The 64,966-nt window shown below is 42.3% G+C and overlaps 1 protein-coding gene across 1 annotated transcript; it reads right to left on the bottom strand.

Annotated features, from left to right (window-relative positions):
• Window positions 1–4,513: 4,513 nt before the first annotated feature.
• On the bottom strand, window positions 4,514–30,849 carry LOC121852064 (pantothenate kinase 3-like; the record flags this gene model as incomplete). Its single annotated transcript, XM_042346179.1, is given in 8 exon segments — window positions 4,514–4,639; window positions 9,214–9,337; window positions 15,953–16,129; window positions 16,674–16,927; window positions 18,395–18,429; window positions 18,432–18,746; window positions 27,145–27,367; window positions 30,754–30,849. Coding segments are annotated over 8 exon segments (1,350 nt in total), but the record flags the coding sequence as incomplete, so codon positions are not given.
• Between the last annotated feature and the right edge of the window lie 34,117 nt (window positions 30,850–64,966).

The following is a 64,966-nucleotide window of genomic DNA, read 5'->3' as shown; positions in this document are numbered from 1 at the left end:
GTGCATTATGGGCACAGGTGGTGTCTCTCAGAAAAGCAACCTGCTCCCCACACATTCTTCAGGTCCAAAATCCATCCTTCACATTATTTAACTCTGCAGTGGATCAATGTAACTCACATTTTTTGTTTAAATGACTTGAATTAATGATTGTAAATGGCATGCTTTACAATTGTGGTTTTAGGATGTGCGTGGGTCGTTTTCCAGGAAACTGGTGTGTGTCACGGCTTGTCCAGACAACTGATGATTGATAACCCACACGGTAAACATTGGAGTGGCTCCAAAGTGAAATTAATTGTAGAGGCGAAATACATTAACAATGTGAGCAACGCGGCGGCGACTTCCCCGATAATCACAAGCCTGAGTGTATCTACTCATAAATGACAACCCGGGCTGTCTTTTGTGAACATAATTAATGAGCGTTTGGAAAAAAAATACGACCAAATTCACGGGGACCTATCTCTCCCAGGGGGGAAAAAACTATTTAATGTGCGTGGTGCATTGCCGATTTGGTTGGCCACTCTGCAGGATGATGACTCTTGCTAGTTCTCCTCAATGAAGAAAATACCGTATTCGACAAGATGTTAGAAGAACTACATTTAAATGAAGTTTCAACACGGGAACAAGTGCACTCTTCCTTATAGATACACGCTTAGGCTATGAGCCACAGGCTCTCTGGCAAGAGTCCAACGCTCTATTTTGAGAAAGTAAGCATTGCAGCACAGTCACCCCAGTGACAGTATGCAGCGACGTTCGAGAGGTGATGCTGCAGACATCAGTTCAGTGTGCTCCAGACGAAAGTATTTTCTTCTCATCAGATAAAGGTGCAGTCCTGCAATTGCTTGCTCATGCCACCGCTAGCGGTCAGATCTCCCATTCGAGGGAACTTTACAGAGCCTCTCCAGGTGCTATTTGGCCTACTCAGCCACGCTGGACAGACGGCCTGGGAGAGGTGGGAGTACTCACACTTTACCCCACCACGCGACCTGCCGATCAACTGTGATGTTTACCATTTGTACCGTTTGGGGCAAAGATTTGGGGGAATTACAAAATGTATCAATTTGTTTCCAGTGCCGTGCCTGGAGATCGAAATAATCTGGCGACCTCTGCATTGCAAGTGCACGGTGTACTGCTATCCATTACACCGTGGCAGCAGCCCTCTTACTCCATTCACAAAGCTTCGTACGGATGTCCCGCTCCCAGGAACAAAGCGCCTAGGCGTGCACCTACATCAGTTGTGTCTTTGTGACCCAAATTCATTTAAGTACCTGAAAGATCGATGAAGGAATTGCACAAGGCTTCTTGAGTTTTCAATAAGATTTATAGCTATTTTAGATTTAAAAAGTAAGGTAGCCACTAAAATAATCTTGCAGGTCATCTCATGAAAATGTCTCTGATTCCAGATTTAGCCTTCTCCTTGCATAAATGAATGGATGACAGTTAAACTTTGAGATGTGTGTTCTGTCTTGATTTTAAGCTTTCGTGACTGCAGGAATCCATACTCTTTGGTTCCTTCGGTAAAGTCACATAGGTATAAAATAAAATAAATGCTTTCTCACCTGATGACGGATGCTTGTGTTGCGACCGAAACGTCGTGATTTATTTTATTTTATACCTACGTGACTTTACCGAAAGAACCAAAGAGTATGTGTGTTCTGCTCTGCTTCATATTACGAAGCAAGGACGTCAATGTTTAACGTTTTCCTTCTGAAATGCCTCTTTCCAGCACACCAATGAGTACGTTTCAGAAACAACTCCTCCCCCGGCCCCAGCAGCAGTGTAAATGGGTTCACCACAGTCCATCGGCTGGTCGCGTGTAGTGGGGTAAAGTGCGGTTACTCTCACCTCTCCAAGACGCTTGCGATGCATGGAAGAGTAGGCAAAATACACTGGGGAGTGGCGAGTCCCAAGCGCTGCCTCTGGCGGATGCCCCACACCAGCAGTGGCACGGAGTGCGGTTGCAGGGCTACTCCGCTCCCTTCCATGAGCCCAGTAAGGAGCTCAGAGGCAGCCTACATTTGATTTGGTTCACGATTATTTATTGACACAGGGGTTTATAATAAAATAAGTATATTTGACATACATGTTTAAATCTCATTGTTTTGTAAGCAGGCACAATATTTGTTCAAATATTCTTAGGTTTTTCGGTTAAGTCACGTAAGTAAAACATCAAAATAAAAATAAAATAAAATAAAAATCACGACGTTTCGGAGGCAACACAAGTCTCCGTCATCAGGTGGGACCGTCACAGCCGAATTAGCTGCATCAAGTGAAGCAATGATTCAAGATGTAATCCCTTATAAGCAAGTTGAAGGGAGGTGGAGAGGGGGGGTGGAGAGCTTATCAGACTGTGGTAGCCAATGAATGGAAACGTATCGGGAGGGAGGAGGAGCGGCGATCAAAGACTGCACGCAGTGCTCAACACAATGAATGGAAACGTGTCGGACGGAGGGTGATCACCCGCTCACCCTCCGTCCCGACACGTCTCCATTCATTGTGCTGAGCGCTGCGTGCAGTCTTTGATCGCCGCTCCTCCTCCCTCCCGATACGTTTCCATTCATTGTGTTGAGCACTGCGTGCAGTCTTTGATCACCGCTCCTCCTCCCTCCCGATACGTTTCCATTCATTGGCTACCACAGTCTGATAAGCTCTCCCACCCCCCTCTCCACCTCCCTTCAACTTGCTTATAAGGGATTACATCTTGAATCATTGCTTCACTTGATGCAGCTAATTCGGCTGTGACGGTCCCACCTGATGACGGAGACTTGTGTTGCCTCCGAAACGTCGTGATTTTTTATTTTATTTTTATTTTGATGTTTTACTTACGTGACTTAACCGAAAAACCTAAGAATACAAATTCAAACTACCGTCTAATTGATATTTTTTACAAAAAACGCAATATCGTATGACAATTAGATTCGCTTTGTGATGTTAACTGTATTGGTGCACATTAGTCATGCATTTTAATATAAAAATATCACTGGATGTATGAATCATGCTGCCATAAATTCCCTTTGAATTTACCATGACGAAAAAAACACAATAACCAGAAAAAAATGTATGAATGCTGACCTTTATTTAAAGTAACTTGAGAATATGTTTAACTAAATAAACATGGCACATGTGGGATTGACTGAATACCGACATTACATGCTGTTGTTTTAATGACAAGACTGCCCTTTACAGCAGCTGCAACAACACCGAATAGGTAACCATTTTACGTAATGCTTGATTAATAAACAAAACACAATATTCTGAAAATAATTATAAAATAACACATTTTCCCTGGCTTTAACATAATAACATGATTAAAATGCATTTATATTTAGACATATTAACTCTGAAAAAGAAATGTTGTGTTCAGATTCACAAGGTAGGTCGGTAATTACAATTTACAAAACTATCCACTATGTAGTCTTATAGTACAATGCTCATTTAAGCCGGTTATCTGCAAATACCAAATCTGCTACATTGCCGCCTGTGTGATGGGTGAATGTGAGAATCGTGACAATTTAATATTTCACGTGAAGTTTCCTTGCGTTAATGCCACTGCTGGCAGTATTGCCTCGACTGGATGCTAAATACTTTATCCCGATATCTATTCATCCATGCCAAAGGTATGCATTGATATTAAAATTTAAAATCAGGGAACCCATTTAAAAAATGGCATAAGTGACATAAGCTCTTGGCTAAGAGACACGGTAGGTGGAGTCAAGCATATGACCATGGTGAGCGGTGATCTGGAAGTATGCCAGGGATCCATTTAGGGCTGTTGCTGATACTTCATGCGTAGATCTCCCCTGGTTATTATATTGATCAAAACTGAATGGCGATTAAAATTATTGCAAAGTATTCTCAAAACATTGGCCAAATTTTTCAACAAAATTACAATTCCCAAAGGACAATTTGGATGTGTTTAGAATGATTAACGTGTTAAAATGTTAAGGCACAAAGAATAAAAAATATTGAGTTATATTTATTGGTATATCAAACGTATGTATCCCATTAGGGAAAGATGACAGGAGATTTAATTTCACTGCTTTTTGCTGTCACCCATGTGAAGTTCCCTGCTTGACTTGTCTTGATCCATGTTTTTTTGGGGTTTGGCCACATGGTAGTTTTATGCAAAAATTATTGTCACTAACCCTCCACCACCTTACAAGGTTGCCATGTTGTTCACAAATGCAATATTTAGACATGTCAATGTGTTGATCATATTCTGACCAATAAAGCGAACCGGAGGCTTGAGACTTTTCATGACTGAATTTAACATCAAAATTTCCTGGTTCGCTCTGCTTCGAGCTTTATCAGGTAGTGAGAACTCAACAAGTGAGTGAGGCTGCTTCATCTGACTCTGCGCTTTAACTACCTGCCGTGACATCACCAACTACCAAAGGATGTGGGTGTCATTGGCATTTTTCGTACTTTGGTCCTGTCTACTTTTAACGGGAATGACTTAAAACATCTTTAAAGAAAGCCATTGCCCTGTTTATGAATGTAGGATGAAGGCACTCACCTCATGCTCCAGGAACAGTGCTTTGAGCTGGCCCTTGGACCAGTAGTCCATGGCATAGGCCAGGAGCTTCATGGACAGCGTGTTCACTCGCAGGAAGTTTCCGACAAACACCACCCGATCGATTTTCTGTTCGCATTCCACACGCCCAACGTCAAGGGGAGAAAAATGGCACGCCAAGGAGCTCGGTTTATTGTGACGATAAGCAAAGGAAAGATCAACAAAATTACGTAATTGTTTTATAAGAAAATAAGAAATTCAACTACAATGGCGCAATTATTTACTGTGTACATTCGAATGGGAATACATATTTATTTAGTCTGTAATGTTAACCATCAAAACTGGAAGAAAGTCCCAATGTTCAACTTCCTTACACTAATGTGGCAGTGTTACACAAGTATAATTGGTCAAAACAGTTTGGCGAGCCAATACCACTACCAAAGTTAGCATCCGGTGAAACCAAAGGGGCTCGTGATTCAATGCCTCCATTCTTGGAACGAGGACAAGTACACTTCCTGCACTCAGCAGGACATTTCATTAGGTGGAAGGATATTCCGATTGCAGACACAAATTATGCAGACAATGAACACGAGTAGGACTATAGATGTACTTCTTAGAGTAAGAACTGCACAATAGCATACCTCAGATATGAGCATAGAGTTAAAGAGTTTGAAACATCCATTTGAATGCATACTGTATTTCACACCACCCTCTGAACAGCTAGCTTCCAAGTGTCATCTAACCCACCTTGCACTTTTTCCAAATCAACCACATTGATTCGTTTTGTTTGTCCAATAGCAATTTTATCATAAACAATGATCCCAGCCAGCTTGCTGCTCAGAATACGAACATTTTTGGGACATTAATTATTACAATTTCTACAATAAACATGCCTTTTAAACTTTAGATCTTTAGCTTAAGTTAATGTTTTGGCCAGACTTCTAAAAACATTGCATTGAGGTTTTTGGAGACACTGCTACCTTGGGATGAAATCAATAAGACATATGCTGTGCATGCCATCTTGACATCATTATTATTATTATTCATCCCATTAAACTCTTTGATGAATAGCAGGGGCAACAATGCTGGCATCTCGATTAACATATCAGAGTATGGTCATCAGTATGACCAAATTACATCCAGATGGCTAATCTCAAATTATTTTAAAACTTAGCAAAATAATTGTGGCACATTTATAAAAAAAATGCGCAGCAATCTTACGTTTTCAAAACACATCACATTTTTGTGTCGCTCTGTTGGAAGGCAAAGCTGATTTGCGATTGAAATAGGTTCAGTGTTAAAAATGTTTATTAATACCATGGCCAGATCGAATGATCAAGTTGTTTTGTGAAGTAAAAAACACAATGCAGCCTGATGAATCGTTTTTTTTTCCTTTTTCAAGTGTTACACAAATTGTTGAATGAAGCAAGCTAATTAACTGGGCAGTAACAATGGGAAACCAGCAGCACAGCAACAGCTCTCTCTCCGATGTGCTTTCACGTTGTACTGCAAAATGTCCAACGTTTTGCTCTATGGACTGCTGAACAACACAGCACAACCGTGAAAACCTACGTGGTAGGAATAGGAAATAAGTTGGATTTAAATGCACACCCTGAGTAATGCTTAACAAAAGGGAAAAACTGGAGTATGTATTTTGTTATCAATGTGCATGTGCAGAACTGACCATGTAAACCTCGCTATATTGCACATGGTGGTGTTTTACATGGGGGTCAGTGCAACACATGCAATGAAACATTCTTATACACACAGTATTTGTAGAATAGAATGCTTCTTAAAGCAGGATACTACAAGGTCTACGAAGATGTACATATGGATGTGGAGATGCATTTTACGAGCTGAAGCCTTTAATGATTTGAAGAGCTCCCCTTGCTCTCTCATAGCCCTGTACAATGCTGCTTGATTGAGGTGACAAGATAGCACTGTAAAGAGGCCGAGAGAACAGGGTAAACTGCCCAGCTCACTGTGAGAGACCTGAAAAATACAGTCTGAAATGATTCAAGCCTCTGATAATTCAATGCATAGTATCGATAATGCGTGGCGAATACATTGTTGAACAGTGTTATTTCCATTGTAGTAAATGCGAGTTAATTTTGTATTCTTGTTATGTCTTCTTCTTCTTGGTTCTTTCGGTAAAGTCACGTAGAAGGGAAGTAATAAAATAATAAAAATAAACATAATAAAACAATTCTCACGACGTTTCGGCCACAACGCAAGCAGCCGTCCTCAGGTGAAAACCAGGTCCGTCGAGGCGACAGAGTCTGAATGAAACAGCACACGAGCTTGGAGCATATATATAAGCGGGCGCATTGACAAAGGAATTTGCATATCAAAAGGAATTTAGCATATTTATGGAAATGCTAAATTCCTTTTGATATGCAAATTCCTTTGTCAATGCGCCCAGCTTATATATATGCTCCAAGCTCGTGTGCTGTTTCATTCAGACTCTGTCGCCTCGACGGACCTGGTTTTCACCTGAGGACGGCTGCTTGCGTTGTGGCCGAAACGTCGTGAGAATTGTTTTATTATGTTTTATTTTTATTATTTTATTACTTCCCTTCTACGTGACTTTACCGAAAGAACCAAGAAGATGAATCCCTGCAGTCACGAAAGCTTTAAATCGAAATTGTTATGTCTTGTGCGCGTGGAAGTACTCATCGTAGAACGATGGTCACCCACCCCCAACATCCCCACCTCCCCATCCCTGGAGTGCCCCCCCCTCACCCCCCGTATACCCCCTTTAAACCCAAACCCCCCCTTCCAACACCTCCCCCACACCCTGGAATTATGGCCTTCAGTCAATTAAAAAGTGTATATTAAATGCAGCATATATACCGCATTAAAAAATATACTTTTGGGTAAGCTATTCGATACATGTTATCTTGGGTCGAAAATAGATGGATAATTTCTTTCCAACTGCAAATGAATTATTCCTGTTCGACACTGCTTACCAAAAGTATGATGCAATGGCCTGCTAGATTTACACCGTGAAACTTCAGAGACTGTATTGACAATGATGTAGAAACACAGACTGCATTTGCAGCCTCAGCTGATACTGAGTGTATTAACCTGTAGGACAGCATTACAAAGCACATGGAACGTCACCCCAGTGTGTTGTAATATGACATCATGCTGACATTGAGAATATCCAAAAGAAACGGTGCACACACAAATAGTCTGTACCGGTGTATTATGTTCCACAATGGATCTGGAATATGCTTATGGTCTGATTTTTTATGACCAATGTTAATTATTGGCAGTTATGTCAAGAGGTTATATAAACACATGTTAAAAGAGAACTTCATTGAAGTGGCTAGCCAGAGCAGGCTGCATGAGAAACAAGGTCTTCATGTTACAAATGTAACTTTGCTGCAAACTTGTTATTTGTTTTTATTTGTAGTTGTTTTCGAGTGGCTGAGTAGCTTACCAGTCAGTGCTCTTGCCTCCTATAAACTATGAGTACAACACACTCTGCACACTGTGTTTGGCATCTGTGGCATCTGTTTATGTGAAAACTAACAATACAATGTTAATTATCTACAGCAGCTAATCATTAAGTAAGAAAGTCTATGGTTCAACTTTTTTGAAAAGGGGAGGTTAGGAAGAGTAGGCTACAGGGAAATAAGATTTTAGTGCTGAGAAGGTGGAAATTAAGAAAATGGTCAGTTATAGTTAGAGTTATAAAGTACTAAGTCTGGAATTCAACAGGGGGTGGTCAAGTCAGCATTGTGTATGAACAGAGGGAGTGAGTTCCAGACAATGGGGGTCTTCTTTTTTTCACGTGGCCTATGAAGGGTAACTAATAGATACTCAGTTGTCAATGATTTATCCATTTCATTTCTTTGTTTGGGAGCTGGAGGAGTGCAGATACACCGCCTTAAAATTTACATTCAGGCTGAGCCAAAGCTACACGGCCCATGGGTTGTAGTTCGTATAGCTGCAGTTGCACACAAGAAAGACTTAGATTTTGCACTTGTGCATTAGGTATCCACATCTTCTGTGGATGGAATAGATCCGGCCAAGTGCTGCCCACTGTTTCCGTTGACGACCAAAATTGAGCAGTCTGATGGCGGGGATCACCGAGCAAACAGCAGGAATAGCAGTATAGAAAGAGTCACCTTCCATTGAGAAGAGGTTGACAGAAGAATGAAAAAAGGCCTAATTTATTGCTCAAGGATGGTCATAATTGAAATAGAGATTACTCAAGTTTCATGTAAAAATCTAAACTCTGTGAAGGGTTTTTCAGTCACAAAGTGTCTTAAGCCACCGATGAGGAGCTTTATTGGTCAAAATGATATCATACATTCGCACGTGACAATCTTTTTGGATGGTGGAGGGTTAAATATGACAAGATTTTAGGCATAAAACTACCACGACGCCTAATCTGTGATGGCGAGATGTTAACTACCTCGCCTGGTATACAGGTCATGGGTTCGATCCCGACCCTGACGCCTGTATATTTGCAGTTTAAATGTTCTGCCCGTGATTGCGTAATTTTTTCTCCGGGTCCTCCGGTGTTTCCCTCCACATTTGTGGCCAGGTCACTTCTGAAAATGAGCTATACAGCTCAGTGAGCCTTACCTGGTAAAATATTTCATTTATTTAAATAGTAATACTTCAACCCAAAAGCAAATATAGATCTTTGTACTGACCACGAAAAGCCACGTTTTAAGGTCAGGGTTTACCTCGTTGAGGGCGCACATGCGTGCGATGGAGCCGATGTTGTTGGTGATGGTGACGAGAGTGGCCCTGGCCAGGTCCTCCCGGCTCACCGCCTCCCTCCTCTCCTTGCACATCATGTTCCCGAAGCTGTCCGCAAACATCGTGGTGCATCGGCAATCATGTCAAGCATTCACTCGGAGGTCAGAAATCTAAACAGTGGAGCACTTGAAGTGGATTTCTCGGGGATGGGAGTCAACCATACACACTGTCCTTTAAAAAAACACATTGGCGTGTATAGAATAATGAAAATTGTTATCGAACAAGTTGATCAAAAGGATACTTTCCATGATCATTTTCCCTAACCACTTTCTCTTTTTAGACAGCAATTTATCACGTTGCTTGTGCAATGCATTTCAAAATACAAAGTTTTTAAATGATCCGCATTACCTAATTTGCTATTATTTTTTAAGTTGAAGTATACTGCACAAGAAAACCTTGTTACTTGGTTTAGAACTGTATGTAATTATAAAAAACATGTTTATACTACTTGTATAAGTAGTGTAAGTTTATACTACTATAAGTTAATACTACTTATGAAGTCAAAACAAAACATTTAAAAAGAGAAAGATATTTTTTATGAGCTGACAAATGTGGCTTAGATGTTCTGTTGACAAGTGTACAAAAAAAGCACCGGACATTCATGAGCCTAAATCCGTGGATGTGTTTTGCCTTCAAAGGGGCTCACCAACATGCCACACCATTAGAACTAACATTTTCAGTGAGAATGGCAATTCACATTTATTAAAAGGTGAATAGATTTGAACATATAATTGATGGCACGTTCAGGAAAAAGGTTCTCAAAGTATTGTATATTAAGTTGTTGTTTAGATATTTATGAATATACATGTAATTCGCACCTCCAATTAGCATGGTTAGCTACATACGGTGTGAAAGAAGTTCAACATGGCATAAGGAATTTAAAACGTAAACTAGTTCATTTAACCATCAAGTATTGATACGCCTATATTATACTTACTACAACACTGTGATACACCAAACTCATACCATGATTTACTGAAAAAATAACAATTCCAGTAAAACCGAAGTTTCTTCATAGCTAATTCGATACTTGTTAGACATATGAGTGTAACTCTGCATCCATGGTAACCTTGGAACAAAACGTAACTTACTTAAACTTCACCCACTTTGTGCATGTCGTACCGAATTGCAGAACACTGGAGTACATTCTTACATGTCTGAGTGAAGGATTTATAGAAAAATCCAAATTAAATGGGGATTAATCAAGTAAAAAAAGTACGTGGGCTGCGAGCTTTTGAAAATTACTTTCTGTTGGAATTTCGCTAAGGCGAGAGAAAGAGGCATTCCCAACGCAGTCTACACGTAAACCGATTGTGTCGTACTTTGGCAGTCAAAAGAATGCACTGCAAACATAACTTAGGAATGTAATGGGGTAACAGAATAAAACCATACAACTAATATGATTATTAGTTCTGAGCGATCCCAACAAATTATCATGCGACTCTGAATAGGTTCCTGAGATGGGCGGAATTGCCAGGATTTCGATAAGAAATTGCCAAAGTATGCCATCTAGTGGTGAATCTCATAATCAAGAATTGAATCATTTGAGTGGATACCAAGGAATTGATATTCAAAATAGAAATGCTGTGAAAAATTCCAAGGCAGTCCAAGGGTCTCATTCAAAAGTGATTACTGAATTTCGATCCAAAAGAATGGGATTCTTCGACCGCCTAAGAATGGTGCATAATGTATGTTGGACTTCTCTGCGAAATAAGTTGAACATACATACAAAAAACGATCGGAGTTACCACTGAAATTATTTGGGGTCCTATATATAACTGCTAGGTTGTCAAATAATACCGATTAAATTCAATGGAGATTCCTGAATCTCTATTCAAATGAATGCAATCATTGAGGCGATTCTAAGGATAACCACAAGATAGAGTTATAACTGAGCACAAATGAGTCAAGAGAATGGAGATAGCATGGATTCCCCCATAGCAGAGATGTTGAGTTTCCTGGATGCATTTCCAACCAAAACATTGTAGGATTCTAAGACGATTCCTGCAGGAATTGCTGAGCGTTAATGATTACAGTACAGTACCCGGTTATTTTTTAAAGTGTTAAATTAATGGTACACAAATACACAACTAATCCATACATTTACATGTTAAATAATATTTCCCTTTGTCATAAAACCAATAAATGTACGATTATAACGGGCAATAATTTATATGCATCATTCATACGTTAGCATTTCAAGTATAAATACAAATGGTGTAACTTAGTGGAAAGAAAATACATAAAAAACACTAATAATGCAAACGTGGGGGGCCTGGCAACCACAGAGTCATGACCATGTTTTGTTGTCTTTTCCAATATTTTATCCCACTTGTGCTATTGGTATCCCATGCTAGAGAACAGTCCACAGAAGGAGATATCACAAAACTGCTTTTAAAATCTCAAGTGCAACTCAGGGGCAACACTTCCTCACCTGCCCGGCTATATTTTGTCGCATGACAGAAACACCAATATACATATAAAGTAATAGACCTGGATTTTAGCCTGATTAAGTGCAAAACCATATTTATTTGTACGTATTTTGTACGGTCATTGTGTCCGGGCAGAGACCAACAACTCACGAGGGTAGAGACCCCGGTTTAATTGCTGGCGGCAGAGACCCTGGTTGACTCGTGAGCCGCTGCCCGATCAAACCGTGGATTCTCAGCAGCGCCAGCTTGGCACCCTGACATCGGAGAGCCACCTGGTCACCTCCTTAACAGCAATGGTTTATTGTTTCAAGCATATATTTTCAGTATGTTCATATGAAAGATAATACTCGTAAAGCAAGAAAAACAGCTTTCTCTAAGCAGTGGCCAAACTGGTAAAATAAAAATGCCAAACTGCAGGTTTTATAGGCTTACTCAAATATCTCTTAGCAAATTATGGATGCCGAAGTTAGTCATGTAAGATGTTTTATGTACTCCACCATGCTAGTTAGTGTGGGTTGGTGAAGGGTGGGACCCAAAACTGGTTCAGGCATTACCAATGATATTAGCAGTGGCTGGGAATCGAACTAAGGCAGTTCTTAGTGTAGTGTGCTAACCACTGCATATCTGCTCTACTTCTGAAAGCTCATAACAAATGTCATAACCACATTCATGTACTAAATACCTTTATACTCAACTGGGTAGTTGTTTGACTGCATATGAAGTGCTGTCTAAAAGTGGCAACATTCTCCCCTGGTGGACACATACTTTATTCACAAATTTGGCCACAGCACGGGCATACACTGGAAGTTTGGATTTTTTTTTAAAGATTATTATCATTACATATATCTGTGAAAAGGAACAAAAAGCAGAAGGCTCAATGTTTTCTTCGTGGACAGACAAAAACAGTAATTTGTAATTCACAACACATCATCGAGATAGCAGAGATGAAAAAAGAAATTGCAGATCCTCAATCTCTATTAATGGAGGATGATGCCCATTCGACCACCCAGCTACCTATTTAATGACCTAGGGATAAACCAGAGCCTGTATTTAGCGTGCACCTTGATAATCATTTAATTGACTTGTGAAAGCAAAGTGCCCACCAAGTTATTCAAGTTCTCCATGTGCCAAAAACGTAGCGATCGGACGAATTGCAGCGTTGGCGTGACAGAAAGCCGCATCATGTGACAGCACTGGCATGGTAAATCATAAGCGTTGTGATGCAGTGTCATTTTTCAAGGGTGTCACCATGTTCTGCCTAAGGACCCGGGTCACAGGCACGCAACTTTGCCCACTACCGTAATGGAAGTGACATTCCGTAGTTGTTTACTGTGCACTACTTACACGAACATTTAAAGCTCACTCCACTTTCAATCAATCACAATACAGACTAGATCGAATTCAGTAAAAAAATATTTCAAGAGCCGCAATGCACGTTGTGAATATGACACTGTGGTGGTCCTTAATAAACAACGTCACGAAGCAGCAGCCCTGCTTCGGAGCCGCAGGTAGCCGACCCTTGGACTATATGAAATCAACTAATCGTGTCCAAAGTGGATACCGGTTACAAATCTGGTTGAGTGTAGCTGAGAAGGGTGTTCTTTAAGCATATACACAGAACATGATGATTAAGAGCTTTGCTTAAGCTGAACAGTACAGGCAGTGAATTAAAATACTATTCCGATTCATGATATACAATGTAATATATCAGGGATGTTCAAAATATTTTTGGGAACATGTAATTAGATATATTTAGTGACTTACACATAGAATTATTTTAAACAAACTGCAGTCACCCTTTGCATTACAGAACTCATTATATTATAAGCTTAGTAAAAATACATGGCTTAAATGTAAGCCGATAATTAGCTATACTTAATTGTCTAAAATGTGTAGTGTTTATTGTACATCCAATATTCATATCCCCTAGTTATTTAGGTTCACGCTTGGATTCAATAATTTTTTTTACAATGTGATGAATGAAGTGGCCACTTATGGCTACAGGGATTATGTGTAGTATATAGAAATAACAAGTAATATTTTACATATGTAATTTTAGGCTACATCTTTTTTTTATTTCATCACAATCAAAGCATTGTTATAATCCTAATTATAATATTAAAAAACGCTATATGATATCTAAATTATATTACATGCACAAGACTGATCTTTTCAGTTTCTGTACTGCCACTGATTCTTAGAAAATGTATGAATCTTATAAAGGTAATCCATTTAATAATATGAGCCAAGAATGTCTGTATGTAATGCACGTGACGTCACTACACATCGACCAGCTCCCTCATTATGTTGAGCTTTCTTTATGGAAAGTAAAGCTAATAACTAAATCTACACAGCAACTAATATAAGCCAAAAAAGGCTGTGTGTGCGAGTCCCGCATGTGACGTCACTCCACATGCGCCCCCACCCCCCTCGCTATTATTTATGTGTGCCTGGATTGTTTTACTAAAGCAGAAGGTCGAGCGGCTATGATAATTTTTTACGCAAATTCGCTTTTGATTTTACGTATCTTATAGAAAGTTAAGGAAATAAATATATTCTACGCCGTATCACAGTGCATTTGGTGCCTTAATTTATTTCTTCGGCACGTCTCACAAAAGGTAAGTCTACTTTACTAGTCCAAATATCGTATACCGAGAAATCTTCCACAGTCCTAAATTTCATTTACGGTAATAAGTTAAGAAAATGTTCTTTATGTGATACATTTCCTAATAAAATTATCAATCACACAATAAAACGTTAATTTACATATTAAATATTACAGCTTCCGTCCTAGGATGGAATAACAAGCTAGTATATGGATAAAAACGACAAACATATTGTCCTAACATCTGGTTTTTCTTCACTCTGTTAGAAAGCCACATTTTGTTCTAAATGTTTAAAAGAATTCACAATGTTTCGGCAAAGCATTAATGTGTCACTGAAGACAGGCAATAAATCTTCTATACTCACTTGGTAACTGCTGTTAATATTATCCTGGTCAGGCAAGCATTGCAAAATAGTTCTCACACCTTAATGGCTCTGACAAAGTAAAATAAAACTTTATTAGCTTTTTTAATGATAGGTTTTGTCTTGCTGTGACATTGAAAAATCACGTTATACTCCTTGCACATGCTGCCATCTACAGGCGCTGCTACTATAAATGTACAAAGATCAAATTAATGTGCCATTTTACTGCATTGATGAAAGACAGTAAAATAAAAAAAATGAATTTTGTGAAGATTTGACATTAATGGATATAAACATTGCTAATGCTAAGCAGCATTCAGAATCAGACTATTTTTTTATCCAGGAGAAATCCGATGAGCCATGCAGCTCTTTTTCACAGATTTCCAGTAGGGGCGGGTCAGAAAGTTCCAACTCCTGTACTTGGTCTATTTTTTATGGGCATCACATTTGAAAATCCCTCAACTTGAAACACATTTACCAGTCGACTGGTAATAGGCTATACATTATTATTTACTGTTATATATGCCAAATGTGTGAGCACCATATATCAAATATACAATCTGAAAATGGTCTTGGGACCCCATAAGCATTACAGGCGTAACTGTGATCTATTGTCAGAACCATCACTTAAGATAGCGGCATACCCACAAACTTACCTTGGTTGTATGCAGTCACCACAATGGTTACTTATAGATTATGGGAAATGCAAATTGAACCTAGTCGGTTTGTATCATACAGACCTGCAGATGAGCAAGACTGAATTGTCCAATAGAATAAGACCCCAATGTGCTCACACTCTTATAGGTCTTTCACACTGCTAGTCAATATCCCTGACCTGAACCAAGTCATCAAGTGAAACCTGTACACTGGAGTCCAATTAATATATATCGAGAGTGGTTGTTGGTAATTGAACCATGAGATTGCAGAGAAAATACCCGAGACTATGTAGCTTATAAAAAGTCATGGCTAATATCCCCCAATGTCCTGATTTTTTAAAACCGTATTGATATCCCAGACTCTGCACACGAAACCAGGAGTGTACAATTACACTTATCGAGGGCCACAATTGCCTTCTGGTATTTTGGTCCGACTGAGCTCTGAATTACTTAATCAAAACCCTCAACGCAGGTGGTCAAGCATTTGGAGATTTCAAGTTATCAATAAAACCTGTAGGATGGCACCCCTTCATGGCTCCAGTTGTACACCGCTAGCACAAGACATTGCTACGACAATTAGACTTACCCAGGGCAGCCAATGAACCCACCTGGAAGCTACAGTAGAGCCGGGAAGGCCAAAGCGACCGTAGTCGCCTCCATAGATGTCTCGCACGAGCTTGTCCACGTTGGTGCTGTCCCCTCTCTCGGCAAGGGACAGTGCCTCCTCAAACGTTTTGCACCCCGTCAGCAGGCAGCTGAGCCCCAGGAACGTGCCGCCTCCCAGGCTGCAAGAGCGAATAGGGCAGCAACAACAAAAGCAGTCATGTTTAAAGGATCGCTATAGACGATTGGAGAATAATAAGTACAATGGATTTTGCACTCATTTCTGATGACAATGTAGACCTGCAGCAGCCTATAATACCTGTTCTATGCATGAGGGCCACTCATCCAAGTGATATCCTTCTCGTGAATATCCATATTTCCAACTGCCCTATGTGTATTCACTCAATAACTACCACCTATGAAATACCTGGACCTATGACCAAATCACCCAGAATAGAGACACTAAGTCAGGTCGAGTCATCTGCACACTGCTTGGATGAGTGACCACAATGTCCAAAAGCGGTAAACAGCAGTGCAGCAGAATCACTCGCACTGCACTCCCACTACTCCCATTAAGTCACACTGACCAGCGTGGTGAAGCATGGCTAAATATCCATCACGACTCATGACGCAAGGGGAGGCCCCTCATCCAGCAGCGGATTGGAAAAACCAACCATACCACGTACCAAGACCTTGGATATGATAGCACAGGACAAGGGGATGCACCTCGTGCCGGTGACGCGCTTGTAATTGTTGGGCGAATGCACGGCCAGGATGCTGACGCCCGAGCCGATGTTCACGAGCAGCAGGGGGTACAGGTCCCCCAGCACAAAGGGGGTCTTTTGGCAGCGCTCGCGCTCCGTGGGGTTTGAGAAGTAGTAGCACTCGGCTACGCCATTGAAGCCCACCGAGTCGATGTAGTGCACGCCCTGGATGAGGCAGTCGAGCTCGTCCAGCTTGCGCAGCTGCAGCTCGGCCATCTAGTGGAAGCGAGAGCCCAGTGCTTACTGCTGCTGCTGCCAGTGCTGTTTGGAACCATAAACTATTTTTATTTGACCAGGTAAGACCCACTCAGCTATATAGATATTTTTCACAAGAAATCTGGCCACAAATGACATCTCAACTAAGGCGCTTATGTGGACATTTGTTGCAGCCAAATACTAAATGTATGTTGATTCTAAAGTGAGGGAAAAACCGGATGACCCAAAGAAAAATCCATATGACCAATGGGGAGAGAGACGTGCAAACTCCAAATATACAGGCGTCCGGGTCGGGATCAAACCCACAACTTCTTGCATACCAAACGAGGAATAATAACATCACGCCAGCGTGGCATTGCAAGAGCCCCACTATTCTTGCATCAAATTTTTGTTTTTTACCACATTCTCTGGAGATGAGCCCAAAGGCTCAAAAAAACGCCAGCAGCAACACACATGACATATTAAACTATAATAGATGGCAGTTACGACATTCCTTGCATTTAGTAAGGTTATAAGGATTTGGGAACAAAATTATGGGAGGGAATTCCAAAGTCGAGCAGTGAGAGGAATTAAGTAGTAAGGGAAAGTGCAGTTTGGTGGCGGCACACAACATGAATGGGATGAATTGGTCAGTTTGGCAGGCCGAGTCCTCAACATGGGAGTAGGAACCAATAGGGAAGGTTACGGAAATGCTCGACAGTTTATGGACATTAATTGCACTATTTATTTCTGTATGGTATTTGCACTCCTATTCCTAATCATTCTACTTTAGGGATTACACATATAGGAATATTTTTTTTGAAGTTTTAGCAACATTCTCCATATTTTGTTATATTATGTCCTGCTTTTGTTGCATGATGTTCAACATAAAGTTATGATTTTTTTTAAAGGTGTTTTTCACGCAATTTATTGGTTGCTGCAAAACTTCTTTAGGTTTGACCAATTTTGCAACATCCCCCTGTTGTTGAGTGCTCACTGGTATGCAAGACATTTTAAATATGTACAAAACATCCTAAGTAATATATACACATGCAACTACTGAGCTAAAATATTTTTCTTACATTAAACATTTATGAAAAAAGTGTGTTTTTATTGAACTTCACATCTACTTGTTTACAATTGAGTTTTCCCAAACGGTGTCTGTACAATTAATATTTAAGAGGTCAATCGCTGAATATCCACAATTAAGAGTCGTGATTCACTTTAAGAATCACATTTATTTCAGTATTGTAGTGAATATAGCAGCCTCCAGTGGCTGGAAGGGATCACATACTCTCATTTCATTCAACATACACAATTGATAAATGTTGATTTTACAAAAGTGATGTATGGATCACGAGCTGGAAGAATTCATGTCAATTATAAATCGATGCATCGTGACATCCCTATTTGTCTGGGTAAGACTTGTAAAATGTATCTGTAAAAAACACACTCTCCCACACAGCCAGTCCCCTGCATTGCTCATACCGTGCGGAAGTCAAGCTCAAACTTGTAGGCGCCCCTCCCGTGGCGCAGAGTGCGGTGTGCAGGCTGGAGAAGTGCTTGTCCCGACCCATGGCCAGGAAGGCCGGCATGTCAACCGTTGGGAAACGGATGAAGTGCAGGCTACCCGTCCGGCCGCACATGGTAAGGCCATGCAACTCCAGATGCACGTCGCGTACGCCCGTCTGGCCGTAGGCAACGTGCGATGTCAGGTAGTGCCGGATACTCTTCAGGCTCTCCACCTCCTCCTCTTCCTCCTCGGCCGTGATGTCCTTCGGCTCAAAGTACACCAGCTTGACAAGCGTGCCACCAATGTCCAGGCCAAACCACGGGAACGCTGCCGACAACAGGGTGGTCACTTCACCATGTGCGACTTAACAAGCGAGCGATGCCATAGTTGCCCAAAGACTACGTGAAATTTGGCAATACCACTGATAATATGTTCTATTTTACACAAAGCGAGAGTTTTTATTTGAGTTGCAACAAATGCTCGTGGCAAGTATTAGGTGAAATAGACTGGAAGCAATCCTGTGAAGGGTAAGCTCTCCAGAGTTTTCAGCAGTCCACTGCCTACCAACAATCCAGCGTCCCTGTCAAAATCAGTTGCCACCCAGCTGCTGTGTGCATTAGTAATATAGCCTTTTAATATATATGCTCATGACTCATTTAACCCATTAAAACGTCTTTATTTTATTTACTGCAATGTCATATATGCTACATTACAAATTTAAAACGTGAAAGCACCTGACATAAATCCTTCCAGTGATGTTTTACATTAAAATGCCTTTTGTCCAACAAGCTGATTGACATCTTGACCAGTAAATAATACGTGTTACGCCAAGCGTAACTTCAGGCGATGTATAGATGGCCATCCTCCACCATCGAGATCACTTGAGATACCAATAAAGTGCTACTCTTGTGAGAAAAAGTCGTCGAACCATGACACGAGAACAGACACAAGGTAGTTATTAGCATATCTACTCTGCAAGTGATTAGGATGTTGCCCAACAACTCACTGGAGAAGGAAACCCCCCTCGATTTATACACGTGCTCGACTCAATGTGAAATTATCTCAAAAAAGCATAAAACTAATTATAGAATGGGCATGTTTACCAACAATAATTTGAAAAACAAGTTTGTTAGTTGGGTACAGATTAAATGAACATAAATATGTAAATGCTTACGAATGTAAAACATGGGCTAAATATATTGTTTCAATGTAGCATTACATTGTTTCTATGTCGTTTCATCAACTATTCTTTTTTCGTATGGCATTTTGGGGGATTGCAACAGATAACAAAATGATGACGATATTTGATATCCATTCCACTGCTTCAGGATTCACATGGCAGCCTGTGAGCTGTACAAGGGATCATATGCCTCGCATTACCTGTGCCGAGTGGCTTATTTGGTTATAGGAGTTACAGTGAGGGAAAGAAGTATTTGATCCCCTGCTGATTTTGTACGTTTGCCCACTGACAAAGAAACGATCAGTCTATAATACAGGTAACGAGCTGAGATTAGGAGCACACTCTTAAAGGGAGTGCTCCTAATCTCAGCTTGTTACCTGTATAAAAGACACCTGTTCACAGAAGCAATCAATCAATCAGATTCCAAACTCTCCACCATGGCCAAGACCAAAGAGCTCTCCAAGGATGTCAGGGACAAGATTGTAGACCTACACAAGGCTGGAATGGGCTACAAGACCATCGCCAAGCAGCTTGGTGAGAAGGTGACAACAGTTGGTGCGATTATTCGCAAATGGAAGAAACACAAAAGAACTGTCAATCTCCCTCGGCCTGGGGCTCCATGCAAGATCTCACCTCGTGGAGTTGCAATGATCATGAGAACGGTGAGGAATCAGCCCAGAACTACACGGGAGGATCTTGTCAATGATCTCAAGGCAGCTGGGACCATAGTCACCAAGAAAACAGTTGGTAACACACTACGCCGTGAAGGACTGAAATCCTGCAGCGCCCGCAAGGTCCCCCTGCTCAAGAAAGCACATATACATGCCCGTCTGAAGTTTGCCAATGAACATCTGAATGATTCAGAGGACAACTGGGTGAAAGTGTTGTGGTCAGATGAGACCAAAATGGAGCTCTTTGGCATCAACTCAACTCGCCGTGTTTGGAGGAGGAATGCTGCCTATGACCCCAAGAACACCATCCCCACCGTCAAACATGGAGGTGGAAACATTATGCTTTGGGGGTGTTTTTCTGCTAAGGGGACAGGACAACTTCACCGCATCAAAGGGACGATGGACGGGGCCATGTACCGTCAAATCTTGGGTGAGAACCTCCTTCCCTCAGCCAGGGCATTGAAAATGGGTCGTGGATGGGTATTCCAGCATGACAATGACCCAAAACACACGGCCAAGGCAACAAAGGAGTGGCTCAAGAAGAAGCACATTAAGGTCCTGGAGTGGCCTAGCCAGTCTCCAGACCTTAATCCCATAGAAAATCTGTGGAGGGAGCTGAAGGTTCGAGTTGCCAAACGTCAGCCTCGAAACCTTAATGACTTGGAGAAGATCTGCAAAGAGGAGTGGGACAAAATCCCTCCTGAGATGTGTGCAAACCTGGTGGCCAACTACAAGAAACGTCTGACCTCTGTGATTGCCAACAAGGGTTTTGCCACCAAGTACTAAGTCATGTTTTGCAGAGGGGTCAAATACTTATTTCCCTCATTAAAATGCAAATCAATTTATAACATTTTTGACATGCGTTTTTCTGGATTTTGTTGTTGTTATTCTGTCTCTCACTGTTCAAATAAACCTACCATTAAAATTATAGACTGATCATTTCTTTGTCAGTGGGCAAACGTACAAAATCAGCAGGGGATCAAATACTTTTTCCCTCACTGTACCTGATTTTCAGCCTGGCCACCCTTAGAAACAGTAATGAAGTTTAGGGGTCAAGATGGAAAATCCACGCAGCCTAAGGGAAAATATCCAAACTCCAAATATACAGGCGTCAAGGTCGAGATTGAACATACCACCTCCTGTATACCAGCGGAGGTATTTAACATCTCGCCATTCCAGGAAGAGGCAAAACATGGCTTGGGTCTGGTATCTAGTCGCTGTGGGAATGCAGCGTAACATTGTTAAATCATTGCCATTAAAATTGCGTGTCAGCTAGACTCTATCTTCACCTACATGGCAAGCAATAGTTAAACTGGCATCACCAGTCACTCAGCAAAACGCAGTTTGAACCAATATGCAGGTAAACTTCAACAGTATTTAAAAGTTGTACATATTCTGGGACCGTTAGCATGTATAATTGGGAAGCAGCCATTGCAGAGGCCTCTCTTTCCAAGCATAGGACGCTTTGTACTCTGTGCTGTTGTGCCCATCAAATGGCCATGAGAGTCAGTATTAGGTTTCTGACCAGTTAACCTTGAATTTAAGTACAGGCACTACTTATAGGCAAGCTATGCTGCCATGCAATACATCATCCAACATAACAGTCTTCTGGACCAAAGGTTAACTCGCATTGTTTGAACTGGAAGTTTAGCCTTTGTTGCACACATGCATCTATTTATAAATTGATCTAATTTAGACAAATAACCATTATGATAGCTTGATGCAATGTCTTTATCAACCAATACGATACATAAAGGTGGAGTGCCAGAGCAGTGTATTTATACACTGCACAATTATCCTAAAGACTTGAGTTAAATTTTGATTTAAAGTTTTCGTGACTGCAGGGATTCATATTCTTGGTTCTTTCGGTAAAGTCACGTAGAAGGGAAATCATAAAATAATAAAAATATAAAACAATTCAATTCTCACAACGTTTCGACTGCAACACAAGCAATCATCATCAGGTGTGAAATCCACAGCAAATCGAAACGTCGTGAGAATTTTACTGTTTAATATTTTTATTATTTTATTATTTCCCTTCTACGTGACTTTACCGAAAGAACCAAGAATATGGTTCTGAGTTCCCACCCTTTCACCAACCTGCAATGACCAATGTGGTGAAATATGGTCAAAACCCCCCCATGATGTGAGTTCTTCATCCAGCAGTGAATCGACAAAGGGATGAAAAGAACGATAACATACTTTTTGTAATATATGTACAATTTTGTTTAGAATTAAGTTACAGTATTATATATGATGGGGAAAAGTGCTTGTTTGGTTTGAGTGTGTAAGTTATTAAAGTATTTATCCAACTAAAGGGTGACATGATATGGCAACATTTATCGGTCAAGGTTACGCGAGTTTTCAAGGACACCACCGCTGCTGTGAGTCAAAACTTTAGTTTTTTCATAATCATCAACTCTACACAAAGGCTTCAAGAGTCTCTGTGGATACATTAATTCTATCAGCGTAAAACAAAATTTAACAGGGTATTGTTGTTATGACATTACACTTACATGGAGGTTTATACCTGCACGCTGGAAAAAGGCCCACTTGTAGTAATCATAGTTTAAAGGTCACACTTACAGACATAGCTTGCTTGGGTTTGCAGCAGTAAAATTATGGCATTGAGAATTAATTTCATTCTAGACATTATAGGGCAGTTAAATACAGTCCTGTGTACCACAAACTCCCTATTACAGTCTGTATACAACAAGATATTCTCAGGCAGTGCTCATTTTAGCTTTCGTAAGCAATTTTATACAAGCGTTAACACTCAAAAAACATGCTCAATCACACGTAAATTATTTATGTAAATTATGCAAGCATTAGGTTGATGTGCAATGCACCATTAACTACATCTTTGTGGTAGTGGTTTCTGTTTTTTTTTGGTTGACCTGGGTGCAATACATATGAAACGTTTATAGTATTATATATTTTATAGGCATCACAAGTAAACATAAATAAACCTTTTAAGTGAAAGATCTTGGACTGTAAAAATGGTCAATGTAACTTGTATTGAAATATTTATGCGCAAAAATGTGAAATCTGTAAAGAAAATGTATCTTAATTCAGACATCGGCAATACCAATAAGCTTTGATCACTCACTGCCAAAACGCTAGCATCACTGATGCTCTTTATGCACAAACTCAAGACTACCGTATTCAAATGAGCACAAATGGCTTTGAAATTTTGATTAAACTACTTTGTAAATGGTAGTGGTCTTGACAAATACACATGTACTGCACAACATCATGATTTTGTGTACGAAGTAACATCAAAAGACTTAGAACTGCTCAAGTGACATGTTTAAGTTTTCAGCTGGTATGTAAGTGTAATGACAGGATGCCACCTGTCGGCCAGGAGGGGTAATCACGGGTATGGCCGCGTTATATAATAACAACTAGAAGGGGGCGTGTCTGGGTTAAACGTCAAGGGCGGTGTCAGTCGGGAAGCTCCGGGAACCTGCTCAAAGGCTCTAGAACGGGGCGTGGCCGGAGGCGGGGCCTGGCCACGCCGGGAAGTGTATAGGGGGGACGTAAATGAAGGTTCGGGGCTGTCACGGGGTCCCGGCTCCTGGCTGCGTCGTTGCTCGCCGTCATCTCTCTTCGTCGTCCGGCCGCATGGCCGATCCTCTGCACGGCTCCCATCGTCGTCATCGCTACATTAGTCAACCAGCTATGTAGTTAGACGCCGACGATGGGGCTGTGTAAAAAGGTCGGCTGTGTGGAGCTATGTTTATATATATCGCCCAGTGTTTGTGTCCAAGTGTGAGAAATAAATAGGAAGCCCTCTACACGTTGTGTCTCGGAAGTCGCTCATTACATAAGTATTAAGGTTTTCTGCAAAAAACAATAGATTCATTGTTTAATTTTGAAACCATTTTAATAATCCAATATCCATCACAAGAAGGCTTCTGCGTACATCAATACATTTGGCCAATTTACTTTTCAAAACTTGTTGAAATCGGTAAAAACAATTAATAATTGCATACAAAAGTACTTGAAAGCTATAGCAATGATATTGCTAATAAAATACAATATCATAGAGTCAGGTACTAGAACAGTGTTTGTTGTGGGACTTGTTTGACCAAATTCACCATGCAGGCCACTTGGGCTGGTAGAGAAGGCACTCAGCACCAGTTCAGATATTTTACTCACCCCTTCCTGTCGTTAGTCTTAGCTAACAGGTAGCAGAGTTCATATCGCAGTGTCCTACCGACTGCGCCACCTCTCCACCCCTCATTATATAGCAGAGTTTAGAATAATGTGGGTTTTTACAAATAACAATGTTATCATGTATTTTTTTTGAAAATTATTACTCTGGCCTATATGCTTTCTGAGAGACACTCTCGTGAATATCTGGAATGGAGTACAGCAGACTACATACACACATGTACCTCCAATTAGCATGGGTGTCTAGGTACGGTTCGAAAGAAGTTCAACACACATACATGTACAAAGGGTGATCTGATGGTTATTTAAAGAACAAAACAATGGCAATTCATAAATGCTACCTTAAAAATATTATTAAAAGGAAAGTCAATTTGATATGAGGTCAATGTCTGCCATCACGGCACAACTCGAGAGCAGAAAAACGGGTTGTTATTGTTGATGTCAGCACAAAGGTAATCATCCAGACAGTACACTCAGCATAAACAATGATAGATATAAATTAATCCTTATACACGGGGGGAAATGTATTGCATTGCCAAGTTTGATCAACTGTCAATGAAGCCAAGGATTGTTCAATACACTTTAATGTGCACACCACCACCCCGTGCAAAGTCCTTCAAAATCAGAGAAATGCTGTGCTTTAGTAGTATCACTATTAAAACACACGATGGCGAAAAAGGCAACGAAAGCAATGACAGTTGCATTAAAAACCAAGGTGGAAGGGGTGGTTAAGGTTAACCCATGAAACATACTCCATGAAACATGCTAAATAATCAACTCATGGACATTTTGATTACTTTAAGTGCATAACAGTCTGCACGCTTGAATCGAATCCACGTGCAACTGTCTATAGCTATCGAACTGTGAAACTGGCTCAATTATGAATAATATTAAATGCTTACTTGGGATATCTGTGGTAAATAATAAACATTGGAAAGTAAATCACAAATGATGCTGGAAAATATTGACTAAGAGGGCCAAGAGGCCAATGAACTAAATGTAAATGTATACTTTTGAGGATAAAGAGCCTGGTGTGTGTTTATAATGTATGGCTCAATATTGAGTCACTTCATCAATAGGCTACAAAGTCCGTCCATCGGCAATTTACAACATTGATGAAGAAAGAACACTAAACGACGATGTATTACCAATTGATAATCCATCCATAAACAAGCATTTGGAGCTGCACTGTATTATATGGAAAAGCTTTACAGAGTGCATATGCAGTATACGCAGACAAAATATCTAAACCCTTAACCATTATGGGAATAAGTTTCCCCCTTTTTTATGGCAACAAAACAAGTATTAAGATATTCTTGGTTCTTTCTGTAAAGTCACGTAGAAGGTAAATAATAAAATAACAAAAATAAAACATAATAAAATACATGATTATGTGACTTTACAGAAAGAACCAAGAAGATGAATCCATGCAGTCACGAAAGCTTTAAACAGGTGTTAAGATGTTAAAACACCAAACTGAAACCTTTTACAAGGAATCATGTCTGCATTAACCACAATACTTGTGGTGAGAATGCAAATACAATCTTGACTTAAAGCTTTCGTGACTGCAGGATTTCATATTATGGGGTCTTTCGGTAAAGTCACGTAGATAGGTTCAAAGAAAATAACAAAAAAACTACGACGTTTCGATCGCAACGTCTTCAGGAAGACGACCGCTTGTTAAGGGGTAAGAGTCACTATTTGCAAAATCAATGTCTAAGCCCAGGTTCTTCCTGAAGACGACCGCTTGTGTTGCGATCGAAACGTCTTAGTTTTTTGTTATTTTCTTTGAACCTATCTACGTGACTTTACCGAAAGACCCAATAATATGAATCTGGGCTTATACATTGATTTTGCAAACATTGACTCTTACCCTTAACATACTTACCAATGCATTGTTTATATTGTTTACATTGTTTATATTCGGCAGCGGGGCCCTGCGGTTAGTCCTCAATCGAAAGGTCACGTTTTCAAATATCTGCCAAGGGTCACCTTGGCGCATCACCTTTCATGGGTCGATATTCGTACTTGATGGGACGTCAAGACACACCCCCACACACTCGGAGCGATATGGGAATACTTTCCATAACCTAATGACGATTAGTGCCAACTCCTTTGCTCATTTTGAGCATGGAGACACTGTGATTTATACGTTGTTTTCAGTTATATGTCAGCATTTGTTGAAGATACTAAAGCAAAAACACACCCACTCCCTTCCCCACCAGCCCAACAAATCCTTCCACTATCCCCAAAACGCAATTGACCACCCAACAACGTTGCCTCCACTCAAATCATCCCCTCCAGTGCCACTAAATTGCCAATTAATACTCCATTGCCACCCCAAGTCACCCGATGCCCACCCCCCATCACGACTGCATTTCTCTTCAGCACCCCATTCACCACCTCACCACCACTCTCGCTCCACCATGAGCACCTCACCACCACTCTCGCTCCACCATGAGCACCTCACCACCACTCTCGCTCCACCATGAGCACCTCACCACCACTCTCGCTCCACCATGAGCACCTCACCACCACTCTCGCTCCACCTGAGCACCTCACCACCACTCTCGCTCCACCGTGAGCACCTCACCACCACTCTCGCTCCACCATGAGCACCTCACCACCACTCTCGCTCCACCGTGAGCACCTCACCACCACTCTCGCTCCACCACCTCACTTTCGCTCCACCACTTACGCGGCCTCCCACGGCGCAGCGAGTCGAGGCGCTTGCGCGTGGCGGCGCAGCAGCGCGGGATCTTGCTGGGCGAGCAGGGCGAGGCGAGGGGGGAGCGCGGCGAGGCGAGAGGGGATCCCGGAGCCTCCGCGCCGCGCCCGCATCGTCGGTGCTGCTCCCGGCGGTCGCCGCCGCCGTCGCCGCCGCCGCCGCGTCCTCCAAGCTGACGCTCGGCAGGCGGTGACTGCGGCAGCGGTGCAGCCCATTTGGCAGGTCCGTTCGCCCGCTCTGCTCCCCCATGTCGTGCTCCGACGGCTGCTGCATGTTGAATTCTATTCCGTTTGTGGAGGATTTTGCGTTAATTTGCAGGCGGCCCTCCTGAGGCGGAGCGCGCGTCGCCTCCGATGGGGACGTGCGGACAGTGCGCGCACTGTACGCGGAATGAATGCGCGCGGGTGACGTCATCACCAAACAAGATCTTAAAATATAATTAGTTTTAAACGCATTTTTATTAAGTATTATGTGTGCCCTTACGGTATAGTTTTTGTAAGTGTTTTGATTTATTAGTTCAAAGATTTATATTTTAAGTGAAAATGAAAAAAAGTTATGTTGCGGAAATTAGGCCGTGCTGTGATTGGTTGGTAGTTCGGCCAATCAGCGGCGCGGACTGCGGTCTCCGTGGTGATGGACCGCGTGCACTGAGGAAAGGGATGGGGGCGGTCCTTAATTAAATAGTTTACAATTTTAAAGATTTCAATTTTAATCTCAATTTTAAAGATTCTAATGGTATATCGATTTTTCCATGTACGTAATATATATTGTTTTACCAGGTAATGTCTACTGAGATGTATAAGTCTTATTTTAGAAACGACCTGGCCACAAATGATAGCTCAACGAAGTGGCTTATCACGTGGACATTTAAAGCAGCAGGGGAGGCTCTGCTTCTGCCTCCCCTGCCATACTACAATTAAAAATTGCTATTACGAAAAATAAAAAAGAATAATCTAATGAAATAAATATGAAGATTTCCCACTGATCTGTGTTATAAATGTCATTTCTGTACGATTCAAATCATTTTTATAGTCAAAATCGCCAAATTTGCGGAGCTCCGCTGCAAACAGAAAGAGGCGAGAGGTGAGGCAGCGACGAGCTCTGCCTCCCCTCTGATTGCGCAACCCTCAGTAACTGGATGGAGCGCGGGCAATAAGCGCGTGCCTGTTACTATCTCAGTATGTCACCAATGTGATGTTTGTAGACCCCTTAATTTCATGTCCTCGCCTTCCATACTCCAGGTGACTTATTTCACATATGTGTATTAAGATATTTAAGTTCGCTGGTCTCGGTGAGGCAACGCCCCCCTCAGTGTGTGAATCTGGCTCTAACACTAGCCAGTGCCTCCTACTCAGCCATTGACCTCACCGCACGTCACTGCTACGAAGAGACCCTAGTTAAGCACACACAATTAGTCTGTTACAAATGTTACAAATGTTAGTCGAGTCATTACCTTGGGCGACTCACCGTCCCAACTCTAGTGGTGAATAGTTATGCACTATATGCCTAAACATTTACGAGGCCATACCAACAAATATTCATTCACAGAGTAATATTGAGAATTAATATGCACGGTTATTAAAATGTGAATGTATTCTACTTTAATACAGTTAAACGAAATACAGTTGCCATAATAAATAAAGTATAGAAATAAAAAATGGTATACAGTGACTCGTTTGAGACTTGCTTACACTGCTATAGAATTTTAAAATACTGTACAGTGAGAATCGTGTTAGTCTTCAAGTAAATATTGACCACCTAATATGGCAGTAAAACAGGTAGTATGACTAGTAAACAACAATAATTTGCAAATATATTTGCAATTACGGTAACCTCAATATCAACAAAAGTGTGCACATGACGTTATGCATCCCCTTAACACCCCTCTATAACCTTGCATTGAAAGCTGTGCTTACATATGGCCAAATCTTTTAATTGCATCACTTGTCAATTCTGATGCCTGCCAACTCAACTCGTGTGTACACTACATATTTAACAATTTGCAGCTCTTTGCAAATCCACTTCTGGATGCACAAGTCACGATAAATGCTATTCGTGAAAATGGAAACATGTTCCCAATCACAAAGTGGTGTAATGTCATTATTACTATTGTCATCTCACAAGCTTTGTCAATCAAAAATCTCTCAATACTCATCAGCACATTCACTTTAATTCTTGCTTAAACCACAACCATCTTTAAATATTCGTCTTGCAACCACAAGATGGCAGTGTTCACGCATTGAATGTGTCAAAAAATGTTTAACGTTTACGATCACTGCATTCGGTAGTATATATTTAATCTAAATTGCTTCACTTGACCGGGAAAGGGTGGATAATAAATAGTGGTATATTTATTGTATCCTGCATTATATTTCACTATACTCAATACACAAACAGGCAGCACCTTCCTCTGTCGCTTGTCTGAAACAGCATCACGGTGATCTTTTATTACACTTTCTCAGAACACTTCACGCTGAGACAACTAAAGAGCAGGTCTTCAATACACTGTCATATAGTGTACAACTCTGCTCGGTTAACTAGTTCGCCTCATTGGCAAATATTTATTGTGTATTGTGCTGGCAAAAAATTGGAATGGCCAGATAGAAATAGTTGCCACGCTGATCACTGCAGGTTGGTAAATAAATTAATTGCACCACTGTGCTAACCACTGCACCATTCCCATACCAATAGGTGATACTTGAGCTAAATATATAAAAAAATAGTATCTCTGACTTTTAAGGAAAACAGTGTCTGTGCTCAATATTTGTTTTCTAGGTGGCACCTTCCTGTAAATAGGTGCTGCGCTCTGCTGTCTCAAATGAATATGAGACAAGCAGAACAATCATACTTATACATATTTTATGGAATATTTATTATAAATGACACATGTTATAGTAAATCTAGGCAACATTTGTCTTCTTAATACAGATGAGCTCCGTTGCACGCATGTTTTAAAAGGCTAAGTGATTTCTTAGAAGATTGGTCATTTATGTGTAGTCATATGGCAACCTTCCTAGATCGGATGGATGTCAAGCTGAGAGCTAAAAATACTCCTCATAATAAAATGTTACAGAAAAAGCACCGACCTTATATTTTAAACCATCACTATATGTCAAAACATGACACCTGCGCCGTTTAGCAGAGAAACGTCCTTTTCACCAACCGTTGTAATCCCAATTTATCTCACTGGCATGACATGCTGTGCTTGCCATTTGTGTAGAACCTTTAGTAAAAATCGGCGGTTCTTAAACTCCAGCCTTTAAACCTCATTTGGCCCAGATTTCCACATTCAACAATCAGCAGATATCTGCAAATGTACAATTACAGTATTGTGAATAATTAGCAGTGTATCATAATAAACATGTACTTTCGAAATGATGGGAAATATAAGTTTAAGAATTGAGAACCCTTACTATTATGACATTTGTATAATTATATTTTGAAATGCCTTAGGTAAGTATTGTTCTATACTTATCAATACACTTTTTTACATGCACGGAATGTGTCCACCGCAGAGATTGAGTGATGAGATCATATTATTTGCAGGAGCTAGATTGGCTGTGTGGCATTTTGTGGGACCTTGAAGGAACGCGACAGTTTGGGAAAACCTTCATCTAGCAGTCTTCTCTCATGGGTTGTCGCCTTGTCGTGGTAGAGAAGCTTGTATGCCTCCATGACCCAGAGAGCAAAGCTGGCAGGAGCTTTAGGCTCCCAGCAGGTCCAACCATGCCGGACTGGTCAAAGGGTAGAGGACAGAGGAAATGGACAATCCCTGGTCCTCCAGGTTGGGGGTTTGGTGTGGGGCTAACAACCCCACCCCGGAAAAAACTGAATTGTAATGTAAACTGCAGCAAGAACATATTCAATACAGGACCACTAGGAAGCACCAAGCCACGGAACTGGCAAGATGACCCTCTCCAATCAAAACCCTCAGAGGGATGTTGGAAAGGTGAAAGGGGGCCTCCTAGATCCAAAGCACAACATCAAGGCTGGAGCCTGGAACGTACTTTTCATGTACCAGACGTGCAAGATGGCCCAAGTTGTCCACGAGATGATACACTACCAAATTGACGTCTTCGAAGTGAGCGAGTGTCACTGGACTGGATCAGGTAGGATAATTTCATCAGAGTGGATACATCATCCTTCACTCTGGCAGGAAGGACGACAAACACACAGAGGGAGTGGCCATTATCATATCCAAGAACCATGCAAAATCACTCATAGAATGGGAACCAGTTAGCAAGAGACTCATCAGAGCACGCTTCAACTCTAATTTCTGCAAACTAACAATTATTCAGTGCTATGCACAAACAAATGACGCAGAAGAAAAAAACAGGATGCATACTATAAAGCCTTGAAAACACTGCCCTTCCGGACACCACATCATGACATGCTACTTATTACTGGAGACCAAAGTGGGGAATGACAACTCAAACCACAAACAGAACATGGGCAAACACGGATATGGATAAACGAATGAAAACGGCGAAAGACTTGCCAACTTTTGCTCATTAAACGGTCTGGTAATTGGAGGGACTATTTTTCAACATAAAAACAATCACAAGTTAACATGGACATCTCCAATGGAAGAGATCAAAATAAAATTGATCACATTCTCATAAATGGCAAGTGGAGGAAGTCACTTTTGGATATGAGAGCACATAGGGGGGAAAACGTGTATAGCGACCACCATCTCATCATCGCAAGGATCAGACTTAAGCTGAAGAAAACACAAGACTAAAAACCAGTACGAAAGAGATTGGACAGCAAAAGACTTAAAAACCCAGAACTAAAACAGAAGTTCAAGCTAGAACTCAGGAACTGGTTCAAAGCACTTCAAGATCTCAACATCACAGAGGAAAACCTAGTGTAGGATAAATTTGACATCAAGAAATCCTACAAAGAGTCAAGCAAGGAAACTATAGGATACAAAAAGAAGAACTCAAAGCCATGGTTGACCTACTCCACCTGGAATGCAATTGAAGAAAGATCTAAGGAAAAAGGAAACCTGCTCAACACTCAATCTTCTCGGTTAAAGGAAAAAACGAAAATTGCATACAAAACATTGGACAAAGTAGTCAAAATGAAATCAAGAGCTGATAAAAGAGCTCACATTGAAAACAAAGCTAAACTTGTTGAGGAGGCAGTGGTTGTAGGGGACATGAGCACAGTCTACAAAATGACAAAATAACTTTGCGGAACAAGAAGTCAACTCCACCAGTCAAAGGCAAGACCATCGCCACTGAGAAAGCCCAGGCAGAAAGATGCGTTGAGCATTTTAACACCGTCTTAAATAGACGAATTAATTCAGACCCCCGCAACCAACGAAGAGGTCAACAAGGCCATATCCACAATGAAATCAGGAAAGGCTCCAGGCATTGACACCATCCATGCTGAGATGCTCAAAGCTGATTCACAGACCACGGCATATTCACTTACAGACCTGTTCCAACGCACATTGGAGAGTGACAGCATTCCCAAGGACTTCACAAAGGCCTAATCGTGAGACTTCCCAAAAAGGAGAGCTTGGAAACTGCGACAACTGGCGAGGAATTACACTCCTTTCGCTTCCTAGATAAGGCCTTCTGCAAAATCCTGTTCAACAGGATTAACAGTGCCCTTGACCAGACCATGCGGAACGAGCAAGCTGGTCTTAGAAAAGGGAGAGGCTGCATGGACCACATATTCACTCTACGCATTATCATAGAGCAGTGCCTGCAATGGAAAGCCCCACGATACCTAAATTTAATCGACTTTAAGAAAGTTTTTCATAGCATACACCGAGACAGTCTTTGGAAGATCTTACTGACATATGACATCCCACTAAAACTCATTGAGCTGATCAAGAGCTTCTTTGAAGAATTTGAATGTGCCATCCTGGTCAACAACGCTACCTCAGACTGGTTCCTCGTTACGTCAGGGGCACACCAAATATGCATTCTTTCCCCGATTCTCTTCCTGGTTATCATTGACTGGGTTATGAGACGCACCACAAGAGACTTCCCAAGGGGAAGCCAGTGGATCCCCTTCTCAGTGCTCGAAGATCTTGATTTCACAGATGACATAGCTCTGCTCTCTTCTAACTAGGCCACTAGATACATGTAAAAAAGACCCAAGAAATGAATATCAACACAACAACAACAACAAATACAACAATCAAGAGAACACCACTGGAACAGGTTGATAGTTTTACATACATTGACGCTGTAATAAGCAAAGAAAACTCCACCTCAAGAGTTACAAGTCCAGGCTAAACAAGGCAAGACACCTTACAACTGAAAAATATCTGGAAGTCTGGCCAATAGAGTTTAAAGACAAAGGGACGAATATATAACAACAATGTAAATTCAGTGTTACTATACAATAGTGAAAGTTGGAGAACCACCAAGATGGACGTGAACTCCCTATCAAACTTCCACAACAACTCCCTGAGAAAAATATGTCGTATATTCTGAACAAACAAGATTTAAAACCGGAACCTGTACATCAAGACCAATTCAAGATGCATAACGCGGGGAGGGGGACATAACAGAGAAAAGGCTCCGGTGGCTGGGACATGTGCTGAGAATGGAATCCAAGTCCATAGCGAAAACTGCCCTATGGTGGACACCACAAGGGAAAATACCACGAGGCAGGCCAAAGACCACCTGGCGACACACCATTCAACACCAACTAAAGACCATGGGGGGGGGGGGGGGCGCCTGTCTTGGGTGAAACAGAGAAAGCTGCTAAAGACCGTCCGGCGTGGCGTGGGCTTGTTGTGGCCTTATGCTCCACAGGGAGCGAAGAGGAGTACGCTAAGTTTATCTAGCAGTATATTGTCCACATATGCATGTATTCTCCAATACTTTATCCTCATAACTATTATTTAACAAAATTTACGAATGCATACTACCCTGCAATGACATAGCAGGATAGTATGACATTCACAAAGAAAATGCAACAAAAACTGATAATAGTGCTAAGAGGCATGGCAATGTGCATGCCTGGGATTACACTGAGGCAGAAACCAAACACAAATTAGAGACATTGAAAGCTAAGAAAAGTAATTGGGCTTGGGCAGGACATGTTGCTCTACGGGATAATGGCTAGTGGTCAAGACTAATCATGCAGTGGTAGCCAAAAAAGGGAGCCCGCCCAAGAGGATGTTCACTGTGGAGATTGATGACTTGCATTATGAGTGTTGTATTGTGAAAGCATGAGAGATGGCGACAGCTTAGGAAGCCCTCCGTCCAGCAGTGGATAGGTTGACGCTGTTGATGATGAGGTATATTTTGTTCTGAGAGTACGTGCAATGGGGAGTGGGAGATTAACCTCAGTGATGGCAAATACATTTGAAAATAACAGGTCTGTAAATGCATACATCTAATCAGACATAAAAGCAATAAGCTGTGACCTTTAGAAAGCGTGGGTGTGCATCAGACAATAGCATGCTTATAGTTTATAACAGGTATACAAATACAATGCATGTGTAACACATGTACGTTCAAAGACAAGCTAATGAACACTGCAAACAAGATTGCTTTGCTATTTTAAAATAAATATTCTTACGCGGCATGCGCGCAAGTCAATAAATTACATGTGGGATTAAGGTAGATATTGTCCACAGGCTGACTGTATTGTAAGGATTTGTATTTGATGGGAACACGGTATAAACCATGGCATTTAATAAGAGTTGAAGTTTAAATGTAATGTATCTGCTGGATATAAAGTTACAATATCGTTTTCCATGACAGTATACGAGCTTCCTCATGTATAAGTAAATCAAAATAAGCAACTGTTTTGAAGCTTCATTACAATTCTGCTCAATGCAATATTTATACAATCTGGAGGGAGATTTTATAACTTGAATGTATTAATTATTTTACAGGGAAATGCCTTGACGGATCTTAATTACAATGTTTGTATACTTTTATATTGTTTTATTAAAGGTACAGTAATTTAAAATGTCTCCTCCACTAGAGGGAGCTCTAGAGAATACCTCCAAATCTTATTTTGGCCGCTCTTCCATGCCACTCACATGATGCCTTGCAAGAGATTTGAGTACCCACACCTATCCCCACCACACGCAACCAGATAATAGACTTACTGAACCACTAACCGTTGATGCACATGTTATTTGTTGTCATGCAATTTTGGGTTTTACTACAATAGCATAGATATAACTATCGAAGACTGTGGTTCTGATTTTGGCAAAGGGTCGTTAAACCCATAATAGATATGTTTTGGTTAGATCGCGTAAATATATGAATGTGTCGTTAAAAGCCGCTACCACCCGACAGCCATGTTGTGGCTTGGCTCTCCAACACACAACCGGTTAGTGCTGTACTAGTGACGACTTGGCACGTTCTGTTTATTTGGCACGGTACACAACATAAAAAAACAAGTATTTTGTACTAAAGATTAATTGCCTAAGTTATCAACAGAAGGTGTGCATTGGATTAATTGCTTATGTGGCAGATGTAATATTGGATAGACGGGACGTAACATTAGCGTAAGACTAAGAGGACACCAAATAAATATTAAATACTCTCAAACACAACTGTCGGCAGTTGCAGAACATGCTTGCCAACAAGGACACTCAATTGATTTTGATAACGTTGAAGTGTTGTGTAAAACCAATTATTACAAGCCGAGACTAATTCGATAATCCATTGAAATGTAAAGAAATACAAACAACTTTAACCGCTCTGACGGCTGCAGGCTTCGTGCGGCCTGGAAGCGTATTTTTCAGTAATGCAGCTTACAATTGCATTCCTTATAGAGGAAACACATGCTAATTAACGGATTACTAATCTATTATGTAATTACAATACCCCCCTCCTCCGCCTCTGATCTCTGCACCTGATTGGGTTCCGTGATGACGTTGCCCTGCGGCTCTTTCAGACCGGAACCAGGTGGATTGCTTCATGCTTCTGGCAAATCGCCCGATGTTGCTGGGTGTAAATGATCAAATTGTAAATGTTGTGGATTTACTGTCCAAGACACCGGTGGGTTGAAGTAGCCACTAATTGGCACGTTGTTTACGTGACAAACCTTACCGGCTGTGTCGGGTGGTGGAGTGTTACGACACATTTATACTTACACGATCTAACCCAAAAAACTGCAATAGAATATTCACATATGCAATGGAATATGCAGGACTTTGATTTATTGAAACCATAGGCATAATTATAGAATGTGGGGGGGGGGGATGGTGCAATGGTTCGTGCATATCGCTATAAATGGGGTGACTTTTGTTTGATTGCTGGCGATGTCTAATATCTGTGGCCTTTATCCAGCAATGGATTGACCAAGGGCAGACATTTAAAATGATGTATTAACTAACTATAGAAGGCGGCTCCGTTTAGTATGAGTGAAAATAAAAACAATGCATTTTCTGATTTTATCCAAGCTACCAGTCAAGTACTGCCCTGACCTTGACAATGATGTCACAGGGTATTAAGTGTCCACTTCACAGTAGAGGATACATTTTTGTTATTTTGCTCAATGAATAGGCAGAGGTGAGAGTTAAGGGAAAACCGTTCATCTACGGGCACCACATTGTGCGTGTCCGTCCCTCCCTGTATTAAAAAACAATGCAGAGAAAATTGTCCAAAATAGGACACAGTGTGGCATGCTTTAGTAATTTCTTGACGGGCTTATAATCGCCAGGATATGGAGACAAAAATTGGTAACGCACATTAAAACCGATTATTATATGTCTGAATCTCCAAACACCAACATTGGTCTCAGCAGGTAGCGCTCAGCCTCTTAGACTACTCAGGAATTACAAATGCTACATATGCATGTAGATTACATTTCAAAGTTTCAACCTATCACTGTTGGCAGACTTGAGAATAGTGGGAGATTGTTCTGTCTACCCAGAAGCATCATCGGCTGAATTGACTCCAAACTGGGGTTACGTTAATGTTGGTGGGGCTGTCGCGTCACGTTGGGCAGGCACCACTGTCTCCCACCCAACACTCACACACAGACAGCTAACAATGGAATGCCACAACATGTGTGCAAGAACACTTGGCGACACTCTGTGTAGATGATGAAGTGTGTTTTATTGGATTGCAGATGTATTCTTGACGCTGAAACTCTGCCCACACACTCTCCAGAGGGAGCCGACACGCCACGTTCCAACGATGAGGCTCTTTTTAGCGACCATCAACATTCACAATCATGCAACATGTCCCCAAGTCCTCGCATGCGAGATGATGTTTCAGTCCTCCATGAGCCTCGGGCAGAATTAGCTTAATGATGCCCGCTTGCTGCTATTATAATACGACATTAGATGCAGAGTGTACTGCACATTTCAACAGCCACAATTGAACAGCTGATCAGAATACTCTATTTCCACATTTTAATTAACTTTGTCTCAACTACTTTTCTTGGTGGGCAGGGCGCAGAAGCTTCGAGAAAGTTCTGCAGAATCCCCATTATGAGTTTCATTCTAAAGTGAAGACAAGCGAGCTGCGAGGACAGTTGCAAGGTTGTGAACCTGCCTCAGGCACCCAACACCACAGCAAACATGGAACAAAGACGTAACGAAATGATATTGTACGTGTAACTCATACTAGACATCACAGCTGTTGCACTTACAAACTTCCAATTGATTGTCATTGGTCTTTCCTTTAAGCGTCGTTGGCCAGCCCCAATGGAGGATGGATATTGGGATAGTCTCCCAGGGAAATGAATAGGAATGAAGAAGTTAGACTCTAAGCAGTGGTTACTAAATATTCACGAGGCCAGGGAGGCTAACCTTAGATGATTGATGCACGTGTACAGAAGAGACAACGATGGTGCTATGAGAGAAGTGCTATGGAGATGCCACCAGTGCCGTGCGGTGGGAGTCGAGGGGAGACCTCGGGTGGGATGGGGTGATGCGGTGGAGTGAGACGTGAGGGCAGTGCGTGGGGCGAGAGAAGAGGCATGGAATAGAAGCGCATGGCTTACGATCAAAATAATATTTAAATTCCGAGTCGGACGCCCTGACCAAGCCACCACGGCTGGACTATTGTGTTGGAGAGAGAGGCATATTCAGCTGCTTGCAAGTTATCATTAGTAAAGTGAAATGATAAACTTTACTAGATGCATAGTTCACTGCACAGACACGACTTTATTTACTTGTGAGCTGACCATGAATGCAATGGTTCATAATTTAGCAAATGAGTTTTAAACCGAGTATTCAAGCATTATCAGGTTTGTAAATGCACACATCAGCACTGTTGTGCCATAAGCACGATGTGCAGCAATTATTCTGCAGGAAAGTGTGCCCACTACGTTTTCAGAACACGTATACAATTATATTCAAATAGCACATCATTAAGCAATTTACCGAGCCTCTAAATCTGAGAAAATTTAATTTTAATTAAATACATTTAAATTTTAAAGCAAAATATGTCAGCAGATTATAATTAAAATAATTGTGTGCACATTCTTTCTTTGCATAGTTAAAAAGGTGAAATCTTGACTTAAAGCTTTCGTGACTGTAGGAATTCATATTCTTTGGGCCACAAAAATATCACTACGTTTCGATCGCAACACAAGCAATCGTCATCAGGTGAAAAATGTAGCGGGAGAGCTGCTGAGGCAGGAGAAATACATGATATATTTCCGATCGAAACGTCGTGATATTTTTTTTTCTATGTACGTGGCTTTACCAAAAGGTGATTTTTTCCGGAAAATAATCACAGATGCATGACACAAGGGCTTGTTTTTACTGCTCACTGCTGTTAGTTATACATGTTAAACTACACGATATCATGAAGCATTTTCTTAACACTACAAACATATTCTCCCATTGGCATAAACAGTTTTTTTATGCTCTATTAAGCCCACGAGAACGGCATGGGATATGGAGGGATTCATCCAGCAGTGGCTTGACAAGAGACGATAATTAAGTGATCAAACCCACTTTAAGTATAATCTGACAGTTTATAAATATAGCAACGATGGGCATTATGCAGTACTTATATTTCATCATAAGTAGCATTTCTAATGCTATATAAGTACATAATACATTCCAAACATGTCCGGGTATTTCTAATTGATGTTCATTTCCAGCATGTGTGAACACGTGTGAGTCACACACACCAGCAGGGTGAAGCCATGCTCAGTGATAACTTTAAGATTCGGAGCTAGAAAACTGCAAATTCGAATCGGCAATTATTGTACCACCAAACATAAGTGTTGCACTATGTCCAATAGACAAATGGGCCATACGATTAAGCACATAATTCAAGTCTGTATATGGTTGAACCACATTGTAATTTTCTGTTTACCATTTTTAGTACAGTATATCATTACCGTAAGTGTTAACATTGGAGTCAAATAGGTGAACGCATCAGGATAAAACAGTATCTTTTTTGTTATTCGAATAAAAAAATACACTGCTGTACAGTGTCATCATTGAATTGTAGTTATTCAGTCTTCATATTCTTGGGTTCTTTTGGTAAAGTCACGTAGAAGAAGAAGAATAAAAAAGAAAGTGAATAAAAAAGATTATTTTTATTGTATTTTATTTATTTTTTATTCACTTTATTTATTCTTATTTTTCTAGCTACGTGACTCTACCGAAATAACCAAAGAATATGAATTCCTGCAGTCACGAAAATTTTAAGTCAAAAAATTTGATTCAGTCTTCCTTGAAGAGGTAACTCAATCAGAATGTCAAGAACTACTTTTAAACGACCTGACAGAAGAGACATGCTTCATTGTGACTCTTCATTGGTATATTTGCATTCTTAAGCAACAGTCAAAAAGTACAAAAGGATAAAAATGAAACATTTTACATTTAAACTATTCACGTGATATATATCGTTTCCTCCAACATGACCACACATACTGAGGTCTGCATAAACAGAAGGTGAAGGTGCAGCGGTGACGACCCTTGCTCACATCACTGCAGGAGTGACAGCTGCAGGGAGCGAAGGGGACCTCACTCTGGGCGCTACGATGGGACTCGTCCTCCACGATAGCCAGAGGTGGGGGGGGGGGTACCCACACGAAATTCAATCCCCATTCAAAAATAAAATATAATGAAAGGCGACAGTAATATACAGTATTGCTTTCAACTGCATTACAAAACTTAGATAAATTGCACACACGTTAGTATTATCTTTGTTAAACATGCCGCAAGGCACAGATAATTTGCATACAATAGATGAAATATATGCTAATCTGCTTACATTAGATTCAGTTTAGTAGAGCCCATTTAATGAATTCCCTTTATTTTTTGTAAGAGCAAGTAATATAGATAAGAAGAAAAATCTATCTGAAGCCAAGGCTGGCTGCATTGTTTTTTTTACTATAAATCGCAAGATTAGTTTACTTGTTTGTTTAATAAATGTTTATTTTGAGTGTCAACATTCTTGCAGGACGCAATAATTTTGCAGTTTAGTTTTGCGTGAATACAAAAAAAGAGTGATTTCAACAGGAAATGAGTAAAGTCATCTCCGAAGCGTGACCCTGCAATCACAGGGAAATAACCAGGACAAAAGTGATGTATTGCTGTATCCCATTTCAAGCATGGACAATCTGCCCCTTCTCCCACCCATCTTCAATCTTTCCCATGCTCATATCAAACGCCACACTGGCTAAGGGACTCGAACTAAGTATTCGATGAGACCCCCAACGTCAAGGCTCTCACACTGTGGTTGCTCTGGTGTCATGAAAGCGATTTGGGTTATGCAAGTAACCAGGAGACTGCTGCCAACATACCATGGACAGTTTAATTTCACTAACATGCTCTAAAGGTGCAAATGTATACGCCCTGGTGTATTTATAAGCAATTCATTGGCAAAATGGAGTGACCAACGGTAAAACGCACTGGGAGGTTGTAACGCACCGCATTGGTGTCTCTCCCGGGGATCGTGAAGCCATTCAGGTGTGGCAACTATACCTGTTAAAGGTTTTATTTACATTCGCTTAGCTAGAACACATACATCGCTCTTCTTCACAAAAGGGGTATAGAACATACATCTGCAAGACTTTTTGTCCAGACCACTGCTGCTGGAAGGGCCTTCACTATCGGGAGCTCGAGACATGCATCTCGCAGGTATGCGGCCTCCTCTTCCTTACCGACCGGGCGTCTTTGACGAGGTGGGAGCCCACACACTTTGCCCCGACACGCACGATCTGACGAAGGACTCACTGTGTGTGGTGGGTCCCTTTACACTGCCGGTGGACAGAGGCGGGGCGGGGGGAGTTAAGAAACCTGCCCCATTGTTTCAACTGCCGCACCGGGAGGTCGAACTGAACCGGTGACCCCTGGATTGTAATTCCACTGCGCTGACCGTTGCAACGTGGCAGCAACAAAGACAAATGGATGTGCTGGAAGCTAATCTGATCAATGGACACACAGCGTTCTACCAGACAGGTGAGGGGAAACACAAACCCACCAATGTATGAAGTGATCTAGTGGAGCATCATTAAGAGGAGTGCGATGCAATGGCGCATTATTTACCCTAACCAATTGCTGGTTTATCGGGGGATTGGAGGGAGGGTGAGAAGGGTAACGGAATGGGGAGGGTCAGGAGACAGTTCATCACTGGTTGAGATAAAACAGCTGATAAGTGGAATTCAATGACTCAACGCATTTCGCTATAAATCACAGTGCAGTATGACCTATTTTACCATCAAATACCCTATGGCTGGGGCCAACCCTTTTTGTTACAAAATATCCTGGAATTTACAGTACAGGACAATCTGATTTTATTTCAGTAATTTCACGCAGGAGGTAGCAAACTGCGCTATGAACCCTATGACCCCAGTTTAATTCCAAATCATGGCTAGCATCAGGGGCATGTAATATGTGAACCAGTGCTTGTGAACACGTTCAGTGTGGGATAGGAATTTAGTTTCATACCAAACCTCATCTGGCCTGTGGGGAGTGCGTGACAATGTCCACTACACGTGGAGTGTTTGTTCGTGAATTGTATCTCGAACATCACTCGGGAACTTATTGAAATATTGACCACCTGGTGTGAGTGAGTCAAATAAGCACAGCGTTCTCGTCACTGCTTAATTAACACGGGTACAGTATACAACGTAGCACAAAAGACCATCGTGAGAACAGTACAACGTCGCATATCTGACCGCCACATATCCACCCTGACAAGTGAACAGCCCACACCCAGTGCAGAAATTGTGCATTTTGTACTTTTAAAGCTATGGTCACAAATCAGACCTTTTCATATTTTCGCCTCTACCAACACCCCAGAGCACTGTGTTTAAGGTGTTACACCGTAATGTGATGTCGCTTTATAATGTATTGGAATACAACTATGCTAGTAAAAGCAATCCTTTAGTATTCTCGAGCAATTGAACACGGCCATGTGTTGTGAACATGACAGTATTTCTATATACACCACATATACAAACGCTACGGATTAATGAGATATTTTTATGCTGAGGTCTGCCCCGATTTGGTTTTCCTTAAGGTCCATTGACTGTGACCTTCTCGTGCCGCCTTATTTGGAATTCTAGACGTGGCTGTCCCAGGCTATTTGCTGACTCTTACACTAAGTGGTGGGGTTTGTTGTGACCTCTACACCGTAGAGCTCATCATTGAACACATGGTTTTGATATCGGACGTTTAAACCACGAATGCTGGACCGTTGAAAGATGCCAAATTTTACGTTTTCTCTTGTTTAATGGTCTGCATGTCAACTGTTTGTGTAAATTGCAGACGGTAATTAGACTTTTGATTTCAGGTCACATGATTTATGCCAATATTCTTACACTTACAATTTGCATTTGACTCCAGTGAATTTCGCAGATATATACCCTCTCAATTTACTCCTCGTTATGTGTGACGCTGCCATCGTGTCATCGTTGTCGCACTGCACTTGCAATCCACGTTTGATATCCCAGGGTGGCATCCCTGCCTCTGTACACCCAACAGTATACATGGGATTGCCAACGGTAGTCGACCAGCAAGTTGAATGTGTTGGGATAAAGCGCGGGGTACTTCCACCTTTTCCAAGACTTCTGGCCGGTTTTGAACAGTCGGACAAAATATGTTTGTTTAACACGTAGGCTTTCGCGACACACTTATAAATAACGCGATCTAACCCAAAACGTTGATTATGGACAAAATATGTTCTGGTGGCTCCGTAAACAATAATAAAATAATATACTCCCGAAGGGAATGCCAATGACATAAAATGACAGCGTACATTTAAAAATGGTAACAATTAATAAATATGTTCATCAGCAGCCATGATCTAGCCACTGCTTGATGAACGCCTTCACAAGTCGTCACCATCCGCCGTGATTTCGTGAGCCAAGAATGGGTCTCGCGCTGCGACATGAGGACAGCTTTATTGTGTGGCTCAGTCTGGAGCACCCGTTGTGTGCACTGAGCTTGCTTATACATTCATGCAGCATGTCTCGTATCCTACTCACTGGACACTGAGGTATGGATGAATATGTGAAAATGTGAGATATGTATACATAACTAGAACAAATTGTAGTTATATCATGCACATGTCGGTTACAAGACAAAATAATGTGAAAACTGCTCAGTAAGTACGGATATGTTTTCCTGTGCTTTATAAATAAGCGGTTGTGTGCGAGATTAAGAAGACATATCACGCGTGAAACGGTTAGATTTGTGAAAATGTATAGAAATGGACAGGTGTATGATACACAAACACTGCACTGGGCATGGGAGGTTAATTGGTTGGGCGAATATGTGACGTACTGTATTGCAAAATGTGTAATTCATTTGTGCGTAAATCGCTTTGCTTTTGATTGCTTACTTTCGTGAATTATTATAAAAATATATAAATACATCGGTATACAATGCATCTATTATTTAACTTCCAAAATGACCAATGTTACTTTACATTTTAGACAGCTCTAAACGTACATCTTAAACAATCTCTCTAAATGATCATACTTCTGAAAATGCAAACCATTCTGGCGCATATGATTTTTAATTGATACATATTTTGCAGAGGGAATCTACTGCGCTCATTTATCAAAACAGTCATCAAAGTGAAATTGACTCATGAAGGTCACACGTGGTTCAGTGCAGACTTGAGTGACGGCGCAGGAAATTGGTTATTCGGCAGCATTTAAACGATTGTCGACCACAGAGAGGAAACGAAAACTCTACATCTTTGAGACTGCCTTTAGAAATATGAGCTCCCCCACTTCGGCACCCATTAATCGTACATTTAACAATGGATGACAATGAAGCTTCCGACTGAATATCTCCAAGAGCCACACTTTGTGTCTTGTGAATCCAACATTTAATTTTTTATGGGAAGTATTTTGACACAAGGCTAGAGGTCGCCTCTTATATCTCCCAGTGCGGTCGATTAAGCAATCGGCAGGTTGCTTGAATTCCCCTCTCTGTCAGTCACTAATTTAATTTCAGGCAAGACTCAAAAAGCAGTATCGATGGGTACACCACAACTCTCTGATCGGCAGGTTGTATGTGTTGGGGTAAAGAAGTGGGTACTCCCACCTCTTCAAAGATGTCCAACATGTCTGGCCAGGGTGGAAGAGTAGGCCAAATACCATATTAAGGGGCTCTCTAGAGCGCCCTTTAGTGGAGGCCCTTCCATCAGCAGTGGGTTGGGCAAGCAACTGCAGGACTGCACCTTTACTTATTTTGATAATTCAGATAACATACATGTGATTGGGTATTATAATCTTATAATTAAACGTTACAAGTAAAATATTAATGGAAATAATTTTTTCATGACATTTTGCTGACATCTGGGCAGTTTGTTGATGACTTGCTGTGACTGTGTCTCTGCTGCTTCACCTGTGCTTTACAGCATGGTCCAATAAAAGCCAGGCTATTAAATTGTATGATTTGAAAGTAATTATCGCAACTCCTGCTACAAACGCATGATTTTATTGCTGTGCAAGAGTTTCCTTCACCATAGAGTAAGTGTTTACCAATTCACACACAACTCCCAGTAATTTGTGTTCACTGTGGCATCATGAAGGATTTGTTTTGTTTAGCCAGTAATGGAAATATAACCTTTTCCTCAATGTAAATTAAATATATAGTCATATTGGCCAGTATAAGCAAGACGTGTATACTACTTGCTATACTATTATGTTTCAGAGACATGGTCAGACTACAGCAGTAGATGGGATAATGGATGATGGTCAGGAATAGTGACGAAGTTACAGCTAAGTAGGGGAACACATCCAATAGACATCCAGCGAGGAGATAGAGTTATTAAATCAGTTGTTGTATAGGTGCTATGTGGATTCCTACAACGCATGATCATAAGAGATGGCAACACCTAAGGACACCTTCATTCAGTAGTGACTTGATCATTGGTGGTAATGATGCGCATCTTAAAAGTAAAAGTGCATTGAATGTCTGTGCATTTAAAATAAATAAAGCATTATTATTGGTGCAGTAGATGTCACGTAAGGAGTTTTTTCCATGAGAGAATTCCTGTCAACAAAAATTGAGACTAATCATTAAAATAACTTTTCTTGGCATAGTTCACTGGCATCATAGCAATACTTTGGAATAAAATTATGGAAATGGTTAGAAAATAACATTCAAAATACTGCATGCTATTTACTGACGAAATAATCAGGTATTTTTCTGGCTTTTCATTGTCAAAATATTAAGGAAACACAACAATTGAAATTGAGTCAACCCTAACCTGACCGCCTGAAATGATTTTCCTGTGGATTTGTATTGCAGCGTCAACACCGAGAACGTTATGGAGAAAATGAAACGCGTTTCACTGGAGAAATTGTAGCCTTAAAAATGAGTCTATGAGGTGTTGACAGTTCCAGTCAGGCCTGCAATGGTGGTAACCAGATGGACCTGCCCATGTTGCAACTTCTTTGGACAACCACTAGTGTGTATATACTAATTTTGTACGCAGGCATTCCCGATAAATATTATAATTTATAATTAGTTTCTTTTGGGTAGGTCATGTAAAAACGTGTCTCTTAAAAACGTGTGTCGTAAACCTCCTCCACATGGCACAGCCAATGAATAAACGTGTCACGTGATTCAAACGTGCTACATTTGTTACTGTGCTGGAGAGCAACCTCACAACATTTAAATGGGTAATGACATATTGCTGGAGATTACATCCAGCATCTTCAGGTTAATAGAAGCTCAGATTATAATCAGCTTTGTCGGGTCAAGGAGGGTTTATGACACGCATTACTTCTATGACCTATATTCTTTGGGTCTTTCAGTAAAGCCACGTAGATAGAAAAAGAATACACAAGCAATCGTCATCAGGTGAAAAAAATATAGCGAGAGAGCTGCCGAGGCAGGAGAAAATACAGCGTGAGAGCTGCTGAAACACGAAGTGATATAGGCTTGAGATGGGCTCAGCCCAAGGGTAAGTGGGCGGGCTAGAGGTGGAATTTGCATGTCAATGTAAGATCGGTGATGACCCTCCACGACGAAGACGCAGCTGTGGAGGTGGCCATTGTACTGCGAGAGATTCGCGAGACATCCAGCTCGTTAAAAAACGAGGGACAACACCACATCGAGGAAAAGGAGCAACAGTGGCTGTGTTAGTGATACATTTAGCGTGTATGTAACTCAGAGAGACGGAAATAACTGCTAGCATCGGCAGGTAGGATGGAAACATCACAGCCAGTTATGACCTAAACTACATTGACATGCAAATAACGTCCTTCCAATGATTGCTCAGTTTGTATCCATCCTCTCGATTGAAATTGTGTCTGTGTTTATATATCTGGATGGCTTCATGAACGAATCTTTGTTGATAGCCAGTGGGCTCTCTGTGTCTCGGTGTGTGTGTCTCTCTCTCTGTTTGTCTATTTGTCTTTGTGTCTGTGTTTTGTCTCTCTCTCAAATTTAGCAATCTTTGGAAGAACGTAATCAACCAGGTAGGGTGTTGACTGTAGTGTTAGCCGACTCTCTGTGTTGTATTGCATTATATTTGTAAGTTTACTGTTTGTTTTCTCATTCATTCTCACCTGATGATGGTTGCTTGTGTTGCAATCAAAACGTCGTATTCTATTATAATTTAAGTTATTTTCTTTATACGTGACTTTACCGAAAGAACCAAAGAGTAACACCTGCTATGTATGGCAAGGTGATGGTTTTGATTGGGTCCTCAGATGGTTCTTTCCCAATTGTTGGGGTGATGGCTTTACGGATTGTGTTGTCCGAATATCCATTCATCTTGAGAGCTTGGTGTACGTGCTCCAGTTCACTGGCTAGGTGGTGATGGTCGGAAATACGAGCTCTATGGTGTAGAGTTTTCATGAAGAATTCTTCTGGGATGGATGGTGGTGGGAATCAGGTTTTAGTTAGGCATCTGTATGGGTGGCTTTCCTGTAGACAATGTCCCATTGAGCCATCTGGTCTCTTTTCGATGAACACATCAAAGAATGGTAACTTGCCATCCTTTTCCACCTCCATGCTTAATTTGATGGCTGGGTGTATGGAATTTATATAGTTGAAAAATTGGCCCTGCGCTGGTAGGCCATGTGGCCAGATAACGAAAGTTTCATCTGCGTATCTCTTCCACAAGGAAGGACGTAGGGTGGATGCCTGAATGGCATCTGTCTCAAATTTTCCATGAAAACATTGGCTACAACTGGAGGTAAGGGAGAACCCATTGGGATACTTTCAACTTGTTTGTAGAATGCCCCATTCCAGGTGAAGTAAGTGTTGGTGAGGCAGTGTCTCACCAGGGCCGGTACATCCGCATTCAGTGCTTGTTGGACCAAATCTTCAATGATTGCAATGGTGTCAGGCAGAGGAATTTTGGTAAACAAAGAGACTACATCGAAACTGACAAGCAAATCACCTGGAGATAGTGAGAAGTCCTTAATTAATGATACCAAGTGAGCTGAGTTAAGTACAGCTGAGGAGGTCTTACCAGTGAATGGTTGTAAGGTCTCAGACAGAAATCGGGCCAGTTTGTAGGTGGGTGAGTCAATGGTAGAGACGATAGGATGGAGTGGTGTACCTTCTTTATAGATGTTTGGTAAGCCATAAAATCTGGGCGATCTAGCAGTTGGTTGGTTCGATTAAAGATGTCGAATCAGTGATGATATTCTTGGTTTTCGTAACCAGGTGGTTGGTAGGATCTCTATTGATTTTGGTCTAGCTGCCATCATTTAGTAGGTCCTGAATGTTGTTATTGTGTGTGGGTTTGTCCATGATGACAGTGGCATTGCCCTTACATAAAGGGAACCAATTATGAATTATGTTGGTCGGGAAAGCCGACGTATAAAATGAGTATATATACACTGTAATATGTCCATTTTCACGACTTTCGACAATCAGAAAATATTACTACAGTGGTTCAAACGCCTGATATATTATCTCCCATTGGGATTATACTCAACCATCTGTACACAACAGCAATAATAGCCACTATTTGCCACTAAGTGGTGATGAGGTCTCACATCGCGTGTGCTTCCACTAGCACTAATGTTTACAAAGTGAACCAGGTAATAATTTTAAGGGTGTCACATTTGCAACTGATGTTGGTTATGGCGGGAAATCAAAATAGTCCCCAGGTTAATAGGGCAGTCCGTTTTGACAATCACTCCCACCCTGCTCTCACATTAATCCTAATTTCAGCTTATATCATAATATCTCAAGGTGCGATATATCAATTGCAATGGGAGGGATGGGTAAGAAGTTAAAGAGGAAATTCTTTCTTATATAAAATAACTGATTTCAGGCAGAACTTGAAAGTCTTCATCGAAATCGACTTCCCCCTGACGGCCTAGGGCAGAGAGTTCCACAGTCCAGCATGAAAGTGAATGCCCGATCTCCCATGGTCAGGCATCGGCAACCAAAATGACAAGATAGAACCATTTTTTTCGAATTCTGTAATAAAAAAATGCAAATTTTCAAAATCCGCAGTGCACATGAATACGAGACTGTGGTGATCCTTAATAAATAACGCCACGAAGAAGTTGTTAAAGAGCCACCACATTCGGCTCCAGAGTCGCAGGTTGCCGTGCTCTGCCCATGATGGACTTGAGCTTCGTTCTGGGGATGCAGAGGAGATCCAGGTCGGTCGGTTATTGTTGAAACGAAGGGGTGCAGCAGCAGCTCCCAATCATACTGGGGAGCGAGATCATTCAGGACCTTGAATGTGAGAATGAGGGGGCCTTTATTTCGATATGAAATCTAACTGCCATCTATTTACGTGATGCATGAACAGGGTACAGATCATTCCTGTTATGCATAGCAGAACATTTCTAACAGCTATAGCAAGTGAATGTATCAAGTATATGAGCCTTGCCCAACAAACTGGTTTGTTCGTATAGCCCTCCTCAGTCAGGCAGCATACACTGTGCGAATGCGTATGCTGTGTCTCATCATTCACACTGCAGAGAAGATGAGAGATGACAAGATTTCCAGTTTTCATTTGATGCCAGTATTTCGGTAGCAGTTACAATGATGCCACCATATCAATAAAAGAGATACACAGGCATTCCAATAGGTAAAAATGTATGAAAGCATCAAAATATATGCAAGTATGTTCAATTTGTTAAGATGGGTGTATATTTATAAAGTAGTGCCATATGTATATACGGTGTATACAACGCTTAAAAATAAATGTTAGACTATGGATACATTAATTTTCTCACTATTTAATCAAAGTTGTCATATCCCACAGTAAAACCATTGGTATAAAAATATATAGCCAATTTTGTGTTCATGCTATTTTGGAAATAGAAAGCAATGTGGGTGTAGTTGCACTGCCATCATAATGGAAATGACATCAAATTATGACACACATCTTGGCAAAATTGTCCCCAAATGTTAGGAATATTGACAATTGAAATATATACCAGGCTCTAGAGACACCACGTATAACAGCATTACTTCAATGTCAAACCTTTGGGATAGTATTTTTCTGTAATATACCATTGGGCGATTTGTCACTGCAAAACCCCAAATGAAATGATAACATAAAATTTAGAGGCCCTTTTCAATATCAGCATCAGCCATAATCCACTGCTGAATGAAGACCTCCACAAGCCATTGCCATGTCTTATGGTTCTGCAGTGTGACAATCCACCCAGCTCCCATACACAAGCGAAATTCATTGTCTCATCTCCTCGGTATTGAAATAGCGCCTATTTCCCTTCAAATCAAATCTGTAAACGACAATTTAAAAAAACCCACAATCATAATTGAATAATAATGCAGTCTGTGAAACTGTAAGCTTCAAACAAGACACATACGTGTGTGAAAATACTCCATCATAATTTGTTGAAAACCGGCATTGTGGTCTTAGATTACCATGAAAATACATTCGAGCAAATGTGACCCACTGGCAGTGACTCAGTGATCATTTAAAATGTGTTGTCGAGGTCCTCTGTTATCCACAATGATGTTCAAAATTATGAGATGAATCCAAAACATTCAAATGCTTTATTTTTAATTTAAAACATACCGTAATACATAATAAATTAAGCAAATGGGAATATGTTTTGCACTAAAATAAATATTTTAAATGTGAACAATTTACTTCTATTCTTCACCTGAAATTGCTTACATTTTCTATTGCCAAGTTGTAATGTTTAAACCTAACGTTATTCTATTTGAATCTTTATCTGAGGACAACTCTTACAGTACAATGAAATTGTCATGTTTTAAATTCATGAGAAATAACTCTGAAGAAAAAAAATTGTACAGATGCAAAAAGCAAACATTTTATTGATGCAATTCAAACATGTCGTATAAAATATAGACAAAACAAATGTAGCTTGATTTCAGAGCATTTCAAATGTAATGATTATCATTTAAAGTGCCTCATGTGTATAACAAATCTTAATTTACTTATCAACCTCGCTAGGTATTATCCCTCGCATAAAGTGGCCTTCACAAACATCAATAATTTACATTCATAATTGACATGTCAACTCAATGTTCATCACATCATCTGCTATAGTTGGTAGGTCAATCTGAGTGTTATCTTTACCTTTAAATTATCGTTTTGTTCAACATTCCAACAGTTTTGTTCTTTCCTTTGTGGTACCAGCAGCTCTTCTGCTACTTATGTTAAAACACACACACAAGTTAACTGATTAAATTAAAGGCATCAGCATATAAGAGCAGAGTGGATTGAGGGTGCTTGCAGATGCATGGTTTGACAGTTAAACTATTATTGTTGCTAGCCCATCATCGCATTCACACTTAACTATGGTAGTGATTGTATTCTGAATAGCTACTCTAGCAGGCAACATTTGAAATGTTGACTTTTTTCATCCACGAAAATCAGCCTTGCAACCCGAGTACCATGCGCTTGTTCAGTTGTTAGCAAAAGCCCAGTGACGCAATTAAAGTTTGTAAGCACGATGTCTCTCAAGACACGTACACATTATACTTTGGAATTCATTGGAATAACATTCACAGAATGTGAGGCAATCGATTCAAATGAGATGCCAACATTGTCAGCATTGTATCTAAAGACACACATAACTTCCTGTGGTTAAACTAATTACTTTTGGAAACGTGGCAATATTGGTGGGGCATTTCAGTGGGTGCACAATATATCACCGTGTAGTTCCGTGATTAAAGAGGCAAAATAAATATCTCACCAAAATAAAGGTATGTGGATATATGCAGTGCTGGTAAACCGATTGTGGGTAGTAGCTAATGACATTTAAGTACTGCAAACATTATTATTAAACGAACATTTGACTTTTAAAATATCTGTTGCATCTTAAACGGTTCATTAATTGTAGATTTTATTTATTTAAAAACAGCATCACGCAGCAGAGACCTTGAAGCCAAGATCGAGGGACCCTCTCCTTACATCACGCTCGAAAAATGTATAGTTTGTAAATATTATGGTACCACGTTTTTTTACAGTTAATATAACTGAGTTTAAATGTACATATTACTGTATTTCCTTGATAATTAATGGATGTTTTTCATTAATAAAAACTTTGAGCTGGGGATTTGCATGTTAAATTCGCATCCCTAGTTGCCCTCTGACCTCAGCTACAGCCATCACTTACACATGAATGAGTGTGTTGTCCTATTTAATGTGACCAAGAAAGGTGGAGCATTGCCTCGACCCTCTCCCCACACCCTCTCATCCTCCTTCCCTCTCATTGGCAGTCAGAAAGCCACCTGCCCCCCCCCTCTTAATCACGTGGGTGCAACCAAGAGATCGAGTTGTTGTTAATGGTTGACTTTACTCATGTTAAGCAGTGCTGTTCACGAACATTACACAAGGGGATTTGGAATAGAGCTTAGTACTCCCCTCTTCCTTCCAAACCTAGAGATGCAGTTCACTACCCAGGAATCATTCTGAATGGCAGCTCTCCAATGCGTGTGCTGTTTGGCACAATTTTGACCGTTTCGCTCCACGTGCCGAGTTCCTAAAGCTCTCAAAACGCGGAGGGAAACGTCAGACATCAAGCCAAACTGCACAGGGTACAACCCAAAACCACATCAACACAACTATACAGCACAACCGAGTAGAAGTTACAAACGCCAGTTTGAGACAGCAGAGTGATGTGCTTTAGACATCTCCATGTTTTTTTGCTTAAGTTGTTAAATAAATAAAATTTCAATTATATACAACCACACTTACTCTTTATTGGCTATATATGAGATGGTATCTGAAATGTCAAAGACCAAAGACAATCCTATGGGCTTGGGCCAACATCCATCCACTTCCACTTCCACTCAGGTGTCCGTTTTAGATGATCAAACACATCTGTATGTGTAAAGTATAGCCCTTTTTAAAGCCACAGCTGGATGAAGGCCAATCTAACACCACGACGATCATGGGAGCTTTATCGACCATAATTCACATTTTCTCGTACCTATTTATCTCGATGCAAAAGAAAAATTAAGCTTCGTTTACATGTGCCAAGCTAAAGCCGGTCCTGGAGTTGGGCTCGCCACGCGCTCGACCCAATGTGAACAATTCATTCTTCAGCCGATTGAAGTGGAGCTTTTATTTGGGCTGTGAAACTGCGAGTGGTGGCCAACCACTCCAGAACTGAAAAACTGGGCAAATGCTTTGGTGGCCTGCTGACCCAGTCCAACCGTGCGTTGCCCGAGCAATGCCTGGCAATGGTTGTGGCAAGAGTTTTGGTCCAACGGTCTCTGCAGCATCGTGATGTTATGCTAACGTGGAAATGAGTCCTTACACTTGCATAAAAGTGTTTTAAAGTGTACAGCATCCTTCCCAAACCACGTCCCCTCCCATTAAAATGAGGCACTCAACACATGTATAAAAAGCAAGAATATAATTATACCATGACTTATAACGCACATTTATCACATTTTCATGTCAAAATCATCAGTATTAATGATTTTAGAATCGGTCACTCGGACATGTACAGCCCTTTGTCGATCCACGACTGGATGAGGGTGCTTCCTCTTGCCAAGCGAGTCATGGGGGTTATTTGATCATACTTCACCCCGCTGGCCGGTGCGGTTGGTCAGGGCGTGGAGCATAGATGTGGAAGCACAGAAGTACAGTACAACAATGTATTTTGTTGCAGTATCCTCTACTGCCCGTTATGTATCCCCACAGTCTATATTACCTGGTATGCATAGTGGTTATCCATCCAGGCTCAAACCTGTTTAGCTTCTGAAACCTGACGAGATCGGGCGGCATTCCGGCAGATTTCATTCATAGGCAAGTCACTCGAATACAACTTTAGGAGCCTCACTTCTTCCACTCAGGCCAGCATCACCAAACTCTAACCTTGCTGTCCCTGCTTTACGGAGTCACACAGCACAGAGTTATTCTCTACCCAGATGCAAAGGCAACTAGAAATACATTTACATTCGCTGAGTAAGCCGTTCGTAGAGATGGACTGCTGCCACACAATTTGAATCATTCTCCGGCCAATCGGCGTTGATTATTATTATAATTGGGCTGTGCGTCCGGTGGTCCAACTCCAGGAGTGTCTTTCTGGTCAAACGCTTATGCACAGAACATGAGATGAGCTTTGCAAGTATTGGTGAATGTGGTCAAGCAGAGTGCATCCAAGAGAGCGCAAGTGAAACGAATAGAAAGCTCACAAACGTTGAACGCTACACTGGATACATGCGATGCAGATTCTTTGGAAAATAATCACCGGGTAATTAATTTAAATACGTACTTTTCTATTTGTATTTTGGTTTAAATGTTTGCTGTATCAATATTTTTGTTCCTTCAATAACAAAAATAAAACCTATTTTCTTAAAATTTACAGCAGCCTCCTATTACAGTGTCACATATCTGACCATCACATATCCGCCCTGACCATTTAATCGCCCACACGCAATTCAATATCTGTGCATGGAATAACAAATAATTGTCTGCAAATATTCACAAATTCGACACACATATCTTCCTAGACATTGGTGTCCATCAAGTCAGATAAGCGACGTTGTACCTTGTCCTGTATCTCTTCTCCAAAGCGCTTCACTCCACCCTAGGGCGCATTCAGCCTGGCGGCCATTAACATAATAAACACTTTTGCATTGCTCCACCACCTTGGTTGGACTCGGCTGATGGGTTTTCAGCAGTGCTGAAATTGTATTTTAAGATCCCAATATTATGAAAATCCTCCAGCGGGCCGCACGTACATCAAAACGCAACTTTCCGTTTGTTGTATTACTGAGTGGAAAACACCGAGACATTTAGAGCAACAAACAACCACACACGTGACCAGTGTGGACTGGCTTGCTATGGCAAATGCCCTACAATTTTAAACTGGAATGTTTTTTGCACGTACCGCATTCTTTGGATTATAAAACGCACCGGAGAGTAGTGAGATGCACACACCAAGATGCACTCCAAACTGTGGGGTTATTTTGAACAAAAAAAAGTGCGTTTAATTATCAGGAAAATACGGTATTGCAATGGAGTGCCGTCTTCCAGAAGATTATTCTGAATGAGCTGCTTTAAAATGGCTTCTGGAAAATGATTCTGCGTGTGGTTGGTCTTCTGCCCTCGAGGTGGTGATGTTTTTCTGGGAGAACCGTCTTCTGGCAAACGATTCTGAGCAACTATATTAAAACACATCTGCTCGAAGGTGCGTGTATTCTTTGGATTATAAGATGTATCCCCCAACTAAAAGACAGGGATACTATATTCGTCTTATAATCCAGGTAATACAGAATGCGTTCATTTAATTAAACCACAACATTTGTTTCGTGGTACACAGAGGTGCATTATGGGCACAGGTGGTGTCTCTCAGAAAAGCAACCTGCTCCCCACACATTCTGTCAGGTCCAAAATCCATCCTTCACATTATTTTAACTCTGCAGTGGATCAATGTAACTCACATTTTTTGTTTAAATGAACTTGAATTAATGATTGTAAATGGCATGCTTTACAATTGTGGTTTTAGGATGTGCGTGGGTCGTTTTCCAGGAAACTGGTGTGTGGTCACGGCTTGTCCAGACAACGTGATGATTGATAACCCACACGGTAAACATTGGAGTGGCTCCAAAGTGAAATTAATTGTAGAGGCGAAATACATTAACAATGTGAGCAACGGCGGCGGCGACTTCCCCGATAATCACAAGCCTGAGTGTATCTACTCATAAATGACAACCCGGGCTGTGTCTTTGTGAACATAATTAATGAGCGTTTGGAAAAAAATACGACCAAATTCACGGGGACCTATCTCTCCCAGGGGGGAAAAAACTATTTAATGTGCGTGGTGCATTGCCGATTTTGGTTGGCCACTCTGCAGGATGATGACTCTTGCTAGTTCTCCTCAATGAAGAAAATACCGTATTCGACAAGATGTTAGAAGAACTACATTTAAATGAAGTTTCAACACGGGAAACAAGTGCACTCTTCCTTATAGATACACGCTTAGGCTATGAGCCACAGGCTCTCTGGCAAGAGTCCAACGCTCTATTTTGAGAAAGTAAGCATTGCAGCACAGTCACCGCAGTGACAGTATGCAGCGACGTTCGAGAGGTGATGCTGCAGACATCAGTTCAGTGTGCTCCAGACGAAAGTATTTTCTTCTCATCAGATAAAGGTGCAGTCCTGCAATTGCTTGCTCATGCCACCGCTAGCGGTCAGATCTCCCATTCGAGGGAACTTTACAGAGCCTCTCCAGGTGCTATTTGGCTAGAATGGACCCACAAATTCCTCCATTGGAATAACACGTACTCAGCAAATTATTGCCCTCTGTTGCAAAAAAAAACTTTGGCAGGTCCTTCCTGAAAATGGTCATGGGGCTCGATGAGACTTCCCTTCGTGAACGAGGGGAATCGTACAACGATGATTAAACACACACAGGCATGCACGGACTATCACTCCCAGCCACATAACACTCACACTATTAGGCACCGCCATCATTTTTTCTAAATTCACCAACGCCCTTATGGAGCAAGGGTAGTGCAGCTATATGGATAACGCATATTGCGCTCCCTCTCTCTCACGGATTTGTGAAGAAGGGTTCTCTGCGCTACAATATTGCCAGTGATTATAACGCCGATACGCCCTTGAAAATGTTTTCATCCTGTGCATCTCAAAGAACAAAATGAGTCAAACTTTGCAAACCTGGATGGAGTTCATTGCTGTTGGCAGTCAAGAACCAGAGGTGAAATGTAACACCCTCTCCACAGAACAGCCAATCTTCCCTTTACAAACATTGGTCCTCTACTCATTTTAATTCACCCTAAGAGAGACCCGCGGGCTGACATGAACCACCAAGGAAACTTAGCCAAGTGGGTGGGAACAACAAAGGATCCCCCCGTGTAGCCTTAAACAGACTGTTGGGGTGAGTGCTGCGAGTGAGCCCTCATTGAAGGCCGGAACTCCACACGGCCGCTTTTGTCTCCCAAAGAGCGATGTTTACACATCGAAGCAGGTACTCAATCGAGGCTGCATCGACTTAGGGGAGGCCCAGTGCTGGTTCAGATCAGTTACTGGTGTTGGGCGTGAGCGGGAATCGAACTCGGCTCGCCGGATTCGTAAGCACAGTGTGCCAACCTCTACACTGCCGCTCCCCACAGCTGGAATACCACCAACCCTCCACCCCTAACTATCCACCACCCCCCAATCGAGTGCCGTGTTGGCATCTGGATCCGCTAGAATGCCAAGGGCGAATGTGCTGTCAACCAAAGTGTTTGAATATCTTAATGCACGCGGGATTCAAATAGTGTACAATATACGGGGGGCATAAATATGGGGCGGGGGGGTTTATTTGTGAATATAAAACTTTGATCGGACCCCCTCTAGGCTGCCTAATACATCTGGCTACCGCCAAGCTCTGAGATTGCGAGCCACGTGAACACCGGGAAAAGATCACAAAACCAAAATTTGTTCTCAAAACACAGAATTAGAAATTCACTCTCAGGTGGAAGCTTGTGCATTGACCGCCGTCACGTGGATAAATAGCAGGAGTTAAAAACTAAACTTGAATCCGTTAAGTTGGCCACATAATCAGTCCGCGAAATCTCCGGCTATCATGAAACGGCACGCAAAAGAGAGCAAGTAAAGTAGCGCGTGCTCGTCAATTTTTTTTGGCAAATCCGCCTTTGTCCTCGCCAAACCTCACCGCAGCAGAAACAGCGGCGACGACACACCAGAAATTCTTTCGCGTAGCATTTCCTACTATAATTACAATGTTCCTTTAATTCCCTGATATATATATATATAGTTATTTTATTGTTGCCGCTAATCTCCCGGCTGTTACCGGGGGGCCGTAGACGAGCGAATACCCGCTCACGAGTCGCTTTGTTTTTCTTCGCCCCCCCCCCCACCCCCGGCGTCAACTTCCGCTTGCGAGACAGACCGGGAGCGGGGGCGGCCGCGTGTCACGGCTTGGACATTTCGGATTTGCTGAGCGCGATGGCGAGCTCCAGATCCTCCTGCTCTTGCCGCTTCAGCCGATCGAGACGCTCCCGCTCCGCTCGCTCGCTCTCCCAAGTGGCCCACGCCATCTGGTCCGACTCACTGCCGAACTGCTGGCCACAGCGCGCGCGCACACACACACACGCGGGAGCGCACACACACAACACAAACACACGCACGCACAATTATGCATGCGAGTGAGCACGCGCGCGTATGATAGTGTACCCGCTGTGTCCGCATGTGCGTAACGGTGCACGCGCACATACATACGTAAATACGTAAGCAAGCACACACACACACGCTCACATGCAATGCACGCATGCCATGTTGGTGCACGCACAGACACACAAACACGCGGTCACACAAGCACACGCACGTATTCAGGCGCGCATGTATACACACACATATACATAAGCTTCCACATAAAAACAGGCACATGTACACGCAAGCATATGCTTGCAAATACATACACACATGCGTGCATACAGTCACAAGCACACACATCCATGCACATAAACATGAACTTGCATACACAAAGACTACGGAGCCGACACTGGCTGTCGGGGCAGACACTCTTACCGACTGAGTGAAAAGGCTCCAACAGCACATGTGGGGGGGTCGTGAGGGCAGCGCCACCAGCGCACACCTTTGTTTCCCCAAGTGCTGATATTACACACTGCACCAGGTACTCAGTGAAGGCCGAGTCGACCTAGGGAGGTCCAGGGTCAGTTTAAATAACCACTGGTTGATGTTAACTGTGGCAAGGAATTGAACTCAGACCACCAGGTTCGTAGCACAGTGCGCTAACATCTACACGACCACTCCCCCCCCCACACACAAAGACAAAGATCCCCCGTATAGCCTTAACAAACTGTTGGGGAAGGTGCTGTTAGCGAGCCCCTATGAAGGCCGGCACGACACACGAGGGTGTGGATGGCCGGCACCACGCTCAGCCGCCTTTGTCTCCCGAGTGTGAATGTTTACACACTGCACCAGGTACTCATTTGAGGCCGAGTCGACCTAGGACCGGTCCTGATCATCGTCACTGGCGTTTGCCGTGAGCGTGAATAGAATTCGGCTTGGCCGGTTCGTGGCGCAGCGCGCTAACCGCTGTGCCATCGCTTCCCCACGCGCCGGGCACGCGCACACGCACATCCAACGGGCGGTGACACGGGCCGGCGGTAGTGAGTGTGCCAGGTTCACGGTTCGAATCCATCGGCTACCCCGATTTATACCGCTGCAGGGTGACATTAACGGTGACGGCACGTGCCATCTGCTTCGCAGCGGACGTTAAGAGATCACGTCACGCGATTCGCTGCGCTGGCAACTATGGCCAATATTTACCGAATATGAAAAAAATAATGGACCCACAAATTCCTCCATTGGAATAACACGTACTCAGCAAATTATTGCCCTCTGTTGCAAAAAAAAACTTTGGCAGGTCCTTCCTGAAAATGGTCATGGGGCTCGATGAGACTTCCCTTCGTGAACGAGGGGAATCGTAACCGATGATTAAACACACACAGGCATGCACGGACTATCACTCCCAGCCACATAACACTCACACTATTAGGCACTGCCATCATTTTTTCTAAATTCACCAACGCCCTTATGGAGCAAGGGTAGTGCAGCTATATGGATAACGCATATATGCGCTCCCTCTCTCTCACGGATTTGTGAAGAAGGGTTCTCTGCGCTACAATATTGCCAGTGATTATAACGCCGATACGCTCCTTGAAAATGTTTTCATCCTGTGCATCTCAAAGAACAAAATGAGTCAAACTTTGCAAACCTGGATGGAGTTCATTGCTGTTGGCAGTCAAGAACCAGAGGTGAAATGTAACACCCTCTCCACAGAACAGCCAATCTTCCCTTTACAAACATTGGTCCTCTACTCATTTTAATTCACCCTAAGAGAGACCCGCGGGCTGACATGAACCACCAAGGAAAATATTCTTGGTTCTTTCGGTAAAGTCACGTAGAAGGGAAATAATAAAATAATAATAAACCAATTAAATTATCACGACGTTTCGATTGCAACACAAGCAATCATCATCAGGTGTGAAAACCACAGCAATATTTTTTTTTTTAATTGGCGATTTTAACTGGCAACCATTCCATTGTGTATTCGGGCAATCCCCTCACAGTGCCGCATCAATGAATATCAGATTTTTTTTATTTTAATGTGTTTAGTTCGTTGTCCTTCCGCCGTACCTCCGATTAGCACGGTTGGCTACGTACGGTGCGAAAGAAATTCGACGCATATACACACATACACGTGCACGTCGTATTCTCTCGGGAAAGAAACTAGAATGAAGGTGGCTGAAATATCGCATCGAAAGGACACAGCAGAGCTCTCACCCGCCGATGGTAATGCTGAAATCCCGTGATCGAACCTGGCTTCAGCTACCCGTGATTGACACCGTGATCTCAAGCGTACCGCGAGGAAGCAATGACTGGGCCAGGTCAAAAACTAAAATGTGGCTTTTTTTCATATTAACTGCTGAATTGCAATTCCAGGAACGTGTGCATTCAGTGTGATTGGCACGGGTGTGGCCCCTAGCGTTACTTCCTGCCTTTAGAAACGTGTGTATGGGGGCATTTGGCTGCTGCCATTTTCCACAAGATAAGCGGCTTCGTTGAGCTATCATTTGTGGGACAGGTCGCTTCTGAAAAAGAGCTATAAGGCTCAGTGGGCCTGGTAAAATAAAAAATAAGAAAAATTGTCAAATCTTTTAGTTCATCTTCTGTGGCCGTCTCTGACACAGGGTGGTGCACCACTATCTGCAAGGGTTACAAATGCATTTCTTTGTTTCAGGAGGCGATGCCGAAAAACATAATTGTCACGATTGGCCGATAACGCACAACAACAAAAGACCGCAATTCCACTTGAAACACGGTAAGTAAAGTAACAATGCGGTTTTTAAGCGTCCAGACAGACGCTATAAAACCGAAGGTACCAAAACAAAGAGACACCGCTTCTTAATGGACTCCTGGCTGCGGCTGAAGAACGCCGCCCGATTTATCCTGGCACTTGCCGCTCATCAGATCCCTCCGGGAGGGGGAGACGAGGCAAAATGTTTTAATCTATCTACAACTTTTCACTTCACCGCAGACAAACAAATGTTCAGTCAGGTGCCAACGACAACAAAACGAGGACGGGGGGGGGGGTGGAGGAGGGGGATGCAGGAGAGGGGGGGGCGAACGCAAACGCTGCGGAAAACACGTCCCGGCGTGTCGTGACGACTCGGCAGCTGCAAATGTTATTTATTTTCTCCCCGCACTTTGTTTGAAGTGCATTTCTTGTTGTTGTTTTTGTACGCATTTTACGGTGCTCACATTTGCCGAAGAGGAGACGAAAATAAAAGGCTTTTGTCGAGAGTTAAACACGCGGCAAGGTAACGGGAGAGTCAGCGGCGGAATGGAACGCGTCCGGGCAGCACGTCCCCCAAGGAGATGGATGGATGCATGACATCAGCTCGTCTAAGTGTAGGTACTCGGTGGATTATTACATCGTGATCACTGGCGCCCCTTTCGATAGCCCTTTAATCCAGCAGTGGATTGATCATGCCTGATGCTGCTGGCGATGACGATGACGCATCGTGCATATATATATATGTGTCGCATATGAGCAGAGAGATTACATGAGCCCATGCGTTAAGCTTATAATGAGGCACACTTAATACCAGTATTATTTTAAACCATTTTCAATCCACTGCTGGATAAAGCCCCCCCCCCCCCCATGCTATGTCAGGCGCAGGGTTGTTTGACCGTACTTCACCATGCTGGTGAGTATGGGTAGGTACTGAAGGGAGCCCAGGACCGGTTAGGATATCGCTCGCGACTGCTGTCAGCCAAGGCCACGAATCCAACTCAAGTTGCTGGGTTGGTAGGGGCGGTGCGTGCTAACTACTGCGCGAGTGTTCACCACGCACGTGCACGTGTCGCAAGCGCACCAGACGACGTAAGCCGACATTCGCCTGGAGTCATCACTGCACCCCAGTTGTGCATATTCAACCAAGGACCAATATCCACTACTGATTCAGTTCAAAACTCCGCACAGATGGATTCACAAAAAACACCTGCTGGCCTATCGTCTCCTGGCTACCCCTTGCAGCTCAGCCGAAGGGTTCAAGAGACTTTTCATTTTCAACTTCGGCTTTTCAAACGCACTCTCCGTGACCTGGGTCTCATCCGCCTTCCGATGTCCACGTAGAGCAACGTGGTTTGGTGGTGGTCTCGTCGTTTGGTGGCGGTCTCGTCGTTTGGTGGTCATGTGATTTGGGTGGTCTCGTGTTTGGTGGTGGTCTCGTGGTTTGGTGGTGGTCTCGTGGTTTGGTGTGGTCTCGTCGTTGGGTGGTCTCGTGGTTTGGTGGTGGTCATGTGATTTGGTGGTGGTCTCGTGGTTTGGTGGTGGTCATGTGATTTGGTGGTGGTCTCGTGGTTTGGTGTGGTCTCGTCGTTTGGTGGTGGTCATGTGATTTGGTGGTGGTCACGTGGTTTGGTGGTGGTCTCGTGGTTTGGTGGTGGTCTCGTCGTTTGGTGGTGGTCATGTGATTTGGTGGTGGTCATGTGATTTGTGGTGGTCTCGTGGTTTGGTGGTGGTTCGTCGTTGGTGGTGGTCATGTGATTTGGTGTGTCTCGTGGTTTGGTGGTGGTCTCGTCGTTTGGTGGTGGTCATGTGATTTGGTGGTGGTCACGTGGTTTGGTGGTGGTCTCGTGGTTTGGTGGCGGTCTCGTGATCTGGTGGTGGTCATGTGATTTGGTGGTGGTCTCGTGGTTTGGTGGTGGTCACGTGATCTGGTGGTGGTCATGTGATTTGGTGGTGGTCTCGTGGTTTGGTGGTGGTCTCGTGGTTTGGTGGTGGTCACGTGATCTGGTGGTGGTCATGTGATTTGGTGGTGGTCTCGTGTTGGTGGTGGTCACGTGATCTGGTGGTGGTCACGTGATCTGGTGGTGGTCTCGTCGTTTGGTGGTGGTCTCGTGGTTTGGTGGCGGTCTCGTGATCTGGTGGTGGTCATGTGATTTGGTGGTGGTCTCGTGGTTTGGTGGTGGTCTTGTGCGCAGGAATCCGATGGGAGACTCGCATTTGCAACGTACTTGTGCATGCCAATACACGCGCTGTCTCCACGTGCGTTCTATTCTATTAAACCCTATTGTGGGGGGATGGGGGGGAGGGCAAAGCTTTCTCCAATTAACACACCAGCAGGGAACCCTGCAAAGGACATTGGCGCGTCTCTCGCATTTTTTCACATCTGCGGTGACGCTGCGGTCCATATTATTTGGAAAAATTAGCAACGGAATTGTCACGCCAAAGTCCTTTAGTTTATTTATACACAGGGTGCAAGCCTAAACTTTCTGAGAATGGGGATATTAATGCCGTGCAATGACTCGCTTTGTATCGCTTTGTATTGCTTTGTTTTTTTTATATCGCATTTCCTGACACGACTGCAATAATGCTGTTATGAAATGTATTCATAAATAGTTGGCCGAGACAAAAATAAACTTTACTGAGGTGTTAAACAAGACATTAAAGCTAATGCAAACTTATTGGATGATATATATTTTTTGCCACCGGAATGATGACGGGCCTCTGGTCAGTACCGTAGTAACTATAAAACCAGGATTTGTATTGTACGGGGTGGTAGGGAGCAGGCCTAATCCGAACATCACTCGCCACAGGCGGCCGGGTTCATCGTGGCTCACCGCTCGGTCTTCTTGCACGAGAACTCTTTCAACCTTCGCATCAGAGAGCCACTATTTTATGTACATAGCGTAGCTACACTCCCAATGGAAGGCAACCCCCGTACGTTAACGGAGAATTGGCATTCCTATTCGAATCACACGCGGAGACCGAGCGCGTTCCAATCAACTGAACACAAGTCCGGCCGACGCTCTCAGGACAATTTGGTTTAGCTTTTAATTCAAACGTCTGCGGGGCTGGGGGAACGAGCGGCTATCGCTCGCGTGAGTGCAGGGTGGCATCCACGCCGCCGCCGGAGCGCGCCCCGTTGAGCTCCGAGCGCGGCACTAAACGAGCACAGCGGCTCCAGCCCCCCCGCCCGCCCCGACCCCAGCGCCACGGGGATTCACATTTCTCTTTTCTAATTCAGTCATTCATTCGCCCCCGCCCCCACGCCCGTCTACCCCCCACGCCCACCCCCTACGACCCCACCACCAAATATATATATATATCACCATCATCATTGGCTAAGGTCAACCCACTTCCAAGTCACTGCTACCTCGCACGGTCCTGCGGTGTAATAGTCCACCTAACACCCAAAAAATACATGTACATATACTGCTTTTGAATGGCTTAAATGCAATACCGTAACACTGTGTTAAATCCTACAGGTAATATGATCAATGAAGATAATCAAAACCAAAGCGTCTCTGTGTGTACGCGAATTATTACCAGCGACGCTCCGAAATAAAAACAGCGCTGCTCCTTTTAGTTGTTCGATTTAGATTTACAATTTGCGTATCACGCTAAAAACCCACAAACAAATGAAAAAAAAGGCGACTAACAACGGAGTGTTTTGTAATTGCGCACTGGGGGTGGTGGTGAAACAGGCAAGGGAATTGAACGTTTAATATCCAAAAAGGGGCCTGAAAAACTGCGGCAAGCCCTGAAAAAACGTAAATCCGGTGCTGCGCGGGACACGGTGGAGGGAGATGTCGTGCGGTGGGGGTAGCGAGGCCACCACGCCGCTGTAGGCTCGAAGGTCACGGCAATAAAGAACGCAGAGAGGGCTCCGCATTGGGGCAATCGACATCGTCTGAGCCGCGTTAGGGGGGAGGCCAAAGGTCAGCCCAGAGATTCCCCACGCGCTTGCGCCCGTTGGAGAGACGTGCAATAAAGCGCTCACAACTCTGCGCCAAGGAGGCGTTGACAATTTCAACATTTCTGATGTCGGATTTTCTGCATTTTTAAAGATTTTTTTTCCTTTTTGTTGTTGTTGCAGTTTTTACGTCCAAGTATTAATTTAACGTGCCCGCGTGCTTACATC

This window comes from Callorhinchus milii, unplaced genomic scaffold (genome assembly GCF_018977255.1).
Source record: "Callorhinchus milii isolate IMCB2004 unplaced genomic scaffold, IMCB_Cmil_1.0 Scaffold377, whole genome shotgun sequence".
NCBI classification, from domain to species: Eukaryota; Metazoa; Chordata; class Chondrichthyes; order Chimaeriformes; family Callorhinchidae; genus Callorhinchus; species Callorhinchus milii.
Note: the sequence above shows the minus strand (reverse complement) of the source record. Positions and strands in the feature narration are given on the sequence as shown.